Source organism: Cannabis sativa, chromosome X (assembly GCF_029168945.1).
Source record: "Cannabis sativa cultivar Pink pepper isolate KNU-18-1 chromosome X, ASM2916894v1, whole genome shotgun sequence".
Lineage (NCBI taxonomy): Eukaryota > Viridiplantae > Streptophyta > Magnoliopsida > Rosales > Cannabaceae > Cannabis > Cannabis sativa.
The window spans coordinates 52,256,432-52,321,557 of record NC_083610.1 but is presented as its reverse complement, the minus strand read 5'-3'; the positions used below and the strand labels follow the sequence as shown (position 1 = coordinate 52,321,557).

The window sequence follows — 65,126 nt, the reverse complement described above, 5'->3', positions numbered from 1 at the left end:
TTATTTTTTATAAGGTAACTTGGCTTTGATGACAAGTTCAATTGACAAGTTGAAAAACTTATGTAAAACTCACTGAGAGACGAGTAATTAAAAATGAGAGCCAATGACATAACATATAAAAGAAATATAGAAAAACAAGGCAAGCATTATAGACAAACATGTCCTATATATTATTATCACCAAACTTTTCTCTTCAATCAACTTCAACTTCATTATCATTATCACCATTACCATTGTTTCTTTTTTTTTCCCTTCTTCCATTTAAGTACTGATTGATTATAGAGCTTAGCCACCAAAATAACAAAACAATAGGAAAAATGAAAAGGCATGTAGTTCTCAAGTACTTTAATTACAATATATCTCTATAGCATATTCTTTGAATTGAGAGAAACTAATAGTAATGTGAACTCACAGAGACTATCACCAAAACCATGAAAAGCTAGTGATAATCCATGTACTACAATGATAAGAATAAGCTGTAATATAATTCATGGGAACAAACTGTTGGAAATTAATTTTACCAGGATCTTAGATCTACTCACAAGTATGTTGTTTAAACACCCTAAATATGAACTTTCTAAAACGATAAATTAAACACATATAAAGTTAAGAAAACCTTACATTGATGCAGCGAAATTAATGTCTCCTTCCACTCAGATCTCTAACCCTTGTATCCTTTCTGTAGCATAGTATAATCAAGATCTGAGCCCGAATGTTCTTCTTCAAGTTTGATCCTTCACAGTCTTCCAATCTATGATTGAGTTACTGGTTGCTGTGTGTGGGCACTTACTCTCTCACTAGGGTTCGAAATTTATGAAGACGAAAAGAGAAGAGGGATTTCGGCCAGGTATAGAAAGTGGGGAAGGCTCAGTTTTTTTGAAGAGAGAAATTTCTATCAGAAGATGATGAAAGCATGTTATGAAAACTTATTATTTGACTGAGCCATCACTTTCTATTTATAGGCAACTAGTAGGTTTAAGTTAGGAATTATTTGGCATTAAAATAATGAAAATATTAATTTGGAAAACCCTTGATAAGTGGCCGGCCATGGTGTTATAGTGGGCCTCACTTGATTTTGCAGTTTTATCAAATTTTATCTCTATTTTCTCAAAAACGCCAATTTTCCAATTCTAACTTTTTAAATGCCAAAACTAATTATTTAATAACTAAAATAGATTATTAAATAATATTGTCATTTAATTTAATTATTAATTAGACATATAAAGTCCATTAATAAATAAATAAACCTAGAAACTCTTTTCTTTACAATTTCACCCCTGCTTAGTGAAAATTCATAAAATTAGACATAGTCTAACTTTAGAATTATAATTGATCAATCACGAATCAATTAATGAGTCTTACAAGCAGAATATTCTCAACTAGAATGGGGACCATGGATCTATATGCTGAGCTTCCAATAAGTGAACCAAATTTACCAAGTAAATTCCTACTTATTAATTCTTCGTTGAATCCACTCTTAGAACTTAGAATTGCACTCTCAGACTTATATAGAGCATATTGTATGTTCCACGATATCAATATGCTATCTCATTTAACCATTGTTATAATCTTATTGTGATTTAAAGATCTTCTATATAGATGATCTACATCGAGATGGGATTTCTTTACCGTTCTCACCCCTCAATGTATTTTGCCCCTTAAAACACTTAGCTACCTGTAAATGGTGTTTAGTGATCTAATAATTAGTCAGTTAAACAAGAGCTCATCCATTTACTTCTATTTGCTAAGCTCGAAGGGAATCATCACTTGACTTCTATACACCAGTAGAAGCTATAGATTCCATATTTATGTTCAGCACTCCCACTCAATCATACTATCATGTTCCCAAAATATACGTATCACCCTGACCCAAAAGTAGGCTTAACTAATAAATCAAAGAACATGAATAGCACTCCTGAGTTGAGCCCAAGCATATCAGGATTTAGATTCTTTTAATCTTAAGATCAACTACTGATATTGACTTGGAAAGATATATATATAACGGTAAGTTTGTAATATCTTAACTTAGTTGCAATATCGGTCCAGTCCAATGTATACTCCATACATTCGAAACTAGTATATTTTACTAATGTCCTGGAAAGAACATAACACTTACTCCAAGTGTAAGTACACATCATCGCTGATTATCACATTAGTGTAAATCCAATAACACTGTTGAAACAGGGGCCAAGTCTTTTGATTCATATGATCACAATCACATTCCACTGTGTTGACGATACTGTAATTGTGAATAAACATATGATCTGGATTTAACTGATTTTGTGTGTGTAATTGTAATAAACATATTAAATCATTAGCATGTAAACATCAATCACTTCAAATTTCTTATATTGATAACTAATCAGATTGTAAAAAGTTTTATTTAGGGCATAAAACCCAACACAAACAAGAAAACTTGAGACAATATATGTAGTAACACAAACATTTATGTTGAGTAAAAGTACTTTCCTGAAAGAAAAAAAAAATAGCAACTTATATTAATTCTTGAGATATGAAAAATCTTCTGCACATTGGAAAATTGTAAAATAAAACAAGATAATAAAATGGACTAATCAAAGCTCAAAAGTCATTCCACTAACATCTAAATGCTAGAAATCCAAATAACATAAGTATAGCAACTGCCACTATTCTCAGCCCTTAAAAATCCAAACCCGAAATCCCATTGAAGCTAGAGAAATAACATCAAACCCAGAAAAGGGCAATCCAAAATCACCATGCCTAGATCAAATCTCAGTCTAATTCAAATGACCCAGAAGCACCAAGACCCACCTGCTCCATTTCAAGGCGTTCGAGGGCTTTCTGGTGAGCCCAAGTCTCGATTGTAAGATCAGGCTTGACATTGAGATATGAAACTCAAAACTAATTTGAAAGATTACATCCAAAAACCTAAAAAAACCTAAGAACAAATTTTCTCAAACAAAAACCCTAAAATCAAAATAAAATACAAGAGAAAATCATACCCGTAATAGCAAAAAAAATATTTCTCTCTAAGAAACCACTTTCATTGTCATTCTCTTCTCATTTTTCATTTTCGGATCTGAGAATGAAGGAATAACAAAAAAAATCTGAGAAATAAGGAGAGAGAGAGAGAGAGAGAGAGAGAGAGAGAGAGAGAGAGGCGAGATATATAGAGAGAGAGGAACATAGAGCCAAATAAATATACAGAGAGGAAGAGATTTACCTATAATAGTGAAGTTGAAGCCATGGAGATGAAGGTGGCTGTAACGAGAGAGAGAGAGAGAGAGAGAGAGAGAGAGAGAGAGAGAGAGAGAGAGAGAGAGAGAGAGAGAGAGAGAGAGAGAGAGAGAGAGAGAGAGAGAGAGAGAGAGAGAGAGAGAGAGAGAGAGAGAGAGAGAGAGAGAGAGAAAAAAAACCAAAAGTGATAAAAGTGTTTTTAAAAATTTTTAAAATCATCTAAAATCTGTTTTTAAAATTCAATCTATTATGTTTTTTAATTTTAAAAATAAAAAGTAAAATTAAGTTACCGAACACATTTTTCATTTGTGTTTTCAAAATTTTAATTTTAAAAACAAAAAAACCATTTTTAAAATGGTTACCAAACATACCCTAAACAAGTAGTCATTTCGCCAAAAACAACAAAGACATAACTAAAACAAATTCTTATTTGGACCCTTTTGGAAGAGTCTCATCTTCACTATCAACAAAATCCACTTTTTTCATGCGACCATACTTGAAGAACAACACAGCCAGCCTATCACGGTGTTTCTCAACATCAAATATGGAAGAAATTGGTTTCATATCAATGAAGTATTCAGCAAACAATGCCACAAAACAACCACAGTCACTGGAAAACAACCAAAAAATAACATCAAAAAAACCAAAAAAAAAAAAAGAAAATACCTAGAAAAAAACAAAACAACACTTGAAAATATATACTTTAAAAAACTTACTTCAAGGTTTATTGAGGTAAACCATCAACCTTAACCACATGAAAAGGGTCTAAAGAAATCGGTTTGTTATCCTTTTTGAACTCATCAAACAAAGCAAAAAAGTGGGGCAACAACATCAAAAATGGCTGACAACTTTCATAGCGGCACTATCTTTCATAGCAGTCGACAAAGAGTTGTACATGTACATACGCCTTTCCTCAACATTCAAACGACCAAGAATCTAATGAGATTCAGACTCCATATGGATGATAAACAAAACATGATCGCATAAATGCCAAGGTGCACCACACAAATTTTTTTTTACCTCTGATATAATCAGCAATGGCATGCTGAGCAGTTATTAAAGAATTATCTTTTTTCTTTACCACAAATTTTTCATACAATGCATTAATGATTTTGTTGAATAAGCAATCAGTGGTTGTAAACTTAACCTTCATTTCCTTTGCATACTTTTCTTTTTTTCGTAGATAGTAAAAAATGATATCCAAATGCTAAACAATAAAAAAGTAACATATGTTAAAGCTATTGGTTTCTTAGATTTCCTCTTGTGAAGAAGAGGAGTTTCTTCAACAAGAATTGGATGATCTTCAACAACTTGAATATTAGAATCAACAATGACACCTGTTGTACCCATCTAATAATATATATAAAAACAAACAGGGGAAAAAACATAAAGTCAGTGTTAATACAACAAGTGTTAAGCAACTGGACAAAAATGGTAAAACAACCATACCTCAACACAGACACCATGACCATCCGTAGGCTCAACATTTCAATCTGGAACCTGGTTACCAGAATCACCACCAAATCCCCCTGAAGACATTTGTTTTTATATCTTAAAAAAGATAATTAGATAAAAATCTAAACAATCACAACCATTAAACAACCAAAAAAATCAAAAAAAAAAAAAACAACACTACCATAATCTCAACTGCTTTCACACCCGACTGAACAGTAGCCTCAACATCTATTTGAGTGGCTTCGTCATTGAAATCAACAAAATTCTTGATAAAAAAATACAAACAAAAAAGCGGAAAAAACAAAGTTATTCTTTTTAAAAAGAGTTAAAAAAACCAAGAAACAACTTCAAAAAAACTAAAAAACAATATAAAAAACAGTAAGAAAAAATAAAAAGATCAAGATTAAATGAAAACACCATAATCTATAATATAACCATCACAAAAACATAAGGAATACAAATTAAAAGTAGGCATATTAGTGACAAATTAATACAAAAAAAACTATAAAATATAAAAGGACATAACAACAACATAGAAGTACAAATCTATTAACTAAATGGACTTACAACAAAATAACTAAAACCTAGTTACATTGTCTAATTATCTACCTTCTTCTCACTATCAGTGCATTCATCATCATTGCCCTTATCATCTTTTCCTTTGGACTCGGAATCTTCATTATCATCATCATCCTTCTCCTCTCTGTCACTACCCTCCTCCTCTTCATCACCACTACCTTCATCCAAATCTACACCTGCAGCATCTTCTTCTTCATTGTCGTCTACTTCTTCAATGTCCTCTGAATCAATGTATTCTTCATTATCACTTCCACCATCATCATTGGAAGAGTCACTCCATTTGTCATCCAATAAAAATATAATAAAAAAATCAGATAAACACAACTAAAAATAAACTAGAAAAAAACCATAAAAAAACTAACATACCTTAGCAACAGAATTAACAAAAACAATAGAAAACTGTGTCTACATTGTAGCCATTTGAGCAGCAAAGGAAACACACTGTGCAGAAACAAACTCTTTCAACTCAACCAATTCGGATGAAATTTTCTGTTGGGAAGTATGCAGCAAATCAATCTTCATCTCCAAACCATCAAACTTTTTAGAATAACCATCAAGCTTGACAGAAATGTCACTCTCAACCATAGAAGGTTGTTCTGGAATAGGAATACTCTTGTAAGAATTGTAATCAGTGTTGTTGACTTCGCTTTTAGCCAACGACAATGAGTCTTTTAATAAATGATAAACGATATGTCGTAATAAGAATACGTAATAAAGCAAATAATAATAAGAAGACACATAAATTTTATAGAGGTTCAGGCCCGAGTAGTTCGGTAATAGCCTAATCCTCGTTAGTTGTATTGATTTAAGAATAAGAAAGAAGAATCCTTTTCTTATAGCTCTTACAATAGTATCTCTGAATATATAATTCTTAGATAGCCTTAGCTTATAGCGTTTCGGCGTATGATTTCTCCCTTTTTTTTGCCTAGTGAACATTCCTCACTATTTATAGGGCAGGAAACTTGAGGAGGAAGAGTTTCCTCTCTCGTTACGAAGCGCATAAACACAAAGATCGTGGGATCATTGCTGAATGCTAGGATCGTGGGATTGAGGCCGTATACACTGATAGTGGAATCGTGTGTATGCCATATCCACGCAAGTTGATCCCTGAGTTATAGGGATTGAGTTGGTGACTCACGAAGTGCTTGGATGAATTTGCTAAGTGTTGCTCATTCTGCACGGCTCGTTGAGTATTCCATTATGGTCATGCCAGCGAGGCATCTTGCTCGGCATGTTAATCCGACCAGGTGCTCTAAGTTGATGCCACATGTCACCATTCTTGTGATGCCACGTCAGAGTGCCAATTTTGGGATAACAAGTGTCAAACTTGAAACTGCTCAATTTCAAAGCTTTGAACTCAACAGCAGTGAGTTTCATATTTGATAGTTGCAGTTGAGGAAAAAACAAGAAAAGAAAAAAAATCAATAAGAGTGTGTCTTTAAAATAAAAAACAACAACAAAACAACTAATAAAAACCAAAAAACAACAAACAGAAATATCTTGTCTTTGGAGACATCAAAAATAGTAGTCATCAAAATTTTGAAAGTTAGCTGGCTGGTACAAGTCCACTGAATAATCCTTGGAATACGAGAATATTTTATTTGGCAATACTTACCATTCATGTACTTACAACACTCATAAAACCAAACTTGAAATACATGAGGACAACCAATCAAAGTGTAAAAAATACTCAGCCTCTTTCCTAAACTCTTCGCCTTTCTAACACTTTCAACCCAACTATCAAGCTTACCCTTCAACGACGAAATAGTAAATTCAAAAGAACTCTGTCCCCAAGCAAATTCATCGTACCTCCCACTGTCTACAACATCTAAAATGGACCGATGAACATTTTTATGCTTAGTACCACTAAGCAAAAACCATTCTACAAAATAAAGAACTGCCAATTTAACAACATCCTCATCAGAATCACCCCACCTCTTTGTGGTAAAACATTCCCTAATAGATTCTTTAGTGATAGAGGATGAAGTTGGCCAATATTTCAAACAAAGACTATTAACATCTTGCTTAAAATCCAACACACTACAATCACCTTCACAATCTAAACCAGTTATCAATGCAAACTCCTCAATGCTAAACCTAATCCTAACACCACGAATCATAACCCACAATCCAGCATCATTAGCCTACTAAATCTCCCGCACCAACAAACCATGAAAAACTTGCGATTGAACTTTGAACTCAAGAAGCTTAATGAAATGCCCAAAATAGGTTTTTGAAAAAATTTCAAGTTGCTTAGATGAAAGACAAGTCTTAATATTATCTATAACCTTGTATGAAGCAGTGGAGACGGCTTTCGCAAGAAACAAATTCTTTTGGTCATTATGTAATCCCATTCCTGCAACAATTTCAACAAAAAACGTGAGGAAAACAACAAAAGACTAAAAAACTAAAATACAAAATACATAATACTAAACAAGAAACAAAAACAGGAATGTACTATAAAAAAACAGAAAAAAAAAATACACACCTTAGGATGATTTTTTTTGGGTATGTCAAAGTCTTCAAACTTCTCTGAACTCTTAGGAGGGACCTGGAAGTAGGTATAACAATAAAAATCATAAGCAACAAATTCGAACAACTAAATAAATAATTTGCATGCAATATGTAAAAGACAAACAAAAACTAAGCAACTAGAAAAAAAAAAAAAAAACCAAAAAACAACATTTAAAAAACAACTCCAACATGGTCAGCCTAAAAGATGAACAACTTTCAAGCAACATATTAACAACTAAGTAAATTTATCTAATTATTTAAAACTTATTCATCTATTTTCTTATTTTTTAATTATATTTTTTTTATTTTTCTAATTTTTAAATAAAAAACACAGTTAATTTTTTTAAAAAAAAATTATAAATATCTAACAATTAACTTTTAAAAAAATTAAAAATTAAAAAATCTATCTATCTATATATCTATATACAATTAAAAATCACTCAACATAGTCTTATATATCTAATTATCTCAATTAAAATTAATAAAAAATTATTTATATACAATTTTAAATTAAAACTAACACTATATTTAATTGTATCTCAAATCTAAAGACTTATTAATCGTGTAATTTAAGAATTTAAAAAAAAAAAAAATCTAAAATATCTACATAAAGTTAATTAAGAAAATATCAATATATATAGTCTCTTATAAATTTATTGCCTACTATTTTAAAAGTTTTGATACTATATTCTCACAATTTTTTCCGTTTATAATTATATGATGAGTTTTATTTATTTTTATCAATTATTTTTGTAGATCTCAATTTCGATTTTTAATTTTTTATCTCTATTTTGATTTTGGTTTTGGTTTAGTATTTTATTACCTTATATTTTTTTATAATATTCTTTTTCTTTCTTTTTAGGTCACAAATTATATGATGAGGCAAGTAAAGAATTTATAACAAAATTATTCACTTATGTATAAAAAGTTAGTAATTAATTAACTCAAGTATATAATTTGTTTTATGTGCAGAGCAAATTTATTTTGATCAATAGCGATAACTACAAATAAGATAAGATAATGATAGCGACTTTGAAAGCAGTGGGGGGACTACAAGTGAGATACGGTGATGACATCGGCTTTGAATGACAACAGTTTTAAAATCATATGATGAGTTTTCTATAGATTTATCAATTAGTTTTTTTAGATCTCTATTTTGTGTGAGGATTTTCCAATCTCTATTATTTTTATTTTACTATAACGTTTGAAAATATCTTTTTTAGATAAAAAATTGTATGACAAATTTTTCTACCATGTTAATTTTTTTTTCAAGAAATTTGTGGCAAAAACCTATTTTGATCAATTTGTTGCTATTAAATACTCAAAATGAAAGCACCAAAATGTTGACTTCGCTTTTAGCCAACGACAATGAGTCTTTTAATAAGCGATAAACGATATGTCGTAATAAGAATACGTAATAAAGCAAATATTAATAAGAAGACACAGAAATTTTATAGAGGTTCAGCCCCGAGCAGTTCGGTAATAGCCTAATCCTCGTTAGTTGTATTGACTTAAGAATAAGGAAGAAGAATCCTTTTCTTATAGCTCTTACAATAGTATCTCTGAATATGTAATTCTTAGATAGCCTTAGCTTATAGCGTTTCGGCGTATGATTTCTCCCTTTTTTTTGCCTAGTGAACATTCCTCACTATTTATAGGGCAGGAAACTTGAGGAGGAAGAGTTTCCTCTCTCGTTACGAAGTGCATAAACACAAAGATCGTGGGATCATTGCTGAATGCTAGGATCGTGGGATTGAGGCCGTATACACTGATAGTGGAATCGTGTGTATGCCATATCCACGCAAGTTGATCCCTGAGTTATAGGGATTGAGCTGGTGACTCACGAAGTGCTTGGCTGAATTTGCTAAGTGTTGCTCATTCTGCATGGCTTGTTGAGTATTCCATTATGGTCATGCCAGCGAGGCATCCTGCTCGGCATGTTGATCCGACCAGGTGCTCTAAGTTGATGCCACGTGTCACCATTCTTGTGATGCCACGTCAGAGTGCCAATTTTGGGATAACATTTTCCCCCCAAGTCTGTGTGGGACCTCTGAGGTTGCGTATAGACTTCTTCCGAGCTGGCTCTGCCTTGGAAGGGGACACGTGTCGAGCATGACCGTTCGAGACTCGATGTGAAGCTGATTGGGCGTCCCTTCGGTTTTCGGCTAATTAATGCTCTGACAATTAATATTTTGAAAATCCGAATTTCTCTCTCCACGGCTGACGGTTGCACTCGATTATTTTGATTTCCCATATTCGCTTTCAAGGCGGGAAGTCGAGGCGTCTAAGGTTCCTTTACGTACAGTTACCCTTTTGCCTATAAATACTTGGAGTACTGGCACATTACCTCATTTCATCACCCTTCATTGTTAAGCAAACTTCAGAGCAAAAAATGAGAATTTTCTGGCTTCAAAGTTGCTGAAGAGCTTTCAGACGATTTCAGGCTTGCTTGAATCCGGACACTTGAATCTTTGAGTAAGTTTCTGACTTCCTTTATGTTTTCCTTTTGCATGCTTGTGCTTTTGAATGTATCTTTGCTGTAGAAAGAACACTGTAGGAAACTCTATGGTTTGAAACATCTGCGACTCTTCTTTTCCATGTCCCTGTGTTAGCTTTCAGCCGTGAGGCTTACTTTAGAACTGCATTGCGTCTGTTTTTCACTCTGCTTTCTTTAAGCTTCATGAACTTTTTTTTTTGCCCTAACTCAAGAAAAACTTTCTGACTTCTTGAGTCTAGACTTTCCTTCGAACATGGCTGTTCTTTAATCTGTTGGGTATTCCTGGTCAGAATATTTGCTTGTTTTTTCGCTTGATACTCCGTCCAACACTCATCTTGCGTGTTGTCTTTTGTAGATAAACTCTGGTGAGTCTTGGGAGCCCGAGCATCAAATCGACCAGGAACTGCTTCAACTTCTACACGAAGTCCACCCTCGTCTTCGTGCTAATTGTGTGTAAAAATTAGATACGCAAGTGTACGCAGTCACAATCAAGTAATACAGTGATAAGTAATGAGTATCGTCTCCACAAGGACTGTAAAAATAAAATTTCTATTGCAAAAGTTAATTACCAAGCAAAAATGCCTAAAAAGCAAAATGAAATGAGTAATGAATCAACTAAATAAAGGAGAAAACAAGTAAATTAACTCAAAAGTGGATACAAGATGAAAATAAAATTGAGTTGTAAGCTTTTGAAATGTGAAAGGCTTAAACTATTGAATCCCCCTATGTTTAGCAAAAACTGTGCGTTTTGCTGCAGCAAAAAGTTAGCAAATCTTTAGCAAAAATCCCAGGTTAACAAGAACTCCATTAAAGTGCACAAAACTCTTCCAAATTTTATGCAATCAATCCTTGGAACTGTTCAAACATATTCCTATGTCAAGCAAGCTCAAGAATACCATTTCAAGCATAGTTCTCAATTGTTACACAAGGATATAACATATTCCTATGTTATTTCAAATCTAATCTAAAAAAGATTAAGAACTTGTGTCATTCAAGCTAAGTCCATTACATTTAACCTTTCCAGAATTAAATATAACTCAATAATCAAGCTATTGGTGGCCAAACAATATCAAGAAATTAGCAATACACACACTTGAATGAACATGAGAATTTTTACTAAATATTTGCATAAGAAAATTACTCAACTAAACATAGGGTTCTTCAACAATTCAAACCATTAAAAAGTTTAGCTCATAGCTAACTTGAGAACCACCATTACAAGATAAAATTTAGACATCGAGTTTGAATGTTAAGTTAAAGAAAATAAAAGAGAGAAGAAAGAAATAGCAAACAATAATAGAGGAGTTTTCCAAAAGGATGGATGTTGAATCTTGTTGTGCTTCTCCTCTTTCCTCCTTCTTCTTCCTCTTCTTTCAATCTTCTCTTTTTTTTCTGTAGAAAAATGGCAGCCAAGCTTCTATTTTCGTTCAGTCCCCTTTTCTCTAAATGGAGGCCCCCTTTTTTTTCAATCTCCCTGGGTTTAGTACCTTTTTGCCCCAAATAAACCCTACACATGGCATGTTGATAGCCTCTCCATGTAATAGCTCCAGCCACCACTCTTAGATTGCCACGTCATCTCCACAAATGCCACCTCTTTTAATGAAATGCCAACTCTCTCTTTTCTAAAGAAAATAAAACACATCAGCCATTAACCTGTTTGCTGCAGCAAAAACTTCACAGAATTTCAGCAAAATTAAGAACATGACTAACTTGCTATTTTCTTTGCCAATTTATGCACAAGAGTAATTGATTTTTACTAACAACTTCAAATTACACACAAACATAAAACACTGAAACTTTCACAAATTAAGAGACAAACATAACTTAAATGACACACAATTACATAAAAAAATGCTTAAAGTAATATCAAATAACTCTTTACTCAAGAGTTATCAAATACCCCCAAACTTATGACATTGCTCGTCCTCGAGTGATGAGAACAAAACCACAACAACTAGAACAACATACAGCCCACAGAAATTCAAAACAAAAGTCACTGAACTGAACAAATATATTCAACAAAAACAGGATGCAACTTGTCTTGTCACTGCACACACCTAGGGGAAATAGCTCTCAGGAATAATGTTTTGCAAAAGGCAACTGAATGAAGATCTTGCTCAAGCGTTAAACCAAATTCTTTAAGTTTAAATGCCGCTGCCCAAAGTAGGTGTTAAGTGCCCCTCTCTCTCTCTCTTTCTCTCTCTTTTTTTTAAGCATAGCTTTTCCTAAACAATTTCGATCAACTAACATTTAAACTAAACATTGGTCCTCAAGTTCAAATGATGCCTCCGTAGGTTACCTAACAACTTCCTCTCCACTAATGTAGACACACACCACTCCAAGGATCAATAGGACTTTGCCAAGCTTGTAATGATAGGCTGGGGTGAAGGTAGGATAAGGAAAATTAGTTTCGGTTCGAACCACCCTAAACACATTGATCTTTATAAGACCTAAGCAATGCACAATAAATTTTTTCCTAAAGAAACCCCACAAACAAAATATAACTCTTGCCACTAGCTTTAATTCTTTGCTAATATATATATATATACATGCATATATATTTTTTTTTGGCACCCCCAAACTTATTTTTGACTTTGATCTCTCTTTGTTTTTTTTTTTTTTCAAGAAAGGGGGGGACAATTTCTAAGTACAAACTTTTTTTTTTTAGGATAATAAACTTATATAAAATAAATAAAAATGGCATAAACTAGCTAGATAGCAAGAGAACAATAAAGGTGAGAACCACTCTCCCCCCAAACTTAAAGAACAACATTGTCCTCAATGTTTAGAAAAAGAGAAAAAGAAAATTGGCAAATACTCACCCAATTGACACTCACTCACTACGCTCCCCACAACTCCCAAATATGCAATAAAAATTAGTATCTTATTAAAGACCAATGCGTCTTGGGGTGAGGTGAAAAGAGAATGTATCTCTAGCTAGGCTATGTAGTGGCCAAAAAAAAAAGAAAATGTTAATATCAAGCTCAAGGGGGAAAACTAGAGATAAAATATTCATAAGGGTAGGCTTCAAGGTTCAAACGGTCCAAACACGGCCTATATCACTTCCTCGGGGTAGGGATGTCTAGGATTTCGCCTCAAGGAAAAATTGCTAAGTAATTCTAGAGGCTTAAACTCTCACAAAGGTTTAGTTCGAACTAATTAGTGACACAAACCATTTAGTCAAGCTATGAGCACAATCAAGAGAGGCAAACTTTCAACAACGAAGGGCAACCAACATGCTAACTTAAAGCAGGCAGCTTAAAACTCAAAAAGAAAAACATTCAGTTTCAAGAACTAAGTGTAAACACGACATTGTCATCGAGCCCCCCTAGGCAACACTAACAAAGACAACATACAACCCGAACATAAAACAACAAGACAAACAACAACAACTATAACAGAAAAAACAAGAACACAAATAGAAAAGACAAGTGCGAAATAAATACTGAAGTTGAAAGAAAAAGTACTCCCTCTGTCTATCCCTCGGGGTCATCCTCTGAAGCGCTAGAGTCTTCCGGAGTTTCTGGATCAGCCCATCGAGCAAACACTTCTTGTGGGAACACTGGGAAGTCAACTATTGGCCTTGGCGCCATTCGCTTTAGAGATTTTGCTAATGCAGTATCACGCGCCTGAACATAGCGAAAGTAGGTAAGTTGATTCTCCTCAAGGTGTGCTAGGCGATTCATGATTTGTTCTTGCTGAGTGCGAGGAAGATTGGCGGAAGTCGTCTGACTGCTAGATGGCTGGTGACGTTTGGGAGGTGCAGTCGAGGGTGTGCAATGAGTGGCAACATGCTGAATCGAGACCAAATCAATGCTGATCCGCTCTCTCAGAAGTTCTTCATCGTCTCCAATAGCGGCATTACCCGCTAGGCAAATTTGAGTGATGAGAGCTAGGAAAAATAACTTGCCGCCTTTTTTCTTAAAACACTTCCAAATTTCCTCATAAATGATCTTGCCCACATTCATTTTCTTGCCTGCCAGGATGCAATACAATAAACAGAGGCGTGTCTGACTCACTGTGGTGTCATGTGTTGTGGGCATCAAAGAGCACTTGATAAAAGCAAGCCAAACACTCGCTTCAGGCCGTAGAGATGAATGTAACAAGGTGCGGTGGCCGGAAGACGAGATAGACAATTCCGAACCCGGGTGAGCAACAGCACGAAGCACGGCGTCATATGGAATAGAGGCTGGGTTAATCCTCCAAATAGCAAACTCATCCTCAAGCGGAGCTGTCAATCCATATAAGTCGTTAATCACATCAGGACAAAAGGGGACACTCAGACCCCTCACTCTAACGACATCAGGATACTTTGGATCAAGTGCAGCACAAAATGCAGGGGCAACCGAGGCCACAACACGCCTAGGAATTGCACAAAATTTCTCCCACTTGTGCTCCGCAATCAAATTTGTAATATATGCAGGTAAAGCTTCCGGGGCAGGGAGAAAGCCGCGCTCGGCCAACTGGCTGCGGGTTTGCAATATCTCAAACCGCTCTTGATGACGGACGGGGTCGGCTTTGGCTTTAGGAAAAGTAGTGGGATTCTGTTTAGGTGGTGGAAATGTGGAAGTGGTGCGCTTAGGTTTTGGTTGGCCCTTGGAGGTTAAGGGAGCGGTTTTTGCGGTTGGAGCTTTGGGCTTAGGTGAGGAGGCCTTACGGGGACGAGTATGGGGTGGTGAATGTGTAGTGGAGGAAGGCAAGGCATGGGTTGGTGGGATTGTGTGGATTGGTTGTTGTGGTGGAGGTGTGGGCAAGGTATTGGCTGGAGCTTTACGCTTACGAGATTTAGCTTTGTTGGTTGCCATGGCGCAATCTCACAACAATAAACTCGAAAATATCTGCTACACAGTTCACAAGTCAACAACACATCATTAGCCAAAATCAATCACATCAAGTTCAGCAACATATCAACTCATTTTAATGACAATGACAACCATTCAACTTGAATATCCCCCACTAGGCTCAAAATTAGAATTCAGCACAATTAGTCCTAGAGCATTCAACTATTCAACCTTCTAAACACTGTGAATTCTTAAAATGCAACCTTCTAACACAAGAATTGTCCCACATAATCAAAAATGGGCAGCAATGACAAGAGTATCTTCACAACATTTGAGAAAAAGATTTACCCCAACAACACCACAAACCAAATCTTTAATAGAAATTTCAGCAAACATGGCCAATGACAGCTCCGATTACGAACAAGAATCAAGATAGCATAGCATATTTCAGAATAATTTTCCGATTTAGCACGCATCTAATCAAGCTCATTATATTGCAAGAGATATTGTCAAAACTTACAGAGATTTCAACGAGCAATGGCGCGCAAGATTGGGTTGCTGAGATGGGGAAGTTGAGTGTGGGTTTCGGGTCTGGGCAAATCGGAGCAAGGCAAGGGGCGGCTGTTGTGGTCGAGTGCGGTTTGGCTGGCTCTCACGAGTGGGGGCGGTGCAATGGCTGAGATGGAGGTTCGGTCCTGAGGTAAACGGAGAAGGGGGGTCGAACAGAGTTGTGGTCGGGTTTGCCTGGAACAATGGAGCAAGGGGCGGAGGTGAAAGCGGCTGGGTCGTCGGTTTCTGGGATGGAGGTCGAATGGTGGAGGTTGGGGCAGGTGCGGGTCTGAGCAAATCGAAGCAGGGGGCGATGGGGAGGTCGGACGGTGGCTGGTCGAGGAAGAAGGGGGTTGGTTTTCTGGGTTGGGGTTCGAAGGTGCAATGGAGGGCGGAGGCAAACGGGTTCTGGGGTTGGGTTCGGCTGAATGGGGTTTTTCTTCAAGCAGTGGTGATGGAGGTTGAAGGAGATGATGGGGCTGGGGGGAAAGTCAGGTAGGGTAGGAAAAATTGTTTGAAATTTAATTTTTTTTTTATGTAATAATAGGATATATTAAAATAAAAATAATATTAATATATATAAAAAAAAATTCTTTTTTTTTCTTTTTTTTTTTAATAATAATAGTAATAATATATATATAAGTAAAATAGGAGTAATATGTAATATATGGACCTTTCATCTCGTAATGTGAGTGATATTACGCTTGCTGTAGCAAAATTTCCACAAAAGTTCAGCAAAAAATCTTGTTGAGCGCTCTTTGAACATGTATCACTTTTGCTAAAATTTTGCTAGAAAAATGCTGCAGCAGGCGGAGGTTCTCCACATGAACCAAAATTCCTTTTGTGCTTCACAGAAATGCTGCAGCAAAATTCCATCAAAAATTTAGCAAAATCTCTAAACTTCCAAATCACCTTCAAGGCTCTAAATTGTGTTCCAAAACCACCTGAAACAACAAACCAAGTGTAAAATCCACCCAAACACTTAAAATAAAAATGAACCAAAAAAATAAAATAAAATAAAAATATTTTTTTTTTCATTTTTTTTCTCTTTTTTTTTTTCTTTTCTTTCATACTTTTCTATATTTTTTTTTCTTTTTTTTTCTTCTTTTCATTTTTTTCTTTTTTTTTTTCAAAAAAATATTTACAATACTTGTTCTTCTTCCAACATTGGGTTGCCTAAAAATAGAATTGACAATTCGAACACAAGGCAACCCAACCACCTTCCGCTTCATGCATCCTCCAAAGTGATTGAGGTTTTTGCTCGATCGACCTCACCACCAAGATAATGCTTTAGACGCTGTCCATTCACTTTAAATTCCTTTCTGGATTGCTCATTACAAACATCCACAGCTCCATGAGGATAAACTTTGGTTATGGTGAATGGGCCCGACCAACGAGACTTCAATTTACCTGGAAATAACCTCAACCGCGAGTTAAAAAGCAAAACTCGCTGCCCTTTCTCAAACACTCGAGGTTGAATTCTTTTGTCATGCCACTTCTTGGTATTTTCTTTATAAAGTTTGGCATTCTCATACGAAAACAACCTCATTTCCTCAAGCTCATTCAATTGTAACTTTCGAGCTTCCCCCGCCACTTGGAGATCCATATTCAACTTCTTCGTAGCCCAATAAGCTTTGTGTTCCAATTCAACGCGCAAATGACAAGCCTTACCATAAACTAAACGGTAAGGAGACATGCCCAAAGGAGTTTTGAAAGCGGTTCTATAGGCCCAAAGAGCATCATCCAACCGTTGAGACTAATCTTTTCAAGTAGCATTCACCACTTTCTCCAAAATTCCTTTGATTTCTCGATTGGAAATCTCCGCTTGGCCATTTGTTTGAGGATGGTAAGTCGTAGCTATCTTGTGCTTGACACTATACTTAGCCAAAAGAGCTACCAACACTTTGTTAACAAAATGAGTTCCCTCATCACTAATGAGAGCTCTTGGAGTTCCAAAACGAGTGAAGACATTCTTGTGTAGAAATTTCATCACCACCTTGGAGTCATTGGTGGGACTTGCAATTGCTTCCACCCATTTTGACACATAATCTACAGCCACCAAATTGAATAAATTTCCAAAGGATGGGGGAAAGGGTCCCATGAAATCGATGCCCCAAACATCAAACAACTCTACCTCGAGAATAACTTGCAAAGGCATCTCATTTCGGGCAGAAATATTACCAACCCGTTGGCATCTATCACACCGTCTAGCAAACTCATAAGCATCCTTGAACATGGAAGGCCAATAGTACCCCGATTGAAGTACTTTTACAGCTGTTCTTTGGCCTCCAAAATGCCCCCCATAAGGTGATGAGTGACAATGCTCAAGAATGTTTTGAACCTCTTCTTGTGGCACACAACGCCTTATTACACGATCAGCACACTGCTTATAAAGAAAAGGTTCATCCCAATAATAAGACCTCACATCATGGAAGAACTTCTTGAGTGGTTGCCCTTTTAAATCAGATGGAGTCCTTCCACTCACTAAGTAGTTGGCAAAATCAGCATACCAAGGAGTGGAGTCTTGGTTTACTAAGCTCACCATCAATAAAGCTTCATCGGGGAACATCTCTTTAATTGGCTGCTCAACTTTCTTTATCTCATCATCACCTTCTAGTCTAGAAAGGTGATCAGCCACTTGATTCTCAGCTCCTTTTTTATCCCGAATCTCCAAATCAAATTCTTGAAGAAGCAACACCAACCGAATCAGTCTCGGTTTGGCATCCTTCTTGGCAATGAGATACTTGATTGCGGAATGATCCGTGTACACCACCACTTTGGTTCCAACAAGGTAAGCTCGAAACTTGTCAAAGGCAAAAACCACAGCCAATAACTCCTTCTCTGTAGTAGTGTAGTTCAATTGGGCGTCAACTAATGTTCTGCTTGCATAATAAATTGAGTGGAACACCTTCTCTCTTCTTTGACCAAGAACAGCACCTACTGCAAAATCACTAGCATCACACATTAGCTCAAAAGGAAGTGACCAATCGGGAGCTACTATAATGGGAGTGGATATAAGAGCTTTTTTCAAAGTCACAAAAGCTTCCTGACAGTCTTTGGTGAACTCAAAAGATCTATTCTGCTCAAGTAAAGAGCAAAGAGGCTTGGAGATTTTTGAGAAATCTTTAATAAACCTCCTATAAAAACCTGCATGCCCCAAAAAACTTCGAATTCCTTTGACAGTGGTAGGAGGTGGCAGCTTCTCAATAACTTCAACTTTCGCTCTATCCACTTCAATGCCCTTGTTAGAAACTTTATGACCCAAAACAATTCCTTCTTGAACCATGAAATGGCATTTCTCCCAATTGAGAACTAATTTTGTATCTTCACATCTTGCTAAAACTCTCTCCAAGTTAACTAAACAAGTGTCAAAAGACTCCCCAAATACCAAGAAGTCATCCATGAAGATCTCAAGAATGTTTTCCGCCATATCTGAAAAAATCACCATCATACACCTTTGAAAAGTGGCAGGAGCATTGCATAACCCAAATGGCATTCTCCGAAAGGCAAATGTACCATATGGACAAGTGAATGTTGTTTTCTCTTGGTCTTCCGGAGCTATGGCAATTTGATTATAGCCAGAATACCCATCAAGGAAACAATAGAATTCTTTTCCCGCCAAACGATCAAGCATTTGATCAATGAATGGCAGCGGGAAATGTTCTTTCCGTGTGGCCTTGTTCAACTTCCGATAGTCCATACAAACACGCCATCCCGTCACCGTTCTTGTAGGGATCAACTCATTGTTTTCATTAGCTACCACTGTGACTCCGCCCTTTTTTGGAACACATTGAACTGGGCTTACCCAAGAACTGTCTGAAATGGGGTAAACGATGCCAAAGTCTAACCACTTGATTACCTCCTTTCTAACCACTTCCTTCATAATGGGGTTTAGCCGTCGTTGCTGCTCTACAAAATGGTTGCACAAATCTTCCTACAGAATCTTATGCATGCAAATCGAAGGACTTATACCCTTGATGTCTGCCATGGTCCAACCAATGGCTCTTTTGTATTTCTTCAAGACATCAACTAACAAGCATTCTCTTTGGGCACCCAACATAGCAGAAATAATTACCGGCAAGGTCTCTCCATCTTCCAAATAAACATACTTCAAGTGACTAGGCAACGACTTCAACTCCAACTCGGGTGGTTCTTGAATGGAAGGCTTAGGAGGCTTGAAATTGTTCTCTGACAACTCCAAAGATTCAAATGGCCTCCTAAACTTAGTGAAAGGCTGCTTTGACTCTACCCATGTAACTTTGGTTTCTTCATCTTCACTTAAAGCTTCTAGCTCTTCAAGAGAACTTATCATCTTTTCCTCTTTCGAAGCTTCCTTGTGAAATTTTTCAGCAACAATAGAATCAATCACACTTATGCGAGAGCATTCCTCAATCTCATCCGGAAACCTCATAGCATTGAACACATTAAAAGTCACTTGTTGATCATTCACCCGCATAGTAAGTTCCCCTTTTTGCACATCAATCAAGGTCCTCCCGGTAGCAAGGAATGGCCTTCCCAAAATAATAGGAACTTCTCTATCCGCCTCATAATCAAGAATGATGAAATCGGCCGGAAAAATAAACTTATCAACTTGCACCAAGACATCTTCAATTTTTCCTTCCGGATGGGCCATGGAACGATCGGCCAATTGCAAAGTGACGGTGGTTGGCCTTGCTTCTCCAATTCCCAACTTCTTGAAAATAGACATGGGCATTAAATTAATACTAGCTCCCAAGTCACATAAAGCTCTACCCACATCTCTTCCGCCAATGGTACATGGGATTGTAAAACTTCCGGGATCTTTCAACTTAGGAGGAATTTTGCTCTTCAACATGGCGCTACACCCTTCCGTCAAAGCCACTGTTTCAAACTCACCTAGCCTCCTTTTCTTTGTCAAAATGTCCTTCAAAAACTTTACATAGTTGGGCATTTGCTCCAAAGCTTCCACTAATGGTATGTTGATGTGGAGCTGCTTTAGAACATCAAGAAATCTTCGGAATTGACCATCTTCTTGCTGCTTTTTAAATCTTTGAGGAAATGGTGGGGGTGGCTTGCTAAGTAACTTTTCTTCTGCATTTTGATGAGGAATTGCTGCAGCATTTTCTTCAGGTTGCTCCCTTTTCATATTAGAAAGTTCAACATTTTTCTCTACTCGACTTTGGATTGAAGTGGGCTCATTTTTATCCTTAGCTTCTTCCTCATTTGACTCCAGAACTTTACCACTCCTCAAGATTACCGCCTTGCAATGCTCTTTTCCATCTCTTCTTGGATTTTCAGTATCACTAGGCAAAGTACCTTGTGGCCTATTTCGAAGCTCATTAGCTAGTTGCCCAACTTGATTTTCTAGAGTTCTCATAGAGGTTGCTTGACTTTGGATCGTCGCGTCATTCTTCGCCATATAACTCTCAGTTCTTGTCATGAAATTTTCTGTCTTGGCCATGAAATCACGCATCATACTCTCAAGAGAACTTGTTTGGACACCTTGTTGTTGTCTTTGTTGAAAGGCTTGTTGGGAAAAACCAGGTGGAAAGTTTGATCTAGGAAGCATAGATGAATTACTAGTACCAACCCCTTGATTTCTGTATGCCAAGTTTGGGTGTTGCTTGTATGTTTGGTTGTAGGCATTCTAACTTCCCATGTAAAACACAGATGCATGATTGAATGGGCAATTGTCAAAGGTATGAGCCTCACTACAAAAAACACAAGAAACCTCCTCAAGTTGTCCCACAGGCGAGGAAACATTCTGTTGACCCATTTGTTGACCCATGCTCATATTTTTGATCATATTTGACATAGAAGCAACTTGGGCAGATAAAGCAGTAATGGCATCAACTTCAATAACACTGGCAACCTTCTTCCCCGAAGGTACTCTAGTAGTGGGCCACTGATAATTGTTGTTGGAAATTCTCTCAATAATATCATAGGCCTCATTATAGGACTTGGCAAGTAAAGCACCATTTGCCGAAGCATCAACCACCATTCGAGTATGAGCATTGAGACCGTTGTAAAATAGTTCCATTTGGATGCAATGAGGAATACCATGGTGAGGGCATTTCCGCAACAATTCCTTGAACCTCTCCCATGCCTCATACAAAGACTCATCTTCAAATTGTTGAAAGGAAGTTATTTCCTTCCGGAGCTTGGCATTCTTAGTGGGAGGAAAATACTTCATCAAAAAATGCTCTGCTAATTCGTGCCAAGTTGTGACTGACCCAGAAGGCAAGGAGTTCAACCAAGCTCGGGCTTGATCTCTCAAAGAATAGGGGAACAACTTTAACCTCAAGGCATCCTCCGTAACTCCGGGCAATTTAAAAGAATCACTCACCTCCATAAATAGACGAAGGTGAAGGTGAGGATCTTCGGTGGGTATGCCACTAAACTGTCCCACAGTTTGAAGCATCTGGAACATAACTGGCTTCAACTCAAACTGTGGAGCTTGAATTTCTGGCCTCACAATGCCCGGATTGAGCTCATTGAAAAGAGGTGCTGCGTATTGTCGGATGATTTGATCTCTGTCATCCGCCATAATCACTGCATTTTGACCATTATTAGGGGTCATTTCCCCTTGAGCTCGTCGTCCATCTCCTTGGTCATCCATCATTTCTATTTCCCCTTGAGCCCTATGTTGAGCTCTTCTTCTCTCTCTGAATGTGCACTCAATTTCGAGATCAATAGGATATACATCAATATTAACAAATTCTTGGTACTCGTTCATATAAAATTTTCACCTGCCAATGCACAAGAGTCACCAAAAATGAGTACAAAATAATAGACTAAATTGCAAGCTAATTGACAATTACAACAAAATATATTTACAATCCCCGGCAACGGCGCCAAAAACTTGTGTGTAAAAATTAGATACGCAAGTGTACGCGTACAAACAAGTAATACAGTGATAAGTAATGAGTATCATCTCCACAAGGACTGTAAAAATAAAATTTCTATTGCAAAAGTTAATTAACAAGCAAAAATGCCTAAAAAGCAAAATGAAATGAGTAATGAATCAACTAAATAAACGAGAAAACAAGTAAATTAACTCAAAAGTGGATGCAAGATGAAAATAAAATTGAGTTGTAAGCTTTTGAAATGTAAAAGGCTTGAACTATTGAATCCCCCTATGTTTAGCAAAAACTGTGCGTTTTGCTGCAGCAAAAAGTTAGCAAATCTTTAGCAAAAATCCCAGGTTAACAAGAACTCCATTAAAGTGCACAAAACTCTTCCAAATTTTATGCAATCAATCCTTGGACCTGTTCAAACATATTCCTATGTCAAGCAAGCTCAAGAATACCATTTCAAGCATAGTTCTCAATTGTTACACAAGGATATAACATATTCCTATGTTATTTCAAATCTAATCTAAAAAAGATTAAGAACTTGTGTCATTCAAGCTAAGTCCATTACATTTAACCTTTCCAGAATTAAATATAACTCAATAATCAAGCTATTGGTGGCCAAACAATATCAAGAAATTAGCAATACACACACTTGAATGAACATGAGAATTTTTACTAAATATTTGCATAAGAAAATTACTCAACTAAACATAGGGTTCTTCAACAATTCAAACCATTAAAAAGTTTAGCTCATAGCTAACTTGAGAACCACCATTACAAGATAAAATTTAGACATAAAGTTTGAATGTTAAGTTAAAGAAAATAAAAGAGAGAAGAAAGAAATAGCAAACAATAATAGAGGAGTTTTCCAAAAGGATGGATGTTGAATCTTGTTGTGCTTCTCCTCTTTCCTCCTTCTTCTTCCTCTTCTTTCAATCTTCTCTTTTTTTTCTGTAGAAAAATGGCAGCCAAGCTTCTATTTTCGTTCAGCCCCCTTTTCTCTAAATGGAGGCCCCCTTTTTTTTCAATCTCCCTAGGTTTAGTACCTTTTTGCCCCAAATAAACCCTACACATGGCATGGTGTTAGCCTCTCCATGTAATAGCTCCAGCCACCACTCTTAGATTGCCACGTCATCTCCACAAATGCCACCTCTTTTAATGAAATGCCAACTCACTCTTTTCTAAAGAAAATAAAACACATCAGCCATTAACCTGTTTGCTGCAGCAAAAACTTCACAGAATTTCAGCAAAATTAAGAACATGACTAACTTGCTATTTTCTTTGCCAATTTATGCACAAGAGTAATTGATTTTTACTAACAACTTCAAATTACACACAAACATAAAACACTGAAACTTTCACAAATTAAGAGACAAACATAACTTAAATGACACACAATTACATAAAAAAAAATGCTTAAAGTGATATCAAATAACTCTTTACTCAAGAGTTATCACTAATTCTTCTTCTGATTCCGTACCCAGCCATAGAATGATGGCTCGTACGAAGAAAACTACGCGTCTGGCTGACGCTTCTGACCCCCAGGTGGCTCGGCTTGCCACCCTGCCCGACGCCGAACAGGATTTGGTGGTCCCAATGGAGGAGGACCGTGAGGGGGAAGCTGAAATCTAGGAGGTTGAGGAGCTGGACGAGGCACGTCCGAGCAGCCCTCCCGCTGCTGAGGGAGAGGAGGAGATTGAACCCCCTAACTATGGAGAGTACAATGAGGCTGGGCAACCAGTTGATGCTGACGGGGACGTCCTGGTTGCATGCGTCGACTACGTCACCGAGGAGCTTGCTGAGGCGGTTCCTCATCGGAGGCAAGGTGCCCTGGGCGCCAGATGGGTGAGTCCTCCGTCCAAGATTTCGGAGGCACGCCTCCGCACTCTCAACCAGGACGGATAACTGGGCGAGCTGGACTGCTTCATTCCCGCCCACGACAATCGCGCTTCAAAGCCTAGTGAGGGGTGTTGGAAATATATTTATCCAGGATCTTAGATCTACTCACAAGTATGTTGATTTAACAACCTAATATTGAACTTCTAAAATGATGAACTAAACACATAAAAGTTAAGAATAACTTACAGTGATGGCAGCGGAATTAATGTCTCCTTCCACTCAGATCTCTAACCCTTGATTCCTGTCTGTAGCAGAGTATAATCAAGATCTGAGCCCGAAAGTCCTTCAGTTGGATGTGATCCTTCATAGTCTTCCAAACTATGATGAGGTACTGAGTGATGTGTGTGGGCACTTCTCTCTCAGTAGGTATTTCGAAATTCTCTCTTGTTTTTCTCTCTTGATTTCGTGTAATACAATACAAAGCAAAAAGCTTGTCAAAGCACACCAAGAGTAGAGAGAGGGGACGGCTATATATAAGAAAAGGGAAGAGCACAACTTTCCAAATAAACAGTTTCCTCTTTTACTGTGTAATTGAATAACTGCCTTATTTAGTGTGATCCACCACTTTCCTATTTAGACTAGGCTTTGATTAGCAATTATATGGCAATTTAAATTGAAAATAATAATTGGGAAACATGTAAAGGGTGGCCGACCATGGTGTGTATGGGCCTCACTGGAATTTTGCAGTTTCCTCAATTTTATTTCTATTTCTCCAAAAATGCCATTTTTCAAATTCTAATCTTTTAAATGCCAAAACTAATTATTTAATAACTAAAATAGATTATTAAATAATATTGCCATTTAAAATAATTATTAATTAGACATGCAAAGTCTCTTAATTAATAATTAAACCTAGAAACCCTCCTATTTACAATTTCATCCTTAAACCGTGAGAATTCACAAATTAGACATAGTCTAACTTTTAGAATTATAATTGATTAATCATAAATCAATTACAGAGTCTTACAAATAGTATAGTCTCAACTAGAATGGGGACCATGGATCTATATGCTGAGCTTCCAATAAGTTGAACCGATTTACCAAGTAAATCCCTAACTTATTAATTCCTCGTTGAATCCACTCTTAGAATTTGGAATTGCACTCTCAGACTTATATAGAGCATATCATATGTTTCACGATATCAATATGCTATCTCATTTAACCATTGTTATAATCTTAATGTGATTTAGAGATCCTCTATATAGATGATTTACATCGAGATGGGACCAATTTACCGTTTACACCCCTCAATGTATTTTGCCCCTTTGAACACTTAGTTACCTGTAAATGATGTTTTAGTGATCTGATATACAGTCACTGAAACAAGAGCTCATCAATTTACTTCTATTTAACTAAGCTCAAAAGGAATCATCACTTTACTTCTATACACCAGTAGAAGCTATAGATTTCCATATTTATGTTCAGCACTCCCACTCAGTTATGCTATCATGTTCCCAAAATATATGTATTATCATAGTGAGCCTAAGCATATCAGGATTTAGATTCTCTTAATCTAAGATCAACTTCTGACATTGACTTGGAAAGATACAACGGTAAGTTTATAATATCTTTGACCAAGTTCAATATCGGTCCAGTCCAATGCATACTCCATACATTCGAAACCAGTATACTTTGCCAATGTTCTGGAAAGAACATAACACTTACTCCAAGTGTAAGTATACTTCATCGCTGATTATCACATCAGTGTAAATCCAAAACACTGATGAACAGGAACCAAATCTTTTGAATCATATAATCACAATCACATTCCACTGTATTGATAATACTGTAATTGTGAATAACTATATGTTCTGGATTTAACTGATTTTGTGCATATATCAAGTATATATATTAAACTATAAACATGTAACATACATGTAATCATAATTCACTTCAAAATTCTAAATTGATAACTAATCAGATTGTAATGGGTTTTATTTAGGGCATAAAACCCAACAAGGGGATGTGCGCCTGGTCGTGGGCTCACGGCCAGCAAGGGGCGCTGATGCGCTTGCACAAGTACTTCCGGGATGTGGCAGACTTCTTTGGCCTCTACCCGGACCAGATCACTCCCAAGGGCATTAAGTATTTGTCTGCCCTCTTCGTCCTCTATGATTCCCAGGAATGGGGTGTTCCCTCTTCCCATGAGGTTGCTTGGTTCTTCGACTTGAAGTCTACTCCCAAGCAAGGTAGGTCGGGGTATTTCTACTTCTCTTAGCCAGGCTTCAAGTGGCTGAGCGGGACGGACAACAAGGCTGTCAGCAAAATAGGGCATTTTGTTGATGAGTACTTCATGGTGAAGGATCCGAACATCACCCGGACTTAGTTTCAGCAGATTCCGACATATCACCGTCCTCCCCTCACTCTTACCCTTAAGGATAGGGCTCAGAAGCTTGCCCAGTTGCAGGCGAAAGACAGGGATATTATCCAGTTGACCTCCGATGCAAATCTGGTGTAGTACGACTCTACCCTGAGGACTTTTCTTCTAAGTCTGTGACGGGAAAGAAGAGGAAGTCTGCTACTGCTCGGCCTGAACGAGCTCATCAGGAGGATGAGTTGATTCAACTTAAGCGGGAGGCTAAGTTGAAGGGTGGTGTTCGGGCAAAGCAGTACGCTCAGGAGCCTATGAATCCTGAAGATGAAGCTGAGGCTGAGCCTGAGGCTGAGCAGGTGGCTCCTTTGAGGAGGAAGAAGAAAATCCCGGCCACGCCCAGGCCCGTGGAACACGGCATTCTCATAAGGGAGGTCATTTCACCTGTTCGGCCATCCTATCCTTATGCTGGAAAAGGGAAGGTCGTTATGGCTGAGATAAAGTCGATGTTAGGTGATGATGGACTTCTGACTTTCAAGGCGGACCGTCACTCTGCGCTTTGCTTCTTTTTCAGCTTCTTGGCTTCCATACTTTGTATTTTTTGTTGGTTTTTGCTAACCATGCTATTTTTGCTTTTGTGCAGACATGTCTCGGTAGATGATGGACGCCTTAAGGAAGAGGATGAGCGGAGGCTCTAGTGCCTCCCCTCCGACCAAGAAGTCCAAGGTCGGAGAGGGGTCTTTAGAGAAGAGGCCTTCTAGAGAGGTCATTGACCTTTCTGAGGATCTGGCTGCTCCAAATCCTTCTACTCCCCAATCTGCCAAGTCTAAGGAGTCTGGGCCACCAACATCTGGGTCCGAACTGGTCAGGAGGATTCCTGAACAGGAGCAAGCACCATCTCTACCCGTGCCCGTGCTGCCTGAGGTCAAGAAGGGCAGGGAGGTGATTGCTCATCACATGAACCGGCTAGTTCCTGAGGTCGCTGAGCAGCTGGCTGGTGCGGACCACTCATCTCTGGATGTGTTGGTAGGCGAAGTCTTGCAGGAGCTTACCAGTCTTTTCTTTTTGACACTTCCCTTTTAGCTTTTCATACTTAGCTTCATATGCTGACCTTTTCCTTTGTGCAGGCCGATTTGAAGTTGGGTTATGCTTACTCCCGGGCTAAATTTGCTGCTTCCAAGAGTATGGCTCTGTCCAACACCTTGAGGGCGGAGGCAGACTTGGCCAAGAAGGAAGCTGAGGAGGCCAGGGCGGAGACTGCAGCTGTTCGCCATGAGTTGGGTGAGGCCAACAAGAAGCTTTTTGCCGCTAATAAGAAGATGACCGTGCTGACTAAGGATCTCGAGGTTGCTGATCTTCTCGAGGAGACCATCGAGACCTTATCTGCTGAGGTTGGTCGTCTTTAGGATGAGAGGACTTCTCTGCGGCAAGTCTATCTTCGGCTGAAGGAAGATAAGGATGCTCAGGAGGTCGAGGCGAACCGCTTGAAGGAGAAGATTGATGCTTTGGAGACTGTCGGCCTCGAGCTCTTCTTTGATTTTTGGAAGGCTAATCCCCAGGCCAACTTCGACTACTTAGGCGACGCCAAGGAAATGTACCTCGAGTACTGCGCAACCCAAGCTGCCTATGGTGGGAAAGAGGTGGCTGCTTCAACTTCCGGCCAAGCTTCTGACCAGGCTGCTGATGCTTCTCCTGGTCAAACAACAGATCTTCCTGCTCCAGTCGGCTCAGAAGAACCAAATCCAGAGCCTGGGACTCCAGCCATTTGAACATTGATCTTTTTATTCCTCCTGTTTATATATACATATTATATATGGCCGTAAGGCCTTTAAGACATCATGACTGGCCAAGCGGTCTTTAAACTTGGAATTAATTTTCATTTTTTGGACAACGGGCTGACCGAGCAGCTTTTAATCCCAGTACATTATGCTCTTGTTATCCTTAATGAATTTCATTCTATGTTTATAATTACAGTGCAATTGTTTTTGTTTTATGTTTACCAGATGCTTTGTACAGGTATAGGTGCCCCCCAAGTGATCGAGCAGACGTATGACTCTTCGTCACTTGTCTTTGCAAATATATTGCTTTTTGTTCGGTGTTTTGGGTTCGACCGAACCTTTTGTACGCACTCTAGGTAAATTATAATCATGCTGATTTTTTCGACTCAATAGAATTGGAAATACTATCTTTATTCTTTTATTGATCGAAAATGTATTTGTTACCGTAGTAACTTACATCAGAGCTAGTGATCCAATGGATCTTTTTAGCTTAACATGACATAAAACAAATAAGAAACTGTACTTTAAAGTGGTCTACCCGACCTGAGTACTTTTGTTTCTGAAACCTTTGCGCGGAGTCCGCCCAAGAGGCCATTCACTTATAGCGAATGTTCAATAGTACTTTAATGTGGTCTACCCGACCTGAGTACTTTGATATGGTCTATTTGACCTGAGTACTTTGAAGAGGTCTACCCGACCTGAGTACTTTGATATGGTCTATTTGACCTGAGTACTTTGAAGTGGTCTACCCGACCTGAGTACTCATTGGTAGTATTTCCTTAAATGTTCTCCATTCCAGTATTGTGGTACTAAAATGAATTGCATTTTTTCATCATACTTACCAAGTTTGTATGCTCCGGAGTCGAGAACTTCGACCACCTGATAAGGTCCTTCCAAGTTGGGTCCCAATACGCCTGACGTGCTGTCTTTGGTGTTTAGGAATACCCTTCTTAGGACCATATCTCCCACAAAAAATTTCTGAGCTTTCACTTGTTTGTTGAAATACCGAGCTACTTTTTGTTGATGAGCTACCTGTTGGGTTTTATGCCCTAAATAAAACTCTATTTCAATGTAATCCAGATTATTCAATATCAATAAAGTAACAGAAATAATTTTCATTCATTTGTGTATGTTTTGGTTCATTTAATCAATTGTTTGTCTATTTGATTTATAAATTCATCCAAACCCCTTTTCACATACTTGATCATGTTTATTGTGTTGTCAACACAGTGGAAAGTAAACATGACTATGTGAATAAAGTATTCCTATATTTATCAGAACACTGGGTTTTACTGATATGACAATCTACAACAGAGTTTACTTGCATTTGGAGAAATGCTATGTTCTTTCCAGAACATAGGTCAAAGTAAAGCTCAGGTTGGATGCATGGAGTATGCATTGGAATGGACCGATATTGAACTTTGAAATAGATTTTTGAAACTTACCGTAAATATCTATTCAATTCAATATCATAAGTTGATCCTAGATCACATGATCGAAATCCTGATATGGTTAGGCTCAATTTCAAGAGTGTTATCCGTGTTCTTTGATTTGTTAGTTAAGCCTAATTTTTGGTCAGGGCAATACATACATTTTGGGAACACGGTAGTGCGATTGAGTGGGAGCGCTAACATAAATATGGAATCTATAGCTTCTATCTGGCGAATAGTAAGCAAAGGGTGATTTCATTCGAGCTTAACCAAACGAGATAAATGATTGAGTACTCATTTCACTTAGTTGAAATATCATTTATACCGGGTTAAGTGTTTTAAGGATAAAATACATTGTAGGGTGTTACGGTAATTTAGTCCCTTTACAGTGTAAATCATCCATATAGAGGATCATTGATCACATTAGGATTATAACAATGGATAACTAATGATGTGTCTATATGGTGGAACATATAGAGCATTCTATATACTGAGAGTGCAATTCTGAGTTCTATGTGTGGATTCAACGAAGAATTAATAAGTCATTGAATTTAAGTGGTAAATTCTAGATCTGCTTATTGGAAGCTCGGATATATAGACCCATGTTCCCCCCACTAGTTGAGATAATATTACTTGTAAGACTCATTGAATTGATTTTAATTAATCAATTAAAATTCTCAAGATAGACTGTGTCTATTTGAGAATTTATCACTTATTAAGGGCAAAACAGTAAATAGAGATTTTGAAGGGCGTATTTATTAATTAGGAAACTTTAATTAGTTTCATTATTAATAAAATAAATGACAATATATTATTTGATAATTAATTTTAATTATTAAATAATTAGATTTGACATTTATGTGGTTGAACAAAGGAATTGGCAGTTTTTGACAAAATAGGAAACTATCAGTGTAGGAAAAGGAAAGTTGGAAAAGTGGCAAGCCTTGTTTCCACAATGCCTAGGCCGACCACTTAAGTTCCCTTTTCCCTTTGATTTTTTCAATATTAAATGTCAATTAATTCAATCATAGCCCTGGGTGGTTTTCTATAAATAGAAGGCAAAGGCTTCAGATTTCAACAACTGATACACAACATTATTCTGACAGAATTTTCTCTCTGAAAATTCTCTCTGAGCCGCCACCCTCTCTCTCTCTATTCCTTCACTGTTTCGAAATCTATAAGTGCTAGAGTAGTGCCCACACACATCAAGTAATACCTCAATCATAGTGAGGAAGGCTGTGTAGAATTTAGAAACAACAAAGAAGGACTATCGGGCTCAGATCTTGATTATACTCTGCTACAGAAAGGAATCAAGGGTTAGAGATCTGAGTGGGAGGAGACATATATTCCGCTGCACCCAATGTAAGATTTCTGATACTCTTATGTGTTTAATTTTCTATCGTTTTAGAAGTTCATATTTAGGTTGTTAAACCAACATACTTGTGAGTAGATCTAAGTTCCTGGTAAAATAACTTCCAACAACTGGCACCAGAGCCATGGTAATTGATTTGCTTGGAAGAAATTTGGACTTAAAACGATTTGCTTGTGTTTTGGATGGTATCATGTTGCTTTGTGTGTCATATTGATGTTTGATTGTTGTTTGTGAATTCTGGGAAAAATAGTTACTTTTCTGTCTCTGTAATTATTTTTGTTGGATAGTTTGGAAAATTCTAAGCAATTTAATTTTTTACAGAACTCGATTTCGATTTAATTTAGATTAGTTATGAATTTTTGAAAATTGAAAAAATCGGGGTGATGAGCACCCTCATCACGCGCGCGGAATGGCTGCAAGCAGCCTTCCTGCGCCGTGATTCCTCGGCGTGCACCCCAGATATGCGCGCGGATGAGCATGCATGGCATGCCATCCGTACAGTTCATCATTTTTTTCAATTTTTTCGATTTTTCATGCTATTTCATGGAATTAAATTCCGATTTTTTGTGTAGTTTTGTATGTTGATTTTTGTTTTTCAAATTTCAAATCTAATTATCAGAAATAAATTAATTTTATTTTTTAAAATTAATTTTAGATATTAGTGTAATTTGATTTTGAAAATAGGAAAAATCAAGTTTTGCTTACCTCTTTTCTTATTTCCTTTAAAATTTGATTATTTATTTTTTTTAAGGTCAGATATTAATTTATTTTTGGTAACTTGACCTTAATTAGAATAAGATCAAAATAATCATGATAATTTAAAAGAGGAAATAAGGTATTTTTTGTTAACTTTTAAATTTTGTTATTTTTAATTAAATTAAATTGTAAAACAAGAAAAGGGTATGTATTTACCATTTTCTATTTTATTATTTAATTTATTAAATAACATGAAATTTAAAAGGAAAGTTAGCAATTTAATTTTGAAATGACATTTAGGTTACCCAAAACCTAATTTTTCAAAATGGTAGGTTTAATTTTAATTTTTATTTTTCGAAATACATGTTTAAAATTAAATAAATCCTACATCCAACTATCCAAATCTAACCTTGTTGCAGGAGTATGTGTTTTAGATTGTTTGTAAGTTTTCTAAAACCTATTATTGCTTGATCTAAATTGCCTTGGTTAACTTGATGATAGATCCAATGATCTAATTTTAACCAATGGTTCAATTGATGATAGATCGAGTAAATAATTTGTAAAAGGTAATTTTTACAAACTTCTTTCATCTGTGTATGACCTAGTAACATGATAGGATCCATCCAAATGTGTATGCCTGTGTGAGCCTATATGTTTAATTTCTGTTATAGATACATATAGGTTGTTGTTGCTAAATAAAATATCATAACTGATAGATTTTATTTAGGCTCATTTAGTAGTGAGCCTATTCAATTAATAACAGTTGTTCATTTTAAGGTTAAATTCCTTTCTTTTGGGCCTTGTGTGAGAGTTGGGAGCCTTAGAAGTGGGTACGACATACTGGACCCAGCCCCCCCTCACATGAACAACCCCAATTGTGAAGGGCCATTTGCCTGATTTGGATAACTGTGCTAGGTTAATTATATTAGTTTGACCTAATAAAAAATTGATTAGCAACATAATTAATTTCATTCTTCCTTGAAATTAATTTAAGAAAAACATAGTTTGAATAGTTATATTCTGGAAAACTATATGTATTTCTCTTGTGTTTAATTAAATATGGAATTATAACCATATAAATTCTTTCTGAATCTTAATTTTATAATTTCATTAAATATTCCTATTTAAGTTGAGATTTAGTTAAATCTATCAAATCAACTTAGATTTGAATATTTTTGAATTTCCTATTATAAATTAAATTGAGGAATTTTAGGAATTGGTTATTAAGATTCTTTAGGTATTTTTTAAGTTGATATTTTATAAATATGGGAACTTAAAATGGAATATCTTCTAAATTAAGTGGTTACTACTTAATTGGTAATATTTAATTAAGTCATTGATTGAAGAATATTTAAGTTGGGTATTTAGATTTTTCTAAACAACTTAAATAAGATATTTTTCAAAATTATTCCATTTTTGAAATTTAATTAAAGTTTTTACTTTAATTTGTAATATTTCATTATTGAGGTATGGAATATAAATGATTAAACAAAATACATATTTTTTTAAATAATGAGCTTTAATCAAGAGAAATTCGATCTCCATTGTTGGTTTTACATAGCTATTGTTTTAGTGAGTAATCCTCCCTAATGGAGGAAAGTTCATTAGCAAGTTAGCACCATTTAATCTCGAAAGATAAGTATTCTTATAAGTTTTTTATATGGTTTATGACCACCCTAATGGTGGCGACTGTATAAGACTTACAAGAGTGCGAAACAATGGTAGAAGCTCATAAGATAGAATTGCCTTGACTCTCGCCTAAACGGGACAACGCTGAATTCCAATCTTGATCGAATAAAAGGTTGCTAGAATGTTTGACATTTTAGATGAATTGACAACTCTATTCAATGGATGATGCTTTGACTCTCGCCTAAACGGGACACTGTATCAGTTCGTTGGAAACCTTGGAAAATAAACTATTTTAGATTTAGTATTTTTATAACATATGTGATTATTTGTTTTCTGAACCTGTGTATGAATTTATAGAACCAAAACCTTACTTCTGTTTATTGATATGTTGTAGTGCCAATATGAATAACCCTCATCCCGATCCACTCCTAGTTAGTATCTTTGCAAAAGAATTCAATAGTGTGAAAATGCATCCTGGTAGTTGCATTAACTCGCACCTATTATTGATGAATCTGAAATTCCAAAAGGCAAATCTACTAGGAATTGATTTATCAAAGGAACAATGGGTAAGACTCATACTTAATAGTCTTCCTCAGGAGTATGATAGTTTTGTTCTATATTACTTATTGAACAATCCTCACTCCTCCGACATGGACAAACTCGAGACTGAGTTAAGGGCCCATGAGCGGAATCTGATTGCAATGGGACCTCCTGGTATTGCAAACTTTAATCAGAGGAAGAAGATTAAGCATGAGGGCTCTAACAAAGCTGCTTCTTCAAGTACAATTATCAGACATCATGTTCTATGTGCGAATTGTGATGGAAAGGGACATAAAGAAGAACAATGTCCCAGGCTTCTAGACAATTCAAACGAAGGTGATGCTTTTGTATTTGAATCATGTGTTTTAGAGAACGACAAATCCACATGGATTGTTGATTCTGGATCTACTAACCATGTATGTTCTTCATTGCAGCTGCTTGAAACTTGGGAGAATCTTCACCCAGATGAGTTAAAGCTTAAGGTTGGAAATGGCGAGTTGGTATCAGTTAAAGCAAGAGGAACAGCCCGAATCAAGTTTAATTCTAAGAAGTTTTTACTTTTAGAGAATGTTTTATATATTCCTAATTTTAGTAGAAACTTGATTAGCGTTTCATGTTTACAAACACAATTTTATATATTGAATTTTTCGAGTTCAAATTGTTCAATTTCTCGTAATGGATTTCATATATGTGTTGCAAACATGGAACAAGGGCTTTATGTTTTAAGACCTGATACTCAAATCTCACTAAATACTGAACTTTTCAATGTAGCTAAACCTAGAAGCCTTAAGAGAAAAGAGATTGATAATGATGATCAAACTTATCTATGGCATTTACGTTTAGGTCATATAGGCTTTGATAGACTATATAGGCTAACCAAAGACGGTCCATTGAAAAATGTCGTCTTAGGAGAACTGCCAGTTTGCGAGTCTTGCCTAGAAGGAAAAATGACCAAACGTTCTTTCTCTGCGAAGGGAGAGCGTGCCAAACAACCCCTAGGGTTAGTGCATTCAGATGTTTGCGGACCGCTGAATGTAAAAGCCAGAGGAGGTTATGAGTATTTCGTCACTTTCATTGACGATTTCTCTAGATACAGTTTTCTTTACCTAATGCAAAAGAAATTTGAAACGTTTGAAAAGTTTCAGGAATTTCATGCTTTGGCTCAAAACCAATTAGGTAAAACATTAAAGATCTTGCGAACTGATAGGGGTGGAGAATATATGGATATGCAGTTCAAAGATCATTTAACTGAACTTGGAATTGAATCCCAATATACTGCCCCAAGCACTCCACAGCAGAATGGAGTTGCAGAAAGAAGAAATCGCACTCTCTTAGAAATGGTTAGGTCTATGCTGAGTTATTCAACTCTGTCTACGTCCTTCTGGGGATATGCTATTCAAATGGCAAACGACATTTTAAATGTTGTACCATCTAAAGGAGTCCCTAAGACACCCGTCGAACTATGGAATGGTCGTACACCTAGTTTACGCCATTATAGGATTTGGGGGTGCCCTGCTCACGTCTTGAGAAAGAAAGAAGGCAAACTGGAATCGCAAACTGAAGTTTGCATGTTTGTCGAAAAATCTAAAGAGACTAGGGGTGGACTATTCTATAGTCACAAGGATAACAAAGTGTTTGTTTCTACAAATGCTACTTTCCTTGAAGATAACTATATGAAAGACAACAAACCGAAAAGTGAAATTGTATTAGAGGAAATGCTCACAGATACTGTTCCTTCAAATGTACCATCCTCTTCTACTCAAGAAGAGGAACATCCCACTCCCTCAGTTGTAGCAACTGAGAAAACTACTACCAAAGCTCCTGTTCAGAAGGTCACCGCTCCTCGTCGTAGTGGGAGGGTTTCTACAAAACCATCTCGTTATGGCTTGGATGGTGAAATCAATATGGTCGTTGGTGACGGTATTGATGACGACCCATTAACCTATAAATAGGCAATGGCAAGTCCGCAACGGAAGCGATGGTCAGCCGGCATGGATTCAGAAATGGATTCCATGAAAAAGAACAAAGTCTGGGAATATGTAGAACCACCTGATGATTTTCGTCCAATTGGATGTAAATGGGTCTACAAGAAGAAAAGAGGTGCTAGAGGCGAAGTCAAAACTTTCAAAGCTAGACTGGTCGCCAAGGGTTATACCCAAAGAGAAGGTGTGGACTATGAGGAAACTTTTAGTCCAGTTTCCATGCTCAAATCCATCCGAATTCTTCTCTCCATAGCTACCACTTTAGATTATGAAATTTGGCAAATGGATGTCAAGACAGCCTTTCTTAATGGGCTTCTAAGAAACCATCTATATGGAGCAACCAGAAGGTTATGTTCTTCCTGGGCAGGAGAATAAAGTTTGCAAATTAAATAGGTCCATATATGGACTTAAGCAAGCTTCTCGCTCATAGAATAAAAGGTTTGATGAGATCATCAAAACCTACGGCTTTCATCAGAATGAAGATGAACCTTGTGTTTACCAACTCAAGGAAAACCAAGTAGTAGTATTCCTGGTCCTTTATGTTGATGACATTTTGATCATTGGCAACAATGTCAAGAAAATGACTCACATCAAGGAATGGCTTGACACTCAATTCGACATGAAAGACTTGGGTGAGGCAGCCTATGTTCTCGGTATTCAGATTATCAGAAACCGGAAGAACAGATCCCTTGCTCTCTCTCAAACAGCTTACATTGACAAAGTTCTAGAGAGATTTTCCATGACCAATACCAATGGGGCAAATATGCCCTCTAGACATGGTATCCGTCTATCTAAGGAACAGTGTCCTACTGATCCTCAAGAGATAGAAGACATGGCAAAAATTCCTTATGCTTCTGCAGTTGGAAGTCTAATGTATGTTATGCCATGCACTAGACCTGACATCTGCTATGCAGTTGGAATCGTGAGCAGGTATCAGTCAAATCCAGGACGGGTACATTGGAATGTTGTTAAGTATATTTTGAAATACTTAAAGAGTACAAGAGATTATGTATTAGTCTACAAGGGTGGTGCTTTAAATCCCTTAGGCTATACAGACTCAGATTTCCAGGGATGTCTTGAAGACAGGAAATCTACATCTGGGATGGTGTTTACTCTTGGGGGTGGAGCAGTGGTTTGGAGAAGTGCTAAACAAACTGCGATTTCGGATTCTACCATGGAGGCAGAATACATAGCTGCGGCTGAAGCAGCTAAAGAGGTTGTCTGGCTTAGGAAGTTTTTCACCAGTCTTGGTGTAGTTCCTGGAATGGAAAAGCCTCTAGTCCTGCTTTGTGATAACAATGGAGCTATAGCCAACAGTAAGGAACCTCGGAGCCACAAGAGAAGTAAGCATATAGAAAGAAAGTATCATATTATCAGAGAATATGTGGCAAGAGGGGATGTACTGGTGGAGAAAGTGGACACGCAGGACAACTTAGCTGATCCATTCACCAAAGTCTTGGCAGTAACTTCATTCGAAAAGCACCGTCAGAATTTAGGATTAATTGAAATGTACTGATTTGTTTTATATTAGTGCAAGTGGGAGTTTGTTGGGTTTTATGCCCTAAATAAAACTCTATTTCAATGTAATCCAGATTATTCAATATCAATAAAGTAACAGAAGTATTTTTCATTCATTTGTGTATGTTTTGGTTCACTTAATCAATTGTTTGTCTATTTGATTTATAAATTCATCCAAACCCCTTTTCACATACTTGATCATGTTTATTGTGTTGTCAACACAGTGGAAAGTAAACATGACTATGTGAATAAAGTATTCCTAGATTTATCAGAACACTGGGTTTTACTGATATGACAATCTACAACAGAGTTTACTTGCATTTGGAGAAATGTTATGTTCTTTCCAGAACATAGGTTAAAGTAAAGCTCAGGTTGGATGCATGGAGTATGCATTGGAATGGACCGATATTGAACTTTGAAATAGATTTTTGAAACTTACCGTAAATATCTATTCAATTCAATATCATAAGTTGATCCTAGATCACATGATCGAAATCCTGATATGGTTAGGCTCAATTTCAAGAGTGTTATTCGTGTTCTTTGATTTGTTAGTTAAGCCTAATTTTTGGTCAGGGCAATACATACATTTTGGGAACACGGTAGTGCGATTGAGTGGGAGCGCTAACATAAATATGGAATCTATAGCTTCTATCTGGCGAATAGTAAGCAAAGGGTGATTTCCTTCGAGCTTAACCAAACGAGATAAATGATTGAGTACTCATTTCACTTAGTTGAAATATCATTTATACAGGGTTAAGTGTTTTAAGGATAAAATACATTGTAGGGTGTTACGGTAATTTAGTCCCTTTACAGTGTAAATCATCCATATAGAGGATCATTGATCACATTAGGATTATAACAATGGATAACTAATGATGTGTCTATATGGTGGAACATATAGAGCATTCTATATACTGAGAGTGCAATTCTGAGTTCTATGTGTGGATTCAACGAAGAATTAATAAGTCAGTGAATTTAAGTGGTAAATTCTAGATCTGCTTATTGGAAGCTCGGATATATAGACCCATGGTCCCCCCACTAGTTGAGATAATATTACTTGTAAGACTCATTTAATTGATTTTAATTAATCAATTAAAATTCTCAACATAGACTGTGTCTATTTGAGAATTTATCACTTATTAAGGGCAAAACAGTAAATAGAGATTTTGAAGGGCATATTTATTAATTAGGAAACTTTAATTAGTTTCATTATTAATAAAATAAATGACAATATATTATTTGATAATTAATTTTAATTATTAAATAATTAGATTTGACATTTATGTGGTTGAACAAAGGAATTGGCAGTTTTTGACTAAACAGGAAACTATCAGTGTAGGAAAAGGAAAGTTGGAAAAGTGGAAAGCCTTGTTTCCACAATGCCTAGGCCGGCCACTTAAGTTCTCTTTTCCCTTTGATTTTTTCAATATTAAATGTCAATTAATTCAATCATAGCCATGGGTGGTTTTCTATAAATAGAAGGCAAAGGCTTCAGATTTCAACAACTGATACACAACATTATTTTGACAGAATTTTCTCTCTGAAAATTCTCTCTGAGCCCCCACCCTCTCTCTCTCTATTCCTTCACTGTTTCGAAATCTATAAGTGCTAGAGTAGTTCCCACACACATCAAGTAATACCTCAATCATAGTGAGGAAGGCTGTGTAGAATTCAGAAACAACAAAGAAGGACTATCGGGCTCAGATCTTTATTATACTCTGCTACAGAAAGGAATCAAGGGTTAGAGATCTGAGTGGGAGGAGACATATATTCCACTGCACCCAATGTAAGATTTCTGATACTCTTATGTGTTTAATTTTCTATCATTTTAGAAGTTCATATTTAGGTTGTTAAATCAACATACTTGTGAGTAGATCTAAGTTCCTGGTAAAATAACTTCCAACACTACCAACTTTAAGTTTGCAGTTGCTCGTTTTTCTTTGATTTCATCAAGTGATTCTGCAAGGAGTATGTGATTGGTACCTTGATCATACGTCAACCTTCTGTGGGATGGTGGTTCGAGTTTGACGGGCAGCATAGCTTCATAACCGTACGCCATTGAGAATGGTGTCTGACCGGTTGATGTTTTTTCCGTTGTACGGTACGACCATAGAACTTCGGGGAGTTCTTCCGACCAATTTCCTTTGGCATCTTTGAGCTTCTTCTTTAGTGTGTCCTTCAGGGTCTTGTTGACTGCTTCAACTTGACCATTTGCTTGTGGTTGTGCCACTGCGGAGAAGCTTTTGATGATGCCATGGTTCGCGTAGAATTCAGTGAAAGACTGACTGTCGAACTGCTTGCCGTTGTTCGAGACTATTTTGTACGGTAGTCCGAACCGGCATATGATGTTCTTCACTATAAAGTCTTAAACCTTCTTTGATGTGATAGTTGCTAGTGGCTCGGCTTCAGTCCACTTTGTAAAGTAGTCGACTGCTACCACTGCGTACTGCATTCCGCCTTTACCTTTAGGTAATTGCCTGATTAGGTCAATTCCCCAGATGGCAAAGGGCCACGGACTTTGCATCTCCGTCAGCTCGTTGGGCGGAGCTCTTGGTATCTTTGAAAATCTCTGGCATTCGTCGCACTTCTTTACGTAGGCTTTCGAATCTTCAATCATTGTCGGCCAGAAGTAGCCTTGCCTTAGGATTTTCTTTGATAAGCTCTGTCCAGCTGCATGATTTCCGCAGAATCCATCGTGAACTTCATATAGAAGCCGTGCAGCTTCATTTGGTGTGACGCACCTGAGTAATGGCATTGAGAATCCTCTTCTGTACATGATCCCGTCTACGATGATGTACCGTGCTGCCTTTCTTCTCATTTTTCGAGCTTCATTTCAGTTATCTAGGAGTTCCCCAGAGTTGAGATAGGCTGTTATTGGCGTCATCCAGTTCGGAGATGTATCGATCATTTCAATTTCTTTCGTGCATGTGATGCTAGGCTCTTCAAGAAACTGGATCGGGAACAGGTTCGCCTTGTCACTCATATTGCTGCTCGCCAAACGGGCTAGCGCATCTGTAGTTGTATTTTCCTCTCTTGGAATCTGCTTGAGGTTGTAGCTTTTGAACTGTGCGAGCAGATCATGTATTTTGCTCAGATATGCTATCATTTTTTCTCCCAGAGCCTCGTATTCGCCAGATACATGATTAACCACCAGTTGTGAGTCACTGCAGATCTCGATGTGCTCGGCTTTCATTTCCTTTGCTAGTTTGAGTCCAGCGATTAGGGCTTCGTATTCGGCCTCATTGTTGGAGGCTTTGAATCCGAATTTGACCGCTGCATGCAGGTGTTGCCCCCAGGTGTGACAAGGGCAATTCCTGCGCCGGATAGCTGATCTGTGGCCGATCCATCCACGTGAAGCTTCCAGGTTGGCTTGCTTTTAGTGCTGGACGGTTGTGGTGTTTGCTCGGGATCGCCTTCTGGGATGCTTTCAGTTTTTCCTGTGCATTCCACCACAAAGTCGGCCAAAGCTTGGCCTTTGATAGCTGTTCGGGGTTGGAAATTGATTTCGTACTGCCCCAATTCCACCGCCCACTTGAGTAATCGCCTAAAGGCATCTGGCTTTTGCAGTATTTGCCGTAGTGGTTGGTCGGTGTACACCCGAATAGGATGAGCTTGAAAATAAGGCCTTAGCTTTCTTGTTGCTAAGATGAGGCAGTAGGCGAGCTTTTCTATCAACGGATATCGGCCTTCGGCCTCGATGAGTCTTTTACTGAGTTAATAGACTGGATGCTACATGCCATCTTCTTCTCTGATTAGTACGGCGCTTATGGCATGCTCTGTTACTGCCAGGTATATCCCTAGTTCCTCACCGTCCAGAGGTTTAGAGAGGACGGGAGGTTTTGCAAGCTGTGCCTTTAGATCTTGAAAAGCTCTTTCACATTCTTCTGTCCACTCGAACTTTTTGTTTCTTCGCAGGATGTTGAAGAATGGGACACATTTATCCGTTGATTTTGACACGAATCTGCTGAGTGCGGCGATTCGACCAGTTAGGCTTTGTACCTCTTTGGTTTTTGTTGGCGAGTTCATATCCAGGAGGGCTTGGATTTTTTCTGGATTGGCTTCAATTCTTCAAGCGTTGACGATGAAGCCTAGAAACTTCCCCGAGCTGACTCCGAAGGAGCATTTTAGGGGATTCAGTTTCATGTTGTATTTTCTGAGGACTTTAAAACATTCGTCCAGGTCGTCTATGTGCCCCCCAACCTTTCTGGATTTGACGAGCATATCATCCACGTACACTTCCATGTTTCTGCCGATCTGGTCTTTAAACATTTTGTTGACCAGTCTTTGATATGTTGCTCCGGCATTTTTAAGACCGAATGCCATGACTGTAGAGACCCATATCTGTCCGGAAACTTGTATGTTCTTGGTCTGGTGGATGCATCTTGATTTGATTGTAGCCCGAATAAGCATCCATGAAGCTTAATATTTCGTGCCCGGCTGTTGCATCGACGAGCTGATCGATTCTTGGAAGTGGGAAATAGTCTTTCGGGCACGCCTTGTTGAGGTCTGTGAAGTCAATACAAACTCGCCATTTCTTGTTCAGCTTAGGCACGAGTACGGGATTCGCGACCCAAGCCGGGTAGAAAGCTTCAATAATGAAGTTGTTGTTGCGCAGCTTTTCAACTTCGTCTTTCAGGGCTACTGCTCGTTCTTTATCCAGCAGTCTTCGTTTTTGCTGAACTGGTCGTATATTAGGATCGATATTCAGGACGTGCGAAATGATAGAAGGATCGATTCCGACCATATCCGCGTGTGACCAGGCAAAAACGTCTACGTTTACTCTCAGAAATTTTATCAATTCCGATTTTACTTCGAGCAACAAACCTTTTCCAATTTTCAGCTTTCTGGCCGGGATATCTGGATCGACCTCGATTTATTCTAATTCTTCCACAGGTCCAACATTGCTGCTTGGGTCCCCAAGTCGAGGATCCACATCTTCATCCTCGCCTTGGGCGGTTTCCTACTTGGGAATATTTATTCCGTTGTCCGGGCTCTGGTTGGAGGATATTTCCTTCTTAGCCTTGGCCACTGCAAGGTTGTAACATTCCCGAGCAGATTGCTGGTTCCCTCTAAGACACCCTACCCCGTTTTTGGTTGGAAACTTCATGCACGAGTGGAATATTGATGTGACAACTTTTAAGTCATACAGGGCTGGTCGGCCTAGCATTACGTTAAAGGCTAAAGGAACATCTAATACCAGGAACTGTGCCATGATAGTTATGCTCGTTGGAGCTTGTCCAACTGTGAGGGGCAGGCGGATTTGTCCTAGGGGCGCAACTCCTTGACCGGAGAAACCATAGACGGGCTGAAGGCATGGAGTTAAATCCTTGAGCTAGAGCCCCATCTTCTCGTAGGCAGTCTTGAACAAAATATTTGAAGAAGCCTCATTATCAATCATGGTTCTAGAGACCATTTTGTTTGCTATCTGGACTTCCACGACCAGCGGGTCGTTGTGCAGAAACCTTATCTGGATAGCATCTTCATTGTTGAATGTTATGGTTGGCTCTTCTGCTCGTGGAACTTTTGGTTTCCTTTCTTCCACAGCCAGGATGACTTCTCTTGCTCGTACTGAGCTGTGCGGGCATATCGTTCACGAGTTTTGCTCGTGTCTCCAGCAATGTGCGGGCCTCCAATGATGACTTGCAAGTGTCCATCTATTGGCGGAGGCATCAGATCCTGGTTGTTCTGACCTTGGTTGACCTTGACATACTTCTGTAGGTGCGGGTTGTTCTTCTTAATCAAAAGTTCTATCTCTCGCTTCAGGTTGTAGCATTCGTTGGTGTCATGGCCGTAGTCTCCATGGAACCGACAAAATTTTGTCATGTCCCTCTTGCTGGTATCTTTCTTCATGGGCCCGGGCTTCTTGTACGGAATTAGCGACTGAGTTGCTATATACACACTTTCTATATCCTCAGTTAGGATAGTGAATGCAGTGTTTTTGGCATGATCACGGGGAGTCTGTCCGGGTTTTTTGGTGAACTTTCCCTTCTTCCCGTTCCCTTGCTTGTGGTTGTTGCCTGAACGCTTGCCACTTGAGTTGCTGGAATATTGGGGAAGCTGGGCGGATGTTCCAGTAGAAGGAGCCTTCGTTTTGTTCGGCTTTTGCTCACCTTCTGCTCGCTGAATGGCTTCTTCAAGCTTGATGAAACCTTCGGCCCGGTCGAGGAAATCACTCATTAAGTCGACCGGTCCGTTCTTCCTTATGTCCTTCCATAGTTCGCCAAGGACTTCAATGCCCCCCAGTATCGCGGATAACTTTCCATCCTCGATTACTCGTGACACCTTGGTCGCTTCCGTCATGAATCTGCTAATGTATGCCCGGAGCGGCTCGCCTGGTCGCTGTTTTACTTCGACCAAATCTCCCAGATGCAATGGGAGTTGGCATGAGGAAGAGAATTGTGCATGGAATTCCGAAGAGAAAGTTTTCCATGAACTAAACTTTCCTTGAGCCAACTAGAAATACCATTGCTGTGCGGCCTCCGATAGAGTTGCGGGGAAGATTCTGCAACATACGTCTCCTCGCACTTCTTGTAAATCCATCTGCATCTCGAAATACTTGAGATGAGAGAGAGGATCTTCTCTCCCAGTGTACATCTTCCACGTTGGCATCTTGAACTTGTGAGGTAGTGGCAGGAGGTTGATTTCTGGCGAGAAAGGAGTTCCGCGTGCGCGGTCCAACTCAAGATCATTGTTACGCTGCCCGGCCATGCCATGAAACATATTCTTCAGTTTGTCAAGCTGGGCCTGCACGGTTGGGTTGACTTCGTTGGCATTCTGGTCGGGTTGGGCTACGTCAGCATCTTTCTGAGCGGGGATTTGAGTATGGGCTCTGAACTGCACATTCGTCGTAGTATTCTGCTCGTCTGCTCCCCTTCTTCTGTTTAGGTCGTCCCTTAGGTCGCGGGGTGTTCCCAACCTTTCGAACACAGAAGAACCTGGCTGCCTTAGCGATTGGTTCGCTTGGTTGGCAGGTGGAATGGCTCCATTTTTTTGAGTGGATCCATCGAGCATGACTCATCCTGATGAATTCCCTGACAAGGTCTGTCCGCCTACCTCTTGGCCCACGAGTGGAACTCGTGACCGGGGATTGGACGGCTGACCGTTGTTTGTCTGGGAGGCATTCACCATCGGGTCATCCTCGGCTTCTCCAAGGGGAATGACGCTCGGCGCGTGCTGGCCTACAGTCTGATAGGCTCTCCGTATCAGCACAGTAGCTTGCCGACTACGATATTCGATTTCTGCATGGTGAGCCCTTAATGCCTCCATCTCTTTACCTCTCCACTCGGCGAACATACACCTCTGTTCATCAAACGCGAGGTTTACTGCGGCACATAACTCCTCCTGATCGTGATGCAGGGTATTGTTGTGGCCCTGCATGAGTCCAAGCGCAGCACGGAGATTTCGCAATTTGGTTGCATCTCTGATGGTTGTTTGGGCGCTGATGCCTGGTGGAACAGTCATGTTATGAACATCCTGGCTGTGTGCGGAACCGTTATTTCCAGTCTCTTGCACACCAGGCGCAGTTTCAGTAACATGAGTTGTTCCATCATTCACCATGCTTCTCGTTTGTCCAAGATTGACAGCGGGTGGAACCGTCGAACTCCCTGGGTCCTGCAACATCGGATCCAGCGTCTGTGAGTTTGCTGGGTCTGACAGGCCTCTGCGAGTTTGCACCATCGTGTTGAAAGAGTGATCTGTGATTCTTCTCTCAATGAAAGCACCAAAATGTTGACTTCGCTTTCAGCCAATGACAATGAGTCTTTTAATAAGCGATAAACGATATGTCGTAATAAGAATACGTAATAAAGCAAATAATAATAAGAAGACACAGAAATTTTATAGAGGTTCAGCCCCGAGCAGTTCGGTAATAGCATAATCCTCGTTAGTTGTATTGACTTAAGAATAAGGAAAAAGAATCCTTTTCTTGTAGCTCTTACAATAGTATCTCTAAATATATAATTCTTGGATAGCCTTAGCTTATAGCGTTTCGGCGTATGATTTCTCCCTTTTTTTTGCCTAGTGAACATTCCTCACTATTTATAGGGCAGGAAACTTGAGGAGGAAGAGTTTCCTCTCTCGTTACGAAGCGCATGAACACAAAGATCGTGGGATCATTGCTGAATGCTAGGATCGTGGGATTGAGGCCGTATACACCGATAGTGGAATCGTGTGTATGCCATATCCATGCAAGTTGATCCCTGAGTTATAGGGATTGAGATAGTGACTCACGAAGTGCTTGGCTGAATTTGCTAAGTGTTGCTCATTCTGCACGGCTCGTTGAGTATTCCATTATGGTCATGCCAGCGAGGCATCCTGCTCGGCATGTTGATCCGACCAGGTGCTCTAAGTTGATGTTAGGTTATAATTAGCCTATGTTTCGGGTCTTTAAAGTTAGCATTATCTCGTCTATTGGTGTCTTTTGGAGCAGTTTTACGCTTGATTTTCATTATTTCAGGTTCCCGGGGTGTTAAAGTTCGAATTCAGTCAAATGGCGAAAAACTGGGACAAACTTGGAAAAAATTGGAAAATTCGGCTCCAGACGCATCAGTAGTCGCGACCTCCATAGAGCCAGGTTGCGACCCTTTTTCCTGGTCGCGACCCTGGTCGCGACTTCGAGAATTGGCAGAAACTCGGTTTTTCGAGTTTTGCCTGTAGTCGCGACCAGCTTAAATGCTAGTCGCGACTAGGTACGGAAATCGCAGATTTGACCTAATTTTGATTTTTCTCTCAATTGGAGGCACACCACTCATCCCTATATAAGGAATACGACATTGAAGGTCAAAAGTAAGCAAAAACAGACCTAATAGTGGAGGCAAGTGGAGAGGAAGCTATCTTGAAGACCCGGAGCGATACCACATTCTAGTTCTTTCTTTTACCCCTTTTAATTCTTCTTTATGTTTGTTTTTATTTCTGAATTAATCATGGATGTTTTTAGAGTTATTATGAACTAAATTTCCCAATAAGGGAGGATGATGATTGTTGTTTAAGTTTATGCCTAGTTAATAAATAATTGCCATTCCTTCATCTTATGTGTGAATACTATCTTTATTTGTGTTTAATTCCATGTGCAAGCTTGATCACCTTTTACATGTTTAATGATCTCAATTCGAAATCTGAAAAGTGAGAATTGAGAATGCTAAAATTTGGATAGTCTAGGTTCTGATGTAAAACGAAAGTATTTACATAGCCTCAGTGACTAATAGATTATTGCTTAATGCTGATTTTGTGTTGATTTAATTAAGAAGTTAATTAAAGAACATATTATTTAGAACCTAAAAGATCTGAAAAGAGTTAGGTTAATTTATAATCTGTCGTTCACATTGAGATAAGGATAGCAATTAGGTATTAACATAGGTAGCTTATCAACAGGATTCACCTCCCTAATCTCTCATCTTGATTAATCTTCGTTTATTTTCTCTTTAATTTCTGAGTTATTTACTTTCAAAAATTGCAATCTTATTATTTTACCGAATAGAATCATAAGTATAGTTTAGTAGTACTTAATCCAATTCCCTGTGGTTCGACCTCACTTGCATGAGATACTACTTGATTGCGTACACTTGCGTATAAACATAATTTTCGCAACAAGTTTTTGGCGCCGTTGCCGGGGAATTGTTTAAAGATTAATATTACACAAAATTATACTAACTTCTACTTTGGTATATTTTCTCTTGCTGATTTTTCTAACCTTTTTCTTGCAATAATTTCGTGATCTATTTCAGGAATCATAAGTGTATGCGCCGTCAAGGACAAGCTGTGATATTACCAGTTGATCCCGAAATCGAGAAAACTTGTAAGAGAAACAGAAAGAACAAGAGGCAAGAGGGAGTTTCAGCAACTGCTGAAACTTCAGAAATCACGGCTGCTAATGCTGCAAACAATGGAGGCAATAACGGTAATAATGGTGGCGCAGTAGAAGATCAAGCTAATGGTCGCAGCTTGAGAGATTACATTCTCCCTACTCTGACGGGAGTGCAGTCGTGTATCAGGCCACCGGCAGTGGATGCAAATAACTTTGAGATCAAACCCGCCATACTTCAAATGGTGCGCCTTCGCCCGCCTTGGTGGCCTCCCTTCTGAAGATCCTAACCTGCATCTCTCTAACTTCATGGAACTTTGTGAAACCTTTAAAGTTAATGGAGTTAGTGATGATGCCATTCGACTGAGACTGTTCCCATTCTCTCTTAGAGAACGAGCCAAGAGTTGGCTAAACTCCTTGCCACCCAACTCTATTGCCACCTGGAATGATCTGGCAACGAAATTCTTGTCAAAGTTCTTTCCTCCAGCCAAGTCTGCAAAGCTGAGAGGAGAAATCAATAACTTCTGCCAACAAGATAATGAATCTCTCCATGAGGCTTGGGAGAGGTTTAAAGATCTGATCAGAAAGTGCCCTCATCATGGTATAGAGAAGTGGATGCTGGTCCACAACTTCTACAATGGGTTGGTAGGAAACACTAGAACTTTAATAGATGCAGCAGCTGGTGGAGCCTTTATGAGAAAGAGTGCTAATGAGGCTTATGATCTATTGGAGGAGATGGCTCTAAACAATCAGCAGTGGCCAACTGAAAGGAGTCAATCAAAGAAGGTAGCTGGTGTGTTAGAGGTTGATGCCATCACAAAGTTGACAGCATAGGTTGAGGCATTGACAAAGATAATTGCAGGGCAAGCTAAACAAGCCCAAGTTGTGTGTGAGTTATGTGGGGGAAGCCATCACTTTTCAGAATGTCAAGCAGATGTGGATGATTTGCCAATGGATGAAGCTAAAGCCATTGGAAACTATTCACAGAACAACAACAACAACAACTATGGGTTCAACCAGGGTAATAACCGAAGAAACAGTGGGTTCTATCAGCAACGAAATCAGAACCAGAATCAGAATCAACAGTTTAATCAGCAACAAACCTCTGGTGGAAATTCTAGTTTGCGTACGCATTTATTGCTTCAATTCATGACCGAAACTAGATCTTCAATCAAAGACCTGCATACGTATGGGCCAACTAGCAACTCAAGTAGCAACCCGTCCTCAAGGGAATTTGCCTAGCACAACTGAAGTAAACCCCAAAGAAAACTGCAAAGCAATTACCCTGAGAAGCGGTAAAAATTATGATGGTCCTGAAATGCCACAACTAGTGAATGGAGAAAAGGAGAATGAAGAGCAACCAATGTCAACCCCAACACCCACTTCAACGAAGGCTACTGATAGTCAAACACAACCACAGCAGTCTCCACCAACTAATAGTGATCACCATGTAAAAATACAATACCCTCAAAGGCTTAGAAAGTCAAGCTTAGACAAGCAGTTCACCAAATTCCTGGAAGTTTTCAAAAGACTTCACATTAACATTCCCTTTGCTGAAGCTTTAGAGCAGATGCCAAGTTATGTGAAGTTTATGAAGGAAATCCTGTCAAAGAAGAGAAAGATGGAGGATTATGAGACAGTGGCTCTAACTGAAGAGTGCAGCGCCATCCTACAGAAGAAACTCCCTCCTAAACTCAGAGATACAGGGAGTTTCACTATTCCTTGTACTATTGGGAAAATTGAGGGAATAAATGCACTTTGTGACTTGGGAGCCAGCATTAACTTGATGCCTCTGTCGGTGTTTAAAAGATTGCAGCTGGGTGAAGCAAAGCCAACAACAGTAACTCTCCAATTGGCGGACCAATCACTAGCCCATCCTAGAGGAGTCATTGAGGATGTGTTAGTTAAGGTTGACAAGTTCATCTTTCCAGCTGATTTCATCGTTTTGGATATGGAAGAAGATAGCAATGTCCCAATTATTCTTGGGAGACCATTCCTGGCAACTGGCCAAGCCTTGATCGATGTTTAGAAGGGTGAATTAAAGCTGAGAGTCCAAGGAGAAGAAGTGGTCTTTAATGTGCTAAAGGCTATGACGTACCCAAAGGCAAGTGATAACTGTTTCTTCATTGACTTGATTGATGAAATGGTGAGTGAGAAAAAGCTGCTAGATGATCCTCTTGAACTAAGTCTAACTGAAGATGAATTGACGGAGCAAGAAGGACAAGAGGTCATGGGTTATGTGAAGTGGCTTGATTCCTATGGGCCCTTGAACAGAAGATATTTTGAGGAATTGGGAGCAGTTCCAAAAGAGCTAAAACCATCTACTGAAAAGCCTCCAGAACTTGAATTGAAGGTGCTTCCTAGTCACTTGAGGTATGAATTTTTGGGTCAAGATAAAAAGCTGCCAGTTATTGTTTCAGCTTCTCTCTCTGACGTGGAAACTGATAGACTTCTGAGGGTACTCCGAGCTCATAATAAGGCCATCGCTTGGACACTAGGTGATGTCAAAGGAATCAGTCCTTCAACAGTGATGCATCGAATTGTCATGGAAGACAATGCCAAACCAACAATTGATGCTCAACGAAGACTTAATCCACCCATGAAAGAAGTTGTCAGAAAAGAAGTAGTTAAGTGGTTGGATGCTGGAGTTGCTTATCCTATTTCAGATAGTAAGTGGGTTAGCCCGGTGCAAGTGGTCCCGAAGAAAGGTGGAATGACGGTGATCAAGAATGAAAAGAATGAGTTGATTCCTACAAGAATAACCGGTTGGAGGATCTGCATCGATTACAGGAAACTCAACAAAGCAACAAGAAAAGATCACTTCCCTTTGCCCTTCATTGATCAAATGCTAGACAGATTGGCGGGGCAAGAATATTATTGTTTTCTTGATGGATATTCTGGATACCACCAGATAGCTATAGCACCTGAAGATCAGGAGAAGACTACTTTCACATGTCCCTACGGTACCTTTGCTTTCAGAAGAATGCCCTTCGGCTTGTGCAACGCCCCTGCTACTTTTCAAAGGTGTATGATGGCTATCTTTTCAGATTTGATTGAATCTTGTATTGAAATTTTTATGGATGATTTCTCAGTGTTTGGTTCTTCCTTTGATCATTGTTTGGAAAATCTGGAAAAAGTGCTAACAAGGTGCGAGAAGTCTAACTTGGTGTTAAACTGGGAGAAGTGCCACTTTATGGTAACAGAAGGAATTGTTCTTGGGCACAAAAATTTCAAAGGCAGGAATTGAGGTGGATAAGGCTAAGGTTTCAACAATAGAAAATTTGCCACCTCCAGTTTCTGTAAAAGGAGTGAGGAGTTTCCTAGGACATGTTGGCTTCTACCGCAGATTTATCAAAGACTTCTCCAAAATCTCAAAACCTTTATCTAGCTTACTTGTAAATGGTGTTCCATTTGAGTTTGGAGAAGATTGTTTAAAAGCTTTCCAGATTTTAAAGGAGAGATTGATTACAGCACCGATAGTAATTTCACCAAATTGGGAATTGTCGTTTGAATTGATGTGCGACGCAAGTGACTATGCCATTGGAGCGGTTTTGGGTCAGAGAGTTGACAGAGTATTCCACACAATCTACTATGCAAGTAGAACTCTGAATGATGCTCAATTAAATTACGCCACTACAGAGAAAGAAATGTTGGCAATAGTGTTTGCTTGTGACAAATTTCGACCCTACCTGATTGGAAATAAGGTAATTGTCTACACAGATCATTCAGCAATCAAATACCTTATGACCAAGAAGGATGCAAAACCAAGACTGATTCGGTGGGTACTTCTACTTCAAGAGTTTGACTTAGAGATAAAAGATAAAAAGGGCACCGAAAACCTGGTAGCAGACCACTTATCAAGATTAGAGCTGGAAGAGAGTCAGAATACAAAGGAGGTACAAATAAATGAGCAATTTCCTAATGAACAACTCTTTAGTGTGAGGGAAAACCTGATGGTACCGTGGTACGCTGACTATGTTAATTTCTTGGCTGCAAAAATAACTCCGCCCGAGCTTTCGCGTCAACAATTGAAGAAATTCTTTTCTGAGGTGAAACATTACTATTGGGAAGAACCAATCCTCTACAAGCACTGCGCTGATCAGATAATAAGGAGATGTGTGCCTGAAGAGGAGATGTATTCTATCCTAAATCACTGTCATGCTTTACCATGTGGAGGACATTTTAGTGGAAATAGAACAGCTGCAAAGGTGTTGCAAAGTGGATTCTTTTGGCCAACGCTATTCAAGGATGCTACTACCTTTGTAAAGGCATGTGATCGTTGTCAACGAACAGGTAATATCTCAAGAAGAAACGAGATGCCTTTAACAGGAATTTTAGAAGTTGAATTGTTTGATGTGTGGGGAATAGACTTTATGGGTCCTTTTCCTTCATCCTTTAGCAATCAGTACATTCTTTTGGCTGTCGATTATGTGTCTAAATGGGTCGAAGCTTCAGCTACACCTCAAAATGATGGAAAGACAGTTCTCCGCTTCTTACAAAAGAACATTTTTACTCGGTTTGGTACTCCTTGAGCAATAGTAAGCGATGAAGGGAGTCACTTCTGTAACAAGCAGTTTGAAACACTTCTTTCAAGATATGGTGTCCGACATCGAACTGCTTTACCATACCATCCCCAAAGTAATGGCCAAGCTGAAATTTCTAATCGGGAGATTAAGATGATTTTAGAGAAAACAGTGCAAAGATCAAGGAAAGATTGGTCAAGAAAATTAGATGACGCATTGTGGGCATACAGAACTGCTTTCAAAACACTGATTGGCATGTCCCCATATCGGTTGGTGTTTGGAAAGGCTTGTCATCTACCGGTGGAGTTAGAGCATAGAGCTTTTTGGGCCATGAAGACTCTTAACATGGAACTAAAAGCTGTAGGGGAGAAAAGATCACATAAATTTCGAATGAGCTAGAGGAGTTTCGGAACGAAGCCTATGAAAACGCAAAGATATACAAGGAGAGAACTAAGAAGTGGCACGATCAAGGTCTAGTACGGAAAGAGTTTCAACCAGGGCAGCAAGTGTTACTCTTTAATTCAAGGTTGAAACTGTTTCCTGGAAAGTTGAAATCAAGGTGGTCGGGACCATTCACGGTGGTCAAGGTGTTTCCTTATGGAGCGGTGGAGTTAAAAGGTGAAAGTCCAACAACTTTCAAAGTTAATGGACAGCGTTTAAAGCTCTACTTGGGAGGTCAGTTTGACCAAGCCAAGTCCGTCATGATCTTGGCGCCACTTTGAAGTGCAAGGCTCAGCGTCCAGTTGTATGACGATAAAGACAGCGCTTCTGGGAGGCAACCCAAGTATTTTTCGTTAGATTTTTGATTATGTTTTAGTATGCTTTAGTATTGTTAGTATTTTCAATTTTTAGATTAGTACCAGACATTATTTCTTTTTAATTGAATCGTGAAAAGCGTGAAAAAAAAATATAAAATATTTTTCGACCTGGAGCCCAGTGGTCGCGACTAGCCTTTGGCCTAGTCGCGACCTATTTTCCAGGTCGCGACCCCAGTCGCGACTTCATGATTTTCCAGAAACGCATAAAATTCGATCGTAAGCTAGTCGCGACTAGCCTTAGGCCAAGTCGCGACTTGCTCACGAAAATTTCTATAAATTCAAACTTTCCCCCTCATTCAACCCTACACCAACAAATTTCAAATTTCAAATCCTCTCAGCCGACCCTACCCTCTTTCCATCTCAAAAATTCAATTTTTCATCTCCAATCTTCAATCTTTTCATCTTTTCTCAAATTTCTTAAACCCAATCTATTCAAAAACCCAATTTCACTCAACAATCTACACATATCATCAAAACCCACACCAAAAATAACCCATAATAGCCCAAATCCAAAAATCACCATTGTTTTCAACTTCAACCTCAAGCTTTCAAGAACATTCAACAATGGAGGTGGAGTAAAGCTTTTTCGGGTTTGTAAGTATCACTTTCTTCATTCTTTAAAAAAAAAAATAGATTTTGAGTGATATAAATGTGTGTTGTGCAAAAATATTGATGATATTGGGTTTGTTATTATTGTATTGTGGTATTGAGTGTTTGGGAATATTGTTTGAGTGAATTTTTATTTTTGGGATAGAGAAAATTTAAGGAGAAGTGCTGCCCAATTTTTTTTTTAGAAAAAAAGTTTTAGAAAAAAAAAAAAAAATTTCGAAGAAAAAAAAAATTTCGAAGAAAAAAAAAGGGCACCAAAGAGGACTAGGAATGTTGAGGAAGGTTCGTCTTCAAACCCACCACCAACGGGTTTTGATAGAACCCGCTTTGGCAATATCGAGGCCCACAATCGCTTCGTGAGGTTAAAGAATAGGGCTTATATTGAAGATCGGGGTATTGAATTCCCGGAAAATCCCTTGAGGCGCCAACCTCAGTTTGAAACAATCAGAGCTCAAATAGAAAGAATGAAGTGGGGAAGCTTTGTAGATACTCGGGGTCGGGCTAATGTTACTATTGCTTGTGAATTCCTTGCGAATTGGCCCGACCGCCGGAATGGGGAAGTGAAGGTGCGTGGAAAGAAAGTTCCCGCCACTGCTGATGCGTTCAATGTGATGTTCTCTGTCCCAGATTACACTAGGGAGGAACAACGCCTCCGAATTATTGAGGAGGAAGAGCAGTTTGATATGGTGGATGTGGCAGAGACAGTGGGATTTCCTCGGTTGAGGTTCCATGACAATGATGGCACCGAGGGGTCGCCAAATATTCTATACCGGTGTGAGCTGAACCCGGTGGCAAAAACATGGCTGTACTTTGTGAGTGCTCGGTTAGTGCCCAACAAGCATTTTTCCGATGTCCAAATGGATCGCCTGAAATATGTGTACGCCATAATGAAGGGGTACAACATTAACATTGGACAAGTCATAAGGCAAAGCATTGAGCAGATCGTGCAAGGAGCCACGGGAGGTGGTTTTGGTTTGGCAGGAGTTATCACAGAACTCTGCGGGGCATATGAAGTTCCCCAGTTAGAATATGACAACACGGTGTTGCCACTTCGCAAGATGGACATCGCCTTTGTCAACAGGCTGAAAGAGCCACACCCCTATGGCCAGCCACCACCTGATGCACCGCAAGGGCGTAGGCGGCAACGTGAGCCTAGTGTTGAAGAAGAAGAGGAGCAACCACTACAATTGCCTGGGCCCATCGATCCTACAACACAATACACTCATGCACAGCTGAGTTATATAATTCAGCAGAACAACCACATGCAACAATACATGGTGCAAAGGAGTATTTATGATGAGGGACAAGTTCAGCAACTCAACTCTCTTATCAACAGAATGAATATTGGGATTGATGACCCGAACTATTTAGCACAACCTCCTCGGTTCTATCCCTATGACCAGCCGCCACCACCCAACCCTTTCTGAAAGGGTCTCAGGTAAGTTTCTTCTCTCTGCATATTACTGTATACATTGGGGACAATGTAATATTTAGTTTGGGGGGAGAGACTTAAAAATTTTTAAATTCTGCACTTTAATTTCTGCATTTTAATTTTCTGTTTTTAGTTTTTTTTGCTTTAGTTAAGGAATGGCAATAAGCTTGATGATAGTTGTATACTGCTGATTAGTGTGATGTGATCTGAAATTGCAAAATAACTGTGTGCTTGATTCTACTAACTCTTTGGATTAGTTTGGATGCTTAGAAACCTGTGTTTAATTGTACTTACTCAATCTGCGAAAATTGTTATAACTGTTTTACTATGGTTTGTGGTAAGATTAACAGGATAGCTTAGAACTTGCATGTTTATTCTTTTGAGGTGAAATCCTTGATAGTGTTCAATTGGAATATGACTTAGGCATTTGTTGGATAGTTTGAGCCTTTCAAGCCTACCGTAATAATGTGTATCCCTAGTTACCCTTTTGAGCCTTAACCTGTTGTGTTTTCACCCACTGATTTGAAATTTTGCAACCACACTATTAATTTTTGTCCTCACCATGATTATCCATGATATCATAAGCTACATGATTAGTTTGGGGGAGGAGAAACATTTAGTGTGACGAAATAGTGAGAGGGAGAAAAATTTGTAAGATTGAGAAGAAAAAAATTGTGTAATTCAATGTCACTGAAAAAAAAAACACTGTAAAAAAAAAAGTAAAGAATATGATTTCAGTGATGTTGGAAAATAATAAATATATCTTCTCTCAATCTTGGTAAATGTGGAAACACTATGGGGTATTGAAAAAGAAAAGTAAGAAGCTTGTGGGTTCTGTTTGTGTGCTTATGATATCTTCAGCCAGAATTGTCTTTTGCCTATCCCTGAATATCTGAGCAATACTACCTAAGCCTTGAAAAGACCTAATGATTCCGAAGAACACTGTTAACATTAGTGGAGAAAGGTAAGCATGCAAGCTTATGAGTTATCGGATTGTGGAATTAATGGAAAGAGTAAAACTTTTATAACAATGTTTCACATTTGAGTAGATTGTTGCAGTTGTACATAGTGTTATTAATTGAGCATCCGAGTTAATTGTTAGAGTTAGTAGGATCAAAATTCTAGTTTATGCAAGGAAGAAAACAGCGCATGAGTCAACAGCGTAGTAATTATCTGATATCGTAGTTAGTTTTTTTTTATCTTACTCGGGGGCGAGTAAGAATCTAGTTTGGGGGATTTTGTTAGGTTATAATTAGCCTATGTTTCGGGTCTTTAAAGTTAGCATTATCTCGTCTATTGGTGTCTTTTGGAGCAGTTTTACGCTTGATTTTCATTATTTCAGGTTCCCGGGGTGTTAAAGTTCGAATTCAGTTAAATGGCGAAAAACTGGGACAAACTTGGAAAAAATTGGAAAATTCGGCTCCAGACGCATCAGTAGTCGCGACCTCCAGAGAGCCAGGTCGCGACCCTTTTTCCTGGTCGCGACCCTGGTCGCGACTTCGAGAATTGCGAAACTCGGTTTTCGAGTTTTGCTCGTAGTCGCGACTCAGCCTTAAATGCTAGTCGCGACTAGGTACGGAAATCGCAGATTTGACCTAATTTTGATTTTTCTCTCAATTGGAGGCACACCACTCATCCCTATATAAGGAATACGACATTGAAGGTCAGAAGTAAGCAAAAACAGACCTAATAGTGGAGGCAAGTGGAGAGGAAGCTATCTTGAAGACCCGGAGCGATACCACCTTCTAGTTCTTTCTTTTACCCCTTTTAATTCTTCTTTATGTTTGTTTTTATTTCTGAATTAATCATGGATATTTTTAGAGTTATTATGAACTAAATCTATATATAAATATAAAGGAAAGCACAATGGAGTGTAGGTGGCATCTTACATTTTTTTTATTGTATTTTTAAAATTTTGTGACATTTTCATATTTTGTTAAGAAATAAACTACCACACATATCCACTTAAAGTCTCACATGGTTTAGAAACACCTAAGGTGTTATTCATGTAGGTTATAAATAACACTTTTGTTATGCAACTTTCCATGTCCAATAAATATATTTCTTTATTGATTTATATTTTATCCAATAAGTTTTAAATTTTTATTTAATATAGAAAATCTATATCTATATACAAATATATATATATATATAAAAAAAAAAAGTGCAAAAGAGTCTTGGTGGCATCTTAAATTTTTTTCATTGTATTTTTAAAATTTTGTAACATTTTCATATTTGTTTAAAAATAACTATTACAAAATTACAAATACAAACTTAAAGTCCTATATAGTTTACAAATACAAACTTAAAATCCTAGATAATAATACCTTTTTGTTCCATTAAAAAAAAGTATTATTATCTATGTATGTTATAAATAACATTTTTATTATGTTACTTTCGTGTTTAATAAATATTTTTTAAGGGTATTGATTTATGTATTACCCTATAAAAGTAAATAATTTATTATTCATATTTTGATAAATAATTATACATCTTTAATAATTAAATAATTTATAAATTACATATATGTTTTTCTTTGTTTATAATTTTTCTTTAAAATAAAAATACACATATATATAATAACATATTTTTTATAATATAATAGCAACTATAATTAATTCAATATTTTTTATAGATATTGTTGACCGAGATTTTCGGCAACTATTAAAATATGATTATAGTAGTGAGCTGTAAGAAAGCGAGATGAAGATTTTTACGTGGTTGGGGCGTTAATGAGCCTTAGTCCACGAGTCTTTGTTATTAATGGATGTATTAAATACAGATTCCACACTTGAGAGAATGTTCTTCTCATAAATACAGAGAATGTTCTTGGTGAGTATTTTCTCTTCTTGCTCTTATGCAACCCCAGATTCTCGACCCCATTAAATGAGCTTTGAGGGGGTATTTATAGTGTTTTGGTGGGGTGATCCCTAGGATTGTTCTTACAAATGTATCTGTAAGTATCCATAAAGTTGGGTATTCCCAATGAATATACCATGGGTGATGCATGGTCAAATCCCTAGGCGCTATAGGGTTTTTATGAGGAATGTCATTTTTGCCTTGTGATTGACGTGACTCTTCGCAGAGTAGCCGTCGCTAGACTTAAATGATCATTACTGTAGCACTGCTGTTTGGGGGTTGTGCCGTCAGACTTTATTGCGTGTTACAGTCCCAACACGCTTCCTCCCATGCGGCATTAAATGCGACTTGATTACTCAGGAGAAGCCTGACACATCCCGGAGAGGCTTCATGCTATGCGAGCTTCCGGGAGTACCTTGTACTCCGGGTGCCTCCTCCGGGACCCATACCCAGGGTGCTTCCTTGTGGCGCACAAAGACTAATCAAATATTTACAAGTTATCTGATCCACGTGTCCCTTTTCGACTGGTCCACGTATTTTGGGCGAATTCAGGGGCAACATTTACCCCCCAAGCCTTGTTTACTTGGAAAACTAAACCAAGGCTTGCTCAAGTGCCTCCGGTTGACTCCTCGGTTTCTCTGACTCAAGCCCAGAGCGCGTGAGGGCACATTTAATGATGACTTTTAATGCAGCGATTCCCTTTTTGCAGGGATGTCTCCGGCCGCCTCCTCGGTTTCTTGACACGAGCTTGGGGCGCGTGAGGGTGCGTCTAATGATGGCATTAAATGCTGCGATTCGCTTTTTGCAGAGGTCGATTCGTTTCACGCCCTTTGATTGATACGGCGCATTAATGGTGTCAGACGGATACTCAAACGTTTCCACCGCCTTTATGGCAGCTTGATCTGATCCGTTGATTTTCGGGAATTCGAATCGTGCATCTCCCCCACCGTACGATTGGTAGGTGGTGACGCCTGTTCCTCATGCACTTTTGCCTATAAAAGCCACCATCTTTCCTTCATTTTGGTTACTTTCCATTCCTTGCCATTTTTGTTCGAATTTCCCAGAGAGAAAATTCTTCAAAACAGCACGAACTGTCTTAGCACTTAGACATTTCTTCCACTTTTCCAGTGTTTGCTTTCACCAGTTCTTCTCAACTTTTACTCGACCACATTCAGGACCCCCAGTTCAACGACTTACTGTAAGTTTCTTGCATCCTTAGATAATAACATGCTTTTACTTGCTTCGTTCGTTTTTCTGGGTTCGTACTTTGAGATTCCTGGGTGTGCGAGTGTTTAAGTTCTTCAAGTGTTTTGTTTTATGTCTACTGCTTTAGTGGTAGGATTGCCATTATCATGTCTCTGTTATAATGTGTATTTTTGTTGAAGAGAGCCATGTGTTCTTCGTTCAACAGTTGCTTAGGGCATAGAATGGTTTCTTTTTTTTCTTTTTTCTTTTTATTCTGTAAAACCACTTTCTGCGATTTTACTGCACCCGACACTTGTTCAGGGGATCTTTCTAGGGTTTCCCATGTGCCACGTGTCCGGAGGGGGCCTATTTCCAGCGGTTAGGGGACCCCCACTCCCTTTTTCTTGACTTAGGGTTTGGTATGGGACCTAACTGCTGGAATTTTCTTTTTCCCTTTTTGCTTTTCACAGAACACAAAATGTCTGCTTCTGGTTCGAAATCTTCGAAGAAGAGTGGGAAAAGCATGGCCACGTTGGAGGAGGTTTCCCTGGGGCCTGTTGCCCAGGAGGGGTACAAATCCCGAGCGACCGGGTGGGAAGCGGCTGAGCTTCGATCCACCCTAACTTGTCCTCACCAGCTGGAGAATATTATAGAAGTCGCTGGGATCAAACCCTCCACTTCAGGGACCTATCACCGGCCTCCTCGTGACTCGGAGACGCCTAACCACAACTATGACGGCTTCGGGGCTTGGAGTCAGACTCATTTGATGGCCGGTGCCATGCTCCCGCTTCAAGATTATTTTGTTAATTTCCTTGTATTTGTCGGCCTTGCGCCATACCAACTCATTCCTCAAGCTTACCGCCTGCTTTCAGGCTTATTTATTTTTTATACCGCCCGCGGATGGGGATCTCCCAGCCCGGCGGAAATTTTATATTTTTATGAACTTGTATCCGTCCCCAAGAAAGGGGACAAACTTAAGGACGGTTTTTATGGGTTCCGGATCCATCCTGCTAACGAGGGGGCGGTTCCGTATAATAGGCAGACTCACGTTAAGGAGTATCGCCATCGCTTTTTCTTCTCCTCCGGGTTCAGGGCCGTGGACCACCCGGAGCTCCTCACGGAGTGGGTGCGGATCCCACCTTACCAACGGACGCCCCCTACTCAGACTTTCCTCTGAAGGGCCCAAGCCTTTGCTTCCTACGACCGCGCCGATCTCGATGTCGGGGGCTTAGTCACCACGGAGAATTGTAGGAAGGCCAAACTTATCCTTCCTCACCAATCCGTGGAGGACTCCAACCTCTCGCGGGTCATTTGTCCCAATGTGAGGGCGCCGGTTGCGGAGAAGGCCTTCCGGGATGAGCTCATTGCCACGGCAGAGAAAAAATACCAAGATTATCTCTACCGGAAGGCCCAGGAGAAAGCATACTCTGAAGCCCAGGCTGCCTCTGGGAGAGGACTTCGCGTGGGGAGTCCGGTGGTGCGACGGAGCCAAGCTATTGCCGGGAAGTCCGAGGCTAAATTTTTTGACAAGATTCTTCAAGAAGAGATTGGGGATCGTTCTGCCCGGAGGCCCCTTCGTATTGAAGACTCTTCAGAGAAGCAAACTTCCCGGCCACAGCCTTCGGTCCCCGAACCAAACTCGGGGGCTCCTGGTGCTAGCACCTCTGGTGCCGGCGGTAAGTCTCCCTTGATAGTTCGTTATGTTCCCTCTGTTGATGAATACACCAGTCGTAGGCCCGTAGGGTTCGACGAGCGTCTACGTAGATTTAGGATGCCATCGACCCGGTGGGGGGATCGTTTGAAGGAATTTTATTTTTCGAACTTAGGAGATTATCTAGGTCGGTCCCGGATGGGCTCCGGCCCTCCGGAACCTATTCCCTTAGGTCCTTCAGCTTACATAACGTCCAGCTGGTTCCGGCCCTCGGACAGTTATCTCGGAGATGACGCTGCCAGCATTAAAGTTCAGGACTTTGCTAGGGCCGAATTAGGAAGTTCGGGTAGGAGTAGCTTATTTGTTGTATCTTGCATAAGTGGTTCCTCACGGACTTCTAACACTTGCTTATTTTGTGAATCAGGTATCTCCATGGATGCCATTCTGGACCAGCTTGCCGGAGTTCATACTCCTGTGGCTCCTCCGGCCTTTACCTCTTCTCCCCCGGCTCCTTCCTTGAAGGTTTCTTCCAGCGCTCCCCCCGACACTATTGACTTAGTGGATGACGAGGAGGTGCTTTCGGGAGAAGGCTAAGGGAAGGGATGGGACTTCTCGGAGGAAGCCGCTGAGGGTGCGGGAGAGCCTCGAGCCCTTCCGGAGGAAGCTGAGGAGGGCGAGGAGGAGCCTGAGGTGGCTCTGATTCGTAAGCGCAAGGGCAAGATGATTGCCCAGGATGAGCCCAAGAAGCCTCGGAGGGCCGATACTCCTGCTCATGGCCTGGACGGCGGGGTCTCCCCCATGGAGGAAAATCCTGCTCCTCCCAACATCGTGCTTACCCCAATTCCGGGGGACGAGGTGAGGCAGGAGCTTCGAATAGCCAAGCATAACTATGCTATGGATGAGTACTCCCGGGGGTACGCCGAAGTGGAAGCCCTTAGGAGGATCCTGCGGGCGGAGGTTGAGGCGAGCATCAACCACCCAGATTACCAGGATCCGTGGGACCTTAATCTGGACCCCTTATCGGACTGGTTCCGCCGCTTCCTAGGGCCCACCTTGGCTCCTTTTGCCGCGGAGATGACCGGCGAGTTCGCTTCTCAGCTCACCCGATGCACGCCTAAGCGGTTCGCCACTTGCGCTTCCCTGAACTCCATCTTCCAGGTCCAGGACCTCAGTCATTCTCTCACGGTGGTAAGTACTTCGTAATTTTTGCTTTTCCTTTTATCGTTTATATTTTATTTTTTCTTTGAGAAGCTTCTCCTTCTTATCCTTGCATTATGGTTCAGCTTGCTGCTGAGGTTGGCCGCCTCTCCAAGAACATCATAAATCATGGCTTCGTTCTGTCCGACTTTGGGGACATGAACGATGTCAGGAAGGTCCTTCAGGACCTTACAGCGGAGAGGCTGATCTATCAGGAGGCTGCCGAGCGCCAGGAGGCGGCTGCCAAGGCCAAGGAAGAGGAGGCCAAACGGAGGGAGGCCCAGGCGGAGGCCATGATCCGGGACGAGGCCCAGCGGAGGGACAGGATGGAGGCCCAACACCAGGAGGAACTAAGGGCCCAAACCGATGCTGCTGACAAGGCCAGGCGAGATCTCCAGGAGGCCAGGGAGGCTTTGGATGAAATGGTCGCCAAGGTGAGATCTTTAGAGGAGACTCACCAGGTGAACATTGAGTCCAAGGCCGCTCTAGCTGCGGAGTTGAAGGAGCTTAGGGATTACAAAGAACAATCCATCAGGAAGGCCAAGAGGGTCGAGCTCGTCTCTCCTGTTTCCTGGGTCCGGTGTCCGAAGCGCTTCGACGATGGTGTCTACATGGCTTGGTCCACCAATGATCAAAATATCAAGCTTACTTTTTATCCCAAACCCGAGGAAATGATTGCCAAATTTCGGGAAAAGAAGAAAAAGCTTGATGCCGTGCTAGAGGCACGTATTGGACCTCGCCTTCCTCCGCGGGCTGACTGAGCTGCCGTACAACTGACCAAGATTCCACCCGTTTCTTTTATAACTCTTTTTTTTTTTGTTTGTACATATTTGCTGCTGCCTTAGAACAATATATATATAGGTAGCAGCTTTTATTTGAAGGGGAGACAATTATATTTTTAAGGCCTGTCCCCGGGCCATTTATTTTTGTGCATACTTTCTGACCTGCCCTTTGGGTCAGGATATTTTACTTAGTTTATTTTTCTGTTCGTCCGTGCGGTATACCCTAGTACCCCCCTGAGTGGCATAGAAACTTTGTTTTTAAGGCACTCAGTTTTATTTAATATAGAGGAGGTATACATTTGGACGGTACAAACCCTTTGAACAAACTCTAAGTTTTATTTCGCTACTGGTAATATTTCTTGAGGTGATCGGCGTTCCAGGCTCTTGGGACGGTGGTTCCGTCCATTCTTTTTAGTTTATAAGTGCCGGAACCGATCTCGTCCTCGATCTCATATGGTCCTTCCCAATTTGGTCCAAGTACCCCCACTCCGGGTTCTTGGGTGGCTGGGAAAACCCTTCTTAGGACCATATCCCCAATAGCGAATTTTCTGTTTTTAACCTTGGAGTTAAAATACTTGGTCACCTTCTTTTGATAAGCAGCCATCCGTATCTGAGACTCATCCCGGAGTTCCTCGACTTGATCCAAAGCTTCGGGAGCAAAGGCTCGATTAGTGGCGGTGATCGTAAGTCGTCCTCCCGTGGGATGGGAATAATGTTTCTACCGGGACCATTGCTTCACAACCGTACGCCATTGAGAAGGGCGAGTGGCCGGTTGTGGTTCTGGGGGTCGTCCGGTAGGCCCATAATACCCTTGGCAATTCTTCGAGGCAGTTATTTTTACTGTGCCGCCAGCCTTCTTTTTCAAGGTGACCTTTAGGATTTTATTGACCGCTTCCGCCTGACCGTTTGTTTGAGGCCTGGCTACCGCGGAGAAGCTTTTCACTACTCCGTGTTGGTTGCAGAAGTCGGTAAATTCCTCGCAATCAAATTGCTTTCCATTGTCTGAGACTATTTTGTGAGGCAAGCCGTATCGACACACTATGTTTTTGATAACAAAGTCCAACACCTTCTTAGCAGTTATTGTCTTCATAGGCACAGCCTCTGTCCATTTGGTGAAGTAGTCTACTGCTACTATTGCATACTTTACCCCTCCTTTCCCCGTAGGTAGAGACCCGATGAGATCTATCCCCCAGACCGCGAAGGGCCAGGGCCGGTCATCGTGGTGATCTCGTTTGGAGGAGCTCTCGGTATGTTCGCGTACCTTTGGCACGAGTCACACTTTTGGACATAGTCTATACAATCTTTTTTCATTGTTGGCCAGAAGTACCCTTGCCTCAATATTTTCTTTGAGAGGCTGGGTCCTCCCGTATGATCTCCACAGAACCCTTCATGGACCTCTAGCATGATTAGTCTAGCTTCAGGGTCCGATACACACCTTAAATAAGGCATGCTGAGTCCTCTCCGGTAGAGAATTTGGTCCATCATTACATAACAATGAGCCTGATACTGAATCTTTCGAGACAGTGCCCTCTCTTGGGGCAACTCACCTGTGGTTATGTATTTTATGATGGGGACCATCCAGCTGGGTTCTTGCCCAACCGTTAGTGTGGTCTCTTTTATTTTGATGCTTGGCTCTGCCAAGCGTTCCACTGGTACTATCCCCAGCTCTTCGATTTCGCTGTCCGAGGCTAACTTAGCCAGACAGTCCGCGTGAGCGTTCTTTTCTCGGGGGATTCTTTCTATTTTATAGTCTGTGAACTCGTGGAGCAGTTCTCGGACTATTGTTACGTACGCGGCCATCCTCTCGCCGCGAGTTTGGTATTCTCCGGATACCTGGTTTACGACCGCCGAGAGTCACCGTAGACTTCCACTCTTTTGGCTCCTACGCCTTTTGCCAATTTCGATCCCGCTATCAAAGCTTCGTATCTCGGCTTCATTGTTTGAAGCCGTGAAGTTAAATCGGAGTGCCGCCCGGAGCCGCGATCCGCTTGGTGATATCATAGCCACTCCGGCTCCCGAACCGTTCTCATTAGAAGCTCCGTCTACAAACACCTTCCAGGTGGGGATTGGTGGTACCGGTGTATTAGCTGTTGCCTCGGCTTCATTGCATTCGGTAATGAAGTCTGCCAAGGCTTGGCCTTTTATGGAAATCCGGGGTACGTAGTGTAAGTCAAATTGACTTAGCTCCATTGCCCACTTGAGGAGTCTTCCGGATGCTTCAGGCTTCTGGAGAACTTGCCGGAGCGGGTGATTGGTCAAGATTTTGATCGGATGGGCTTGGAAGTATGGCCTCAGCTTCCTTGATGCCATCAGGAGGCAGAATACTAACTTTTCAATGACCGGGTACCTTGTCTCGGCCCCTATCATGCGCTTACTGACATAGTACACGGGGTGCTGAATTTTTTCTTCCTTCCGGACTGTGGCGCTAACCGCGTGCTCGGAGACGGCCAAGTAAAGGAACAAGTCTTCTCCAAGGACGGGTTTTGATAGGATAGGAGGTTTGGCCATGTGGTCTTTTAACCTCTTGAATGCCTCCTCGCATTCATCCGACCACTCGAACTTTTGCCATTTCTTCAGTACGTTGAAGAAGGGTATGCACTTGTCCGTGGATCGTGAGATAAAGCGGCTCAGTGCGGCTACCTTTCCGGTCAAGCTCTGCACGTCTTTATGCTTCTTGGGGGATGGCATGTCC

General features: G+C 39.6%; 2 protein-coding genes and 2 non-coding genes across 4 annotated transcripts; 1 reads left to right on the top strand and 3 right to left on the bottom strand.

The window, feature by feature from the left end:
• Positions 1-16,380: 16,380 nt before the first annotated feature.
• On the bottom strand, positions 16,381-17,287 carry LOC115722110 (uncharacterized). The gene is made up of 2 exons (XM_030651235.1): positions 16,867-17,287; positions 16,381-16,535 (listed from the first exon to the last, which is right to left on the bottom strand). The coding sequence occupies exons 1-2, from the start codon at positions 17,285-17,287 to the stop codon at positions 16,381-16,383; spliced, it is 576 nt and encodes a 191-aa protein (XP_030507095.1).
• Positions 17,288-19,525: 2,238 nt separating this feature from the next.
• Positions 19,526-21,139, bottom strand: LOC133032272 (uncharacterized). Its single transcript, XM_061106153.1, has one exon. The coding sequence runs from the start codon at positions 21,137-21,139 to the stop codon at positions 19,526-19,528; it is 1,614 nt and encodes a 537-aa protein (XP_060962136.1).
• A 487-nt stretch (positions 21,140-21,626) lies between these two features.
• On the top strand, positions 21,627-21,733 carry LOC115703440 (small nucleolar RNA R71). Its single transcript, XR_004009204.1, has one exon. It is a non-coding gene; the product is annotated as a small nucleolar RNA R71 (small nucleolar RNA).
• Positions 21,734-47,876: 26,143 nt separating this feature from the next.
• LOC115703456 (small nucleolar RNA R71) lies at positions 47,877-47,983 on the bottom strand. The gene has a single exon (XR_004009218.1). It is a non-coding gene; the product is annotated as a small nucleolar RNA R71 (small nucleolar RNA).
• Between the last annotated feature and the right edge of the window lie 17,143 nt (positions 47,984-65,126).

Coding starts and splice junctions, on each gene's coding strand:
- LOC133032272 (XM_061106153.1), bottom strand. CDS start 21,139: ATGCTTCCTAGATCAAACTTTCCACCTGGTTTTTCCCAACAAGCCTTT.
- LOC115722110 (XM_030651235.1), bottom strand. CDS start 17,287: ATGTCTCCTTACCGTTTAGTTTATGGTAAGGCTTGTCATTTGCGCGTT. Junction 16,536..16,866: donor TCTAAAGCATTATCTTGGTG/GTGAGGTCGATC, acceptor TTGTTGTTTCAG/GTGGTTTTGGAACACAATTT.